The following is a 72,089-nucleotide window of genomic DNA, read 5'->3' as shown; positions in this document are numbered from 1 at the left end:
TAAAAAAGGAGCAGAGAATCAAGTTGCAGGACATTTTTCCAGACTAGAAAATCATGTCCATATTGCAGATGATATCAAATGCATTTAGGAAGAGTTTACCAAAAAAATATTATTGGCTTTGTGTGAGCTTTCGTGGTATGCAGATATTGTGAACTTGTTAGTGTGTGGGGTTTATCCTCTCAAAGCTACTATCCAACAAAAAAAGAAATTGCTACATGATTCATGTGCTTACATATGGGACAAGCCATATTTGTTCAAGCAGGGTCCTAATTAGATTGTACGCAGAATGTGTTCCTGAAGTTAAATTTATAGAAGTGCTACAGAAGTGCCATTCATCTCCTTATGGTGGCCATCATAAGGGTAAAAGAATAGCCAAAAAAGTGTTACAATCCAGTTTCTTTTGGCCAACATTATCCAGAGATGTAGTGTCTTTCATGAAGAGTTATGATCAGTGCCAGAGGTTAGGTATAATTTCAAGGCATCATGAGATGCCCCTAAACAACATTTTTGAAGTTAAGGTATTCGTTATTTGGGGGATAGATTTTATGGGACTATTTCCACCATCCAATGGCAATATATATATATATATATATATATATATATATATATATATATATATATAAATCCTTGTGGCAGTTGATTACATATATAAATAGGTGGAAGATGCAGCTTTCCCCACTAATGATGCTAGAGTGGTATTTAAATTCATGAAGAGGCACATATTCTCTCGATTTGGAACTCCTAGAGCTATAATTAGTGATAGAGGTATGCACTTCATTAAAACTTGGTTCAAAAATCTTCTAGCTAAATATATTAGTAGGAACAAGGTTGGTACTACGTACCATCCACAAATAAGTGGTAGAGTAGAGGAATCCAACCGGGAGATAAAGCAGATACTACAAAAGACTGTCAATGGTTAGTGGAAGGATTGGGATAAAAAGCTAAATTATGCACTATGGGATTTTAGGAAAGCCTATAAAACGCCTATAGGTACCTTTTCGTATTGTTTAGTTTGTGGGAAAGCCTGCCATTTTCCTATAGAGCTGGAACATCAAGCTTATTGGGAAGTGAAAAAGCTGAATCTAGAATTGAAGGCTGCAAGAGAGAAAAGATTGTTGTAGCTTATTGAACTTGATTAGTTTCATCTCCACGCTTATGAGAATACCAAAATATATAAATATAAGACTAAGAAATGGCATGACAAGCATATCCTTGATAGATTTTTTGAAACGAGATAGCTTGTCTTGTTGTTCAATGCAAGGTTGAAATTATTTCTGGAAAATTTCTCTTCAAAGTGGTCTTGGCGTTTTGAGGTAGTTCTAATGATGTCTTATAAACAGTGGGGCTGTGGAATAAATAAAAGATTGAGAAGTTTTTGGTGAATGGACAATGTGTTAGGCATTATTGGGATGATCATGGAGATAAGCAAAATGTGTCCATCACCTTTGTGGATGAGTCAAACTGATATGAGTCGTGCCATGATGTTAACTAATGTACTACGTAGGAGTAAACCCATGAATGTAATCTAATAGCATAGTTCCTTTCTATTTTTAGATTTTTTTGAAAAGAAAAACAAAGTGAAAATTCAAAAAGATGAGTCACGCCATGACCAAAACTAAGGCGCTGAGTGAGAGACAACCCACTTTTTCTTTCGATGTTTTATTGTTTTTGTTTAGTATGATAGGGTTGAGAGACTTTTATGCAAATATATGGAGATTTAAATGAGGAATTATGGATAGAAAACAACTAACAGGCAAGGAAAGAATTGGTACTTCTGAGCCAGCCAGGAAATGAAGTAGGCAGCTCAACAGGCAAATTGATAGGGTGCCACGTGCTCCACCAGTCCCGCGTGATTAGACATGGAGATTTAGGTTTAAGGAAGTCAGACAAGCAGGAAAAATGTTGTACACCAAATAACTTGACACAAAATACATACTTGAGGTATTTTTTGATAGGGTGAGCTTACAATAGGAATACCCAAGTATGGTATGTCGACTGGAGCAGCTAAACATGACCTTTGGATTTTACCAATTTATGGAGTGCAATTTGTACCTTGTACATGAATTTTATGACAATTGGGATCCACGAGACCTATATCATAAGGTGAAAGTTTATGGCAAAGTGGTGCGATTTATAGCTGAAGACATCACTGACATGCTGGGGATACCTGAGGCAGATGCAAACCAGTTGAGGCAAATGATCATCACTCTGAACTATGCTTATATTAGACATTTTCTATATGGTACTCATTCGGCTGCCAAGTAGACTAGACAGAGAGGCACGAGTCTTCATTCCACCTTTCCATATCACAAATGAACAAAAAGGCATGTATATGGGGACGAATTATATACCATTTCCTTATTCAAGGCAAACATACGACAGAGGTTACAAGTGATTGAGTATGCTTGATTTATGCAATAATGTGTGATGATATTGAGATTAATGTAGGCCAGGTGATATTTTTTGTGATGAAGAAGGTGCGTTACATTGAGGGGCGTAGATATAGGTTTGAAGTTTTGTTGACTTGATTTTTGAGGAGGCACCGAGTAGAAAAGAAGAAGTTAGACTATAATCCAGCAGTAGATGTTTGCCCTATTGATGTCACCCCAGCTAGGAGCACAGCTGGGGCTCAGGGCCCAATTCTTACTATAGTCAAGCGACAATCTTGTACTGGTGAAATTACTACTAGAATGTATGGGTTACAGATATTGCAACTGCGGGTTGGGGGAAGAGCAACCACGAACTCATGCTGTGGAGCTGGATTACCCCTTGGGCCATCATGTCAGAACATCGCTAAGGATAGGACCAAATTTTATGGAGTCAGTTGATGTTGATGTCTTGATCGATGAGGAGCAGTAATGGTGTGACTCAGATATTGAGTCAGATGATGATGAATAGCCTGATGATAGCGATGATGATGATGAGGAGGAGGCAACTGATGATGGTGATGATGTTGATACCGCACATGATGATATGGCTGATGCCTAGGCAGGAAAAATTCAGCCTTCTTGCCATTTGAGCTTATTTATAAGCACTGGGACAGTGCTTTATTTAAGTGTGGGGTGGTTGTGTTCTTCACCTTCTTCTCTTCTTCTCTTTATCTTGGTATTCTGGTTTGTGTTTGCCAGACAATTTTTATTTTTATTTTGATAGCATTTCTAACTATTCGGAACACTATGTCTGTAATATTTAGTAAGTTCAAAGTATAGATTGCGGCAATTTGCCCTCAAGGCATTTTTTCGCATATTGTTTTTAGTTCAAAGTATTTGCTTTTGCCCTTAAAGAAAATTTTTGTTTTTGTGTAGCCCTCAAGGTATCCCAAAATAAATAGTCATAGTTAGTTGTCCTCCCCTATGATGGATGGATGACAACCGTCTTAAGGGGAGTTAGTCTTTAGAAGCTGAGAATTGTTGAGAACCCAATCACAACTTTTGGCGAAGTATGTTGTGTTGTGCCATTTTTCCAATGACTTGGAATGCATTAACTTTAAAACAAATGTCTCAAACTAAAAAAGTGATGATTTTGGATGCTTAATCTCAATAGGTATCATATGAGTTATTGGCTTAATTTTGAATTTAACAAATAACAAGATCGGGAACCATAAGGATTCAATTTGATTCCTTTCATGCACAGTGAGTTTGATTATTTGCTTATATTCTACATGTATAGGAATTTCTAGAACTTTCCCGGTGTGTTTACAAAGCAAAATAAAGAGTGTTGGGTGTAGGAAGTGATTTAGGCATTTCTTTGCTAGCTGAATTGTTAAGAATTTATTTACCTACCCTTATGCATGTCCCTAGTTAGCCTCTTTTGAGCCAATAGACTGATTTTTTGGTAGCCTTGTACTTAGCCTAATCCCTTCTTTGATGGACCTTAATTTGATCCAAAGCTCCTAAGCACTTTAGTATCGAAAAGTAATTGAGTAAGGAGTGTGAAATTAAAGTAGGAAAAGGTGGAAGTGAAGCCCCAAAATTGTAAGTTATTGGTGCAAAATTATTGTGGTTGAGAGTTAATGAAATTGTTTCAAAGGAAGTTCAGTTTTTTTTATTTGCCTAGTTGGGTTACAATGAACCTATTTTAGCCCTGGTCCATTTCGAACACTATGCAGCTCAACTAAGGCGACTTGCCTTAGTTGAGGGTGGTTATTATAGGGGTGTGTAACAATAAATGGGTGTAAAGAAAATCTGGAAATTGAATCGTGGTGTAATAGAAAACACTCCTACCATAATTTATGTTAATGTGCTTAAATGAGATTGGGGTGAAATAAATGATGTGTGAAGGTAATAAAGTGGAAATTGGGTTAATAAATTGTGATTTTGATTGTAGTTTGAAATTTATTAAAGAACTTTGGGAGATTAGTCACTATTTCTAAATAGTTTCTTCCCGTCCCTTAGCCTACATTGCAACCAATAAAGGCCTAGTTGATCCTAAATTTCAACATTTTACTATTAGTGGAGTAGTACATTAAGGAAAATCTTATGGTTCATTATCTATCATGTATGAATTCTTTGTCGAGAGTGAGTGATTAATTCTGACATTCCCCTCATGAGAAATATAAAAAAAATTGTGAGTGGTATGGGGAAACTTTCTTGTTGTGAGGGTGCATGCGGATGAAAGTCCGGATTACATATTGTGTTTTTATATTGAGTGATTTGATTAAGTTTGCCAATGAATTGGATGTCAATGTTGAGATAATGAGGTTTGAAACAAAGTGCCCATGTGCATAAAAGTAATTTGACATATTTTGAGATTAAAAAGTCATTGTCAAAATTATAAGTGCCCAATGCAAGCATGACTCTTAGGTTGTGATGTGGAACTTGAGTGATTGTGTTTGTGAATTATATTGTTCAAAGACGAACAAGGTTCTAAGTATGGGGTGGTGATCGTGGGCGTATTTATATGTCCAATCATCAATATTCATCCAAATTTGGACTTGTTCTAAGATCGAAAAGGTGCTATTCCGATTATAATTGAGCTATAAGTGTGTTCCTTATCTAATGGATATGATTAGTGTGTGCAGGGTTAAATTTTGATGGAATTGAACGTGATTGGATGAATTAAGGAGGTCTGACGATGAAAGGAGCAATGAAGGCATTAGAATATGGTTTGGGAAGAAAATAAGGAATGAAAAAGCTCTGGAAGTCTCTTACAGAAAGTCACCATGTCGCGGTGAAGGGATAATCACCAGTGCTCATATTTTGAAGCCCACCGCATCATGGTGAAGTAAAATAGGCAATTATCACTATCCAGTACCTTACCGTGATTCCACCTCATCGCGGTGAGGGTCCAATCTATAATTGTAACTAAGAAGAGTCTCACAGTTATTACACGGGTGATGGGGAGGCTGTCACATCGCGGTAGGAGGGAAAAACAGGTTGATTCAACCTAGCAATAAAAGTAAAAATTCACTATAATTGGGGACACTTTTGGAAAGCATAGCGGTGCGGAAAAACAACAAATCTCTCTTTTAGGGTTCTAAGAATTGCTTTTGAACTTTTTTACTTCAAGATTAATTCTTGGTATGATTAATTACTTATCTTTGATGTTGAATTCAAACATGAGTGGCTAAATACCCTTGTTCGGGGGTTGAGGCCAAGAACATGGTTACTCTTTGATATTCTTTATCATAGTTTCTTTTTGGATTATCATCTGGGTTTTTCTTATTTTCTTGAGTTTCCTATTTTGATGAGTGGACATAATTAGAATAAATCTATATTTCTATCTGAATCCGAGAGGAAAATCATAGGATAGAACAAAGAAATTAAGGAGCAAGGATCTTATCCTTTTATGAAATAAGGGGTTTGAATTAGCATCTAGGATAGGGATATACCTAGAAGCCTTGTTTGTTTTAATTTCAAGGAGATAACTTATGCATCTAGATTAATTATTGCTTCTCTTCTAGCCAATGTAATTCCAATAGTCATAGAGGTAGAATATTTGAGGTCGGGAGATCAAGATCGTACTATAAACCTTGCGAATCAACAACCCGATAACCAATTAGACTGCAATAAGAATAGAGATTGTAAGATTGTTAGAAGTGCCTCAACCTTGGAATTTGCATCATTACTGTTCACAACCATTGCTTACTTTGTTATCATCAAAAATTGATATTCCTTATTTATTCCAAATTTTAAAATCATCTTGATACTTGACAACACTTAATACCTCCTTGTCTAAAACTAAAGTTGGTTAAATTACTATTTGCTTAGTCCCCGTAGGAACGATATTCATCTGTCTGAGTCACTATATTAGTTGTATGATCATGTACACTTGCATGTGCATTTGAATGCAACATAGGTCATGTCATGTTACAACCTCCAAACAAGAAGCAATAATGTCCCTTAGTGATCCAATATTCCAAGTATTCAAGCTCTATGTTATATTTACCATGATCCATAAAATCCATGTCTCACATAATGCTTAGTTCTAAGAAACTATGCTTCTATATGTTACCATTTTATCTTACATCGGGACTAGATAGAGTGATAAGGTTCATGCAAACTCATGACGATCTCAACTCTAAAATGAGAAGCGATAGCTTTAAGTACCAATCCCTATCTCAATCATTGACTTCATGAATTATGACTTTATGTTATACGACTCATGATGTAAGATCTCATGTTTCTCACTGTGGGTTGTCCCAATAACTCATGTTATGTTGTGCTTATGCCACAACGACTCTCTACTTATGATTCAAACACTTGATATATGAAGTAATTTGTGATTGTATCATATCTTCACCTCCTATTCCACCTTAAGTAGAGCAATAAATATAAGTTATAATCAAACAGTGTTACTCCCATTCATGATGCTTATGCTTGGGTCCCTCAATGACCCTTCTTATGTTAGTATGCTGGTGGTTATGGAAGCGTAGTAATGTTTTAGGTAGGGGAGTAGATGTTCTTGAATGTGAAAATTTTGATGTGATTTCTCGAGCTAAGGTTATAGGTGAAGGGGAAAAAGGAAATGAAATTTTGTATAGGAAATAGTTAGGAAAGAGATATGTGGAAAAAAATCTTCGTAAGAGTGATTGAATTTGCTAGTCTTAGTGGGAAGATCCATGAAGTGGGTTATAACGCCCCGAATATGGTACCTTGAATGCTACACGGTGCTTATGACCCAGAAGGACCACAAGTTAACCCATGACTAATATCTGTACCTGAACACTGCATAATATACTGTATAAATATGAAAATAAAGGATGAAAGGCCATAAGGTTCAAAAATGAAACATAATATCTGATAAAATATAACATCTGGATGGTGTATGAAATACCCAAAACAACTGAAATAAACTGTCTGAATATAATAGTCTGAAAAGCCTCTAACTGTTTGAACTGCCTGAATAAGGAGTTGATGGGATAGGTCTCTAACTAACTTTAACTACTGAAATTAACTGAAAATTGAAATAATAAAGTAATCATTATGTCCTCGAAGGATGAGGACTTACTACTAACTCTGACTGCTGAACTTAGATACTATTTATATTCTGGAGCTCGTGTTTCTAAACCTATGGTATAAGACACCATAGCGCAAATGCATTAGTACTTTGAATATACTTGTATGCAAGTGAGGTAGGCTGAATGCAAGGGGTTCATATGCATGAACAATACTAATTAACTGACTAACATGAATGTGAGAATACATGCATGCATACATAACTGTATCTGACATCGTGATAGGACTGAATACTGAGTTCTGACTACTAAGTTTACTAATAACATGGATTTACTAATATCTGAGTATGTAAGTACTGGGATACTGAATAACTAAGGGACTGATGCTATGTTACTGATACATGAATAACTATTTTTGACCGTTCTAATTATGAAGAACTGGTCTGGTTGACTATATCTGACAGTCCTGAAGCTATATACTGATAACATAAGTTCTAATAACTGATAACATAAGTGACTATATCTGACATTCCTAAATCTGATGGACCTAGCTGAGTTTCGTACTATATCTGAGTTGACTGTATCTGACAGTTAAGTTCTGATAGAACTAGCTGATTTCCATACTGTATCTGAGTGACTGTATCTGACAGCCCTAAAATCTGTAGAACTATCTGAGTTCTATTACTGAGACTGAAACTAAGACTGTGGGAGGTAATCATCTAACGTACATGCCTTAAAACTGAACTGGTGGGGTCCAACCTGTAACCCCAGCTCAAAGGGTATTAATACCGTGCCATGGGTAAAGACAAGCTGTGAGGTAACCCTCTCTAATAGGAAGCTCTTTCGTCAACCCTCATATAGGAGTAACCCCAAATGAGATGTATTAGTAGCCCTACGTATAGGGGTACATCTCTACCTACGCTGGCTACATAGTTATGGAATGCAAGGATTGCTACTAAGGGTCAAACCCTTGCTGATAAGAATTCCCCTATCCTTGGGTTCACTCGGTGCTGAATCCTACTCTCAACTGAATAGACACTGAACTGATTAACTGAACTAAACTGATACTAATGGTATTGTTTAGTGGAGCTAAATTGAGTTCACTAAGTTCCGTTGGCTGATAGAATGCTATTAATATCTGAGGACTGACTGAGAGTACTAAAGTCATTGAGATTTACTAGAAATACTGAGGTTACCGAGATTACTGAGTACTGAGATTACTGAGATTACTGAACTACTGAGATTACTAGGTTTTCCTGAGTCATATGACTGACTGAGTTCTATGGATCATGGCTTACCTGAGAGTATCGTGAAAACATGACATGACTCTAGGCACACAACTAACTTGTTGGGTACAAGTACCCCCAGGACTCGATGGAAAGAAACTGACAAAGCATGACTTTCTTGAATACATGACCAACATCACAATCCATAATTCATTAATTGAGGTATTTCAACAAACATGTGATATGCATAAACTTGTACATAAATGGGGTTTTCCTAATATCATACTAGTTGGACATTTTTCCTTCACATAGGCATTTAATCAAACACATGGTAAGCATATATATGTAGACAACATTATACAAAAAGTAAATAATATGATTCAACTCTAATTTCATCATCCAAGGGTTTAATCATAGGTTCATATGAAACTACACCTATACTAATCAATTCCATATAAAATTTATCACCCCACATGGATTAGAATTCAATTAGTCATTATCAACATGAACAAGATCAAACCCAGCATGAAATTCATAAAAATCCATACACTTTAACATTGAGAAGAGATTCTTGGGCTTCATGGACGAAAGGAGACCATGAATGAACTTTAACTTTGAGAAGAGATTATTGGGCTTCATAGATGAAAGGAGTCAATGAATGAACACTATGCATACTTGGGTTGTGATTTCTTGAAGATCTGTGGAGGAAAACTTGAATTCTTAACTTTGAATTAAGCACCTAGGGTTTCATACTCTTAGGGATTGATCCTTGAGAAAAACCCTAATTTGTTGTTGTGGAATGAATGAGGAGTTATGTGCTTTGATTTGATGTAATTAGGGGTTGAAAAAGGTGGAAAAAGACCCAAAAAGCCCTTTAAAATGTTGTTTCAGCGCTGATTCAGAAAAAATTGATGGTCTGGATGACGGAACCCTCAATTTTGATCCAAAAAACATCCTTACTTCCTCAGTTGTGATGGCCAAAGCGATGATCTATCCCTGACTTGACGGTCCATCAGCTTGCCCGTCGCTCCTGGGTAGCTCGAATAACTCTCAGTAAAACGGCCATAATATTTTACTCCGATACCGGATTTTAGCGAAATTGGTATCGTTGGAAATATAATTCAATTATCTATCTATTTATGGGTCATTATATCAAAAATTCATAGTATAACAAAAGATATGCTAGTTTGAATTTGACTATGACAATATCATTCTCACGAATTCAATCGGTAAAGGATGTTTTGATTTGACTAATAGCTAGGACGTATTTGAGGAATTAATATACATCTAAATTGATCATAAAATTTTCAAATAACTATAATTTATTTCTCATGAGCTTGAAGCATGGTTCTACTATCAGTTGGGATTCTCGGGGTATTACATAGGTGTAGTAGAGATAGGCCTGAATATTGTGAATTACAGATACACAAGTTATTGTGTTAAGTGTATAGTACTCTTTATAGGACATGATGTTGTTTGAATACAGTGATAGGATGGAGTAGTATTCTTGGATGGATTTGAAGTAAAAAGCCCCGTAGCTTAAGTTAGCATCTTCTAACTGCGGGTTAGGTTTATGAATGAAAGCAATGTATAGTTAGATTCTGGATCTTGTAGCAATGTGGATTATGGGGAAATTGTAACTTAGAAATGATGAAGCTGGTGGTTTGTGGTAGAATGCATAGTTGAGGAGTATTGTTAAGCTAAAAGTCTATTCGCCATATCATGTGAGAGGAGAGTACCTCTATTTCTATGTCCTGCGAAACCTTATTTCATTATTGGTACAGATGTAAATAAGGGCTATGATCACCAAATAAACTCATTCCCTATGTTGTAATGATTATGAACCCTAGAACTTATGTGCAGGATCATCTCTATGTCAATTCTTATTATCTCATGCTTCGTGCTTACACATTTTACTAGGGGTTATTATGAAGCTCTTTTAATTCCTTTGCATACTTCGGTGAGAAAAAATGTTCAATGCAAGGTTACATTCTTTATCCTATACTTTTAGAGCATCAAGAAGTTTCTACCCTTCATTTAGGGACAAATTATCCCAAGGGGGAGATAATGTAACACCCCGCATTTTGGGCTAAAGTTGAACCATCTTTCCAATGTACATAGATACAAATCAAATGCTTTCTAGTTAGAAATAAGTGATATTAATATTTTCTTAGTGTGGGAACATCCTTTGAGATGAGTATTGTAATACCCCGTATTTTTTCTAGCTCAGTTGAGCTCTCAACACACGAGAATTCCTATATATTTTTAGAATACTCAGAATTTTTCAAATTAAGACCCATTATTGTGTAAAAATTTCAACCAGCTTTCCAATGATATAAATTTCACCCAAATTTGATATTCGAGTGAGAAGTTATGGAGCTTTTAGTGAAATAGTATGTAAAATTGAGAAGCACCGCATCACGATGAGGGTCAAAATTTCATTCGTCAGTTTCCACTGAGAAACCACAATTCCAACATATCACGGTGAAGTCCTAGTTCCCAATTGGTTTTTTCCAGTATGTATGTCAACACGATAATGGCGCATTGCGCCAAAGTGCCATTTCGCAATTGTCAATTTCTAGTGAGGCTCCACGATACCTTCGTGTTGCGCTAAAGTCCATTTTCGCACTCATCCTTGGACTACACAAGCCGACAAAATCCAGTGACTCACCGCGATACCACCGCATCGCGGTGAAAGCCAAAATCAGGGTTTTCAGTGATGGAAATTTAATTCTTTCTAGGGGCATTTGGGTCTTTTCCAATAACCCAGATCAGTTCAAAACAAATTAATTAATCCCTAATAACCTAATTAGATCATCATTTACTCAATTTTTCTCAAATCATGATCTATCTCTCTTCTAATTAGCAAAACTCTAGCCTTTAAGAATCAAGAACAATCTCAAGAATCTTTAAGAATTAAACCTCCGAGGTATGTTAGGTGTTCATCCATGGGCCCTTACCACCCATGGAGTCCAAGAACCCTATTTAAAAATATAAATTTTCAGATTTATGATTTCTATGCTTGAATTATATTTATGTATATTGATGATGTTGTTTGGGCTTCAATCCATGATTAATTACAAGTTTCATGAAATTAAGATAGCATGTATGATGAATTATGTGATTCTTATGTCAAATCCTTGAATTTACAAGTTGAATGTTGTAGCCATAATATTTAGATATGTTTATTATTATGTGAAATAATTATGCTCCCCAAGTGTTTGTCAGAATCCTAAGTAAATTGAATAGTACAATCATGACATGTTATCATGTGTTCCCATTCATGTACAAGTTCATGCCTCTCAAGTGTTTGACAAAATGTCTAAATAATACCTTGTTAACAAGCAATTATTGTTATGCTTTTAAAATCATGCCATGCTTTACTATCAATGCTTATCGAGTACGGGGGTATTTTATACCCAAAATTTAGTTGTTTACCTAAAATTACAGTAGCTACAGAATAGTCTAAGTAATGTCATGAACAATAGTACTCAGTCAGTTACAAAAATCAGTGAAAATCAATCCAGTTTAGTTCATTCTAAAAATTAGTGTCATTCAGTTGGGAGTAGGATTCGTCACCGAGCGAACCCAAGGATGAGGGCTCACCTGTCAGTAGAGGGTGTGATCCTTAGTAGCAGTCCTTGTATTCCAAAACTACGTAGCCAGTGTAGGTTGAGATATCAACTTGCTAGTTGAGTGTTGATAAGGTGTTTACCTTCCAGTTGATGGTAATATCGCTCTTATCAGGGAACCTGCCAGTAGAGGGTGACCCTTAGTCCTTCGAGACTACATTTCAGTGGATCCACATAGCCAATATTTATACCCATCGCATGGTACTGACACCCTTCCAACTGGGGTTACAGGTTGGACCCCAATTAGTTTAGAGAGGGGTATGTCAATTAGATAATTACCTCTCATAGTTTCAGTTTCAGTCTCAGCATATAACACAATTCTATTTTACAGAATTAGGACTATCAGAAATAGTCGCCCAGTTATCAATAATTCAATTATCAATAATCTTAGATATCAGTTGCTCAGTTATCAGAACTCAGTACTCGATTTTAGTATAAATCTCAGACACAGAAAATATATGTATATGCACAGTATTGTATAATCAGTGCTTATAGTAGCTTTAGTTATTCATGTACTCTTATTCAGTTATATTTATATCACTCAGTCAGTTACTGTTCATGCATATAAACCCATGCATTTTAGCCTTACCTCATCTAGGATATCAGTACATTCCACGTACTGATCACATACTCTTTTTTTGTGCTATGATGTCTGATATCATAGGTTTAAATGCTCAGGTTCCTGACCATGCTTAGCCAAATTTCATCAAAAGCAGCAAATTTAGTAGTGAGTCCTTATCTATTGAGGATATTCTTTTATTTTAGTATTACAGTAGATTCAATATTTTATCAGTCAGAGTTAGTTGGGGGCTTATCCCATCAACTCCAGATTCAGACAGTTTAGTTAGAGGCTTTTAAGACTACACTAGTTCAGATAGTATTCAGTTTTCAGATGTTATTATCAGTTTCTATATTTATCAGTATTCAAATTATGAACCTTATGGCACTTCAGCCTAATTTTCATATTATTTTAATATTGTTATTCAGTGCTCACATCTGGTACAAGTCATGGGTTAGCTTGTAGTCCTTTGGGGTTGTAAGCACCATGTGGCATCTGGAGTGTGACTCGGGGAATTACAAGTATACACCATAAGAATCTCTGATCTGAAAGGTTAAGTTGAGCAATTCCCTATCGATTGACTTTTAGTTGATGATTTTACTTGGGAAAACTTTAAGTGACTGTTTCTCCTAGGATATAAAGATTCATGTAGCTTACTATATATCAAATTGAAGCCCTTCAAGTCTTCTTTCCAATGCCACCGGCCGTTAATCAATCTAAGTCTAAAGTAATAAGTTATGAGTGTTTGAATGAGGCACTGTCCATGCTGTGTGATAGGGCATGCGAGACCTACTTAAGGGCTATTCCATAGGTTGTGCGTCACACACCTTGGCTTGTGCCATGGGTTGTGTGCTGCATGTATAAGGTAAGGTGGTGTAAATTCTCTATTTTTGTGTTATTTCAAGGGCAAATATGCCCTTTCCTATCCCATAACCGTCCCTAAACATCTATAGATTAAATTTAGATAATTATTCATATTTTATCTTTGAAAAATTTCCTAATTCATCTTCCTTAAGCACAAGAAGAGAAAACAACCTAGGAACGAGAGATTAAGTCTCAAAAGTCAAAGTTTCTCAACATTTTCGTCAATCTAAGGTACATGGGGCTATCCTAAATCTCATGGGTATATGTTTTACGATTTTAACAAGCTTTAAAGTTATATATGTATGTATATATATTGAGTTTTGGAAAATTATTTTAAGAACATGCATCATGAATCAAATTTAATTAAAGTACGTAATTGTAATGGGGTTTGTTTCATAAAATTAATTTATAATCTTGTACATATGCGATTTGAATTTAAAAGGTGATTTAGAATGTGAACTATGACATTCCCTTTCCCCGTGATGAAATTTATGGACTTTGCATGGTATGAATTGTGAATTACCTTCGAGAGCATGACTTAAGAGACCCCTTTTTATCATGAGATTTATGTATAACTAATGTTGGTAATAGTTTATAAATGATGATGATTCTTGAGTTTAATTTCCTCTTTAACCATTATGTATTCTCGTTCGTATACTTTCAAAAGGGGTATTTCTTATGCTAAAGGCTTTTGTGTCTTAACTGAAGGAAATGCATGTGCTGAATAAATAAATTGACCACCATGTGTTAAATTCTTTTCAAGAGAGAGTTTTGCATAAGTTTTCTTATGCTTTTGATAATAAAAACTCTCTTTTGATTTGACAAATCTTTTGGTGGTCATTTACATATTTTGAATGAGAAGGGTTGTGGAATTAATATGATATGAATGACTTACAAGTCTGGGTATTACGATACCCGATGATGATAGGCCCTTAATAGATTAACCATTGAATGTTTTATAAGCATGAAGCATGACTTTAAAGAACTAAAAATGGACTTAAAGAGAGCTAATTGGTTACCCGAAGAAGGCTTGAGTTCAGATAACTCATAGCTCAAAATCATATTTTTCCAATACGGGTTTATGATGTCCAATAATATGGATTGTATGATGGCGATGACTTTATGGAGTAGTAGAAAGCAGATGCTCCAATCCATGCGGCAAACTTGGATTGGGGGCTTGGCCGCTAAGTCAAGGGTGGATTCCATATAGCTTGTGGGATCGTAGAAATGTAGGGAATACCATCTAGCTCAGAAGTAATACAAAGAGTTGAGTCATGAGTACAAGAAAATATGTTGAAGCTCATCAAATTATGCCCATGTATTTTCAAATGTTTTATGATGACATATTTTTATGAAATGCTCTCGTTTATGTTGTATAAAGATATTCTATTTTTGGATTGCTCTACATACCAGTACCTTTGTGTATTAACCCCTTATATTTCAGTTTATGCGGTATAGTCCCATGGTCCATCCTATCAGTATAACACTTGGGATGTGATAGAAATGGGTGAGCCATCCATCTTTCGAGAGGCATTTACTTATATGTTAAGTCTTTCAATATATGGTCCAGCTGGAGACTTTATCCTGGTTTAGATATTTAGTTCTCATTAGAGGTTTCGTAGATGAGAGTTGAGTAATGTATTGTCAAAATTTTCTTCACATGATTTGTATTACAATGAATCTCCATTGAATATTATTATATTTTTCACACTTTGATTAATGTATGGATTATGCTTATGATTACATGCTAAGGGGCCTCTCGAGCTTTCAAGGTTTCGGATATCCTTCATGGCCAGGGCCTTGGCTTGGGTCATGACATATACACACCAATTAAATCTAGGCAATATCTAAACTTATTGGTTGGGACTATCTTGATCATCATATCTATCGGATTATCATGTGTAGACACTTTCTCACATCAACACCCCTTTACTACCTTTTTTCCTGTTGGAAATGAACCAAACTTTCATGTTTGATTCTTATGAAGTAACTCAATCTCTTTACCTATAACACCAATTCATCAATATCTTCTTGAGCTAGAAATATATTTTTAGAGATATTAGGCACAAGCACATCAATGTTCTCTGCAACTAATAAAGAAAATTTCACAAAACTTGTATATCCATAAAGATTTTCATCAACTACATTAGCAAACCTTTTTGGTTGGTTGATCACTCTCTTCTATATTCATGTTACAATGTTATATGATTGATGTTTTATATATTCATCAATGTTATCATCTTGATTAATGCTTTACACATCCTCCTCTTCTGAACTGCTAGTTTGAGCTAGTAGAGATAAAATTTTTAACTCTATACGGTCACTGACACCACGATTTATTTATGCTATTTTCTTTTTTATCTGACTTTCTAATGAGGTTGATTTATTGAATGTCACGTTCCTACAAATTATTAATCCTGGAGTCTTTTGATCTGCACACCATAACCTGTAACCTTTCACTCAGTTGCATACCCTATAAATATGCACTCCTGACTTAAGTTTTCTATCCCTTACATGAACATAAGCAGGACAACCAAAAGTCTTTAAATATAAATAATTAGTAGGCAAACCATATCAAATCTCAAAAGGAGTTTTGAACTCAATAGATGTGGATGAAGATATATTGACCAAATAAAAGGCTATATTGATTGCTTCAGCCAAAAATCCTTGCTAACATATGAATATGAAAGCATACTTCATGCCTTGTCACAAAGTCTTCCTTTCATATGTTCTGCAACTCTATTTTTTTGGTGTTCCAACACAAGTGTGGTGTCTCACTATGCCCTCTCTACTACAGATATCATTGAACTCTAAGTTGCAAAATTTCAAATCATTGTCCATTTGAAGATGCATAACTTTTCTTTCTGCCAGCCTCTCAACCAACATCTTCCATTTAATAAATATAAAAACTGCCTCATTTTTTGTTTTCAGAAAATACACCCATATCATTCTTGAGTTATCATCAATAAAATTCATGAAGTACCTCGCACCACTCTTAGAGAAAATTCTATTTGGACCCCATAAGTTTGAATGTATATAATCAAACTTGTCTTTGGTCTAGTGTTCTATATTTTTACTAAACTCCACCATGTTTTCTTAGCAAACAAACAATGCTTACAAGTATTAAAGTCTTTATTTTTGTAACCATCCAACAAAGTTTACTTGTTCAACAAATAATTCCTTGTCACTCATATGACCAAGTCTCAAGTGCCACAATTGAGACTGAATCAGATCACTCTTCCCAAAACCTATAGTTTTTCCTCTTTCAACTATACCCGCTTGAAGATAATACAATCTAGAATGAATCTTTTTTCATGAGTACCATGGAGTCTTTACATACCTTAAGTGTTCCATTCTCTAAGTGAAACATAAACTCTTGACCATCCAAATTTGAAAGAGAAATCAAATTCCTCTTCATTCGTAGAACATGACAACACTCTATACTTCTGATAATGCCATCGAACATCCTCAATTTAATGTTACCTATCCCCTCTACCTCTAATGGATTATCAATACCTAGGTAGACAGTCCTATCTTCTACTATCTTCTATTCTCCTTTAGCTTAGGGCAATCTCTTCTATAGTGACACTGCTCCCCGCACTCATAGAAGACCAGCTTCTTTTCTCTAGACTTTGATCTAGCAATAAACATTTTTTTGTTAAAGTTTTCTTGTTGTGTTCATTCCCTACTTATTATACCTTGGCCCTCAGCTCTTCTACCCGAAAAGCTTTTTTTCAGCTCTTTATATTTTAGTGCATTACTAACTTCATCTAGTGAGATACTATTTTTTAATATAGCAACACATCAATAAAAGTATCACAAGATGGATGATGGTAAATAAAACACGATCAAGGCTTGATCCTCACTATAAATTTTGAGATCCATGTTCTTCAAGTCCATTATAATTGAATTAAACTTATCAAGGTGAGTTTTAACTTGTGTACCTTAATTCAGAGGATTATTCTACAACATCTTTTTCAAGTAGAGATAGTTTGTCATCATTTTCCTAAAATATAGATCTTCCAACTTCTTTCATCTTGTTGTTGCAAATTTCTCTTCGACAATTTTTTGAAGAACGTAACTTTTAGCGTTTATGAAGATTGCACTCAAACCCTTCTCCTTCGGTTCTTCGGTCTTCTATCTTTGATTATTTCAAACATTTTGGAAAAGTCTCCTCAATTGCCTTCCATAACCCTTGTAACATTATAGACAACCTCATTCTAATCTTCCATAGACTAAAACAAGACCCCCCCCCCCCCATCGAATTTCTTTATTTCATAATTTGTTGAAGATGATGGAGACATATTAACCCTTGAATTTTTGTAGAGAACCCCCTTTCTCTGATATCAATTATTGTAAAAATATCATGGGTTAACTAGCACGAAACCACAAAAAAAAGAAATTAAAGAAAAAATAACACAAGGATTTAACTAGGTTCGGCTAGGATGATTCTCCAAGCAAAAGCATATAGAATTTTGAACTATGAAAAAGAAGAAGTTTACAATGTTGTAGAATCCCCTACTAGATCTCCTATATATATATCCCAAACTAGTGACAAATATATAAGGAAGAAGTTCTCCCAATCCTATAAGGACAATAAATTCCTTTCCCAAATCTATTAAGACAAAAGGAATTCCTAAATCAATAAGGATTATGAGTTTCTTAAAATAAATAAGAAAAAAATTCAAGATATAATTAATAGATATATTTATTTGTTTTTATTTTTTCCAACTGCCACTAACAATTCTCCTCTACAAGCATCCTTTAAAAAATATTCATCCAACCTTAAGATCTTTCTACAACTTTTTAGCCATCTATTCTTCAATGTAACTAAATAAATTGTTAGAATCTTGAAGTTTTAATGAATGACAAAAAAAATTAAACATATTGATCAGGTTGTTCCATTGATGCAGCTGAATCAAGAGCGTAAGTCCACTGCTATATGAAGACAAGAGTGTTAAATTATATAAGTTGATAAGATGGTAAAGTAGATAACTTCTACTTAACCATCATGTGTGTAAATGAAGATATTTAGTTTGATTACAACACTTTAATATAAGAGAGGTTGAGTTAAAAAACACGTTCTACTTCAACAAGGAGATCAACTTCAAGAAGGACTTCAACTTCACAACAAACACTGAAGAGTAGAGAGTTACACTTAATATAGAAGTCACATATGAGGAAGGACTCTTTAGAGAGTCGTGTTTAAATAGAGGGAATGACTTTTGTAGTCACTCATACACTTACAAAGAAAAAGGCAATTGGCAAATTGACTTGTTAGTTCACAGTTTAAAGAAACACTTATTTGAACCTGGTGTTATTACTTAGAAAGTAAGGTATCTTTGTTTATATGTATTAGGTTGGGTTCTTGAGTTGTAATATTTATGTAATTCTAGTCTCAGTGAAGTATAAACGGAGTTACGATTATTGTCATCAAGTTTGGGGACTCGAAGAATTGGGAATCATATACTTTGGGAGGTTTGTGAGTTTTGCTGAGTAGGAGTTAGAATTTATAATTCCTTTATCACATAAGGCTTATAATTTGTTGCTTGTCGAGGCTCAAAGTGTTTTAGTAAGGTTTGAGGTGAAATTCTGTAGAGGTACAGGTCATGGTTTTCACACCTTTTTAAGGCGGGTATTTTCCATGTGAAAATCACTGTCTCATTTACTTACTGTTTTAGCATTGTTGAAACATGTTAGGGAACTAATTTCATTGATAGTTATTTGGTAAGATAAAATAAGTAAATAAATAGGTCTCGTACTCTATCAATTGATATTAGAGCAAGGTTATCTTAAAAAGGGTTAGCACTTAAGATCAGATTATCATGATGAATTTTGCACCACCTACTCATCATAGTAAGGACAATCTACCACTCGACCACCTTTTTTTGATGGTTCACATTTCATTTGGTGGGAGGCAAGAATAAAAATGATTCTTCAAGGACATGACTATAAGTTGTGGGATAGGATCGTTGATGGACCTACAATTCCTATGAAAATGGTTGATGGAGAACAAGTCAAGAATGTTAAAAGTGAATTTAATTCTAAGGATTTTATTGCATTAATAAAAATGAAAAGACCAAAATATTTTGGTGTGTAGACTAGGTCCTGCTGAGTATAACAGGGTGTCAAACTATACCAGTACTAAACACATTTGTGATGCTTTGGTAAATAAATATGAGTTTCCTTACTCTTCACTGAATATGAGGCTTTCAAAGTGAATGAAAATGAATCACTATATAAAATGATGACAAGATTGACCTCCTTGACTAATAAGTTGACATTATTGGGAAAGGTTATTTCTACTGAGAAGAATCTAGAAAAGGTTCTAAGGGTCCTGGCTATGTCAAAATTAGATGTCAAATTAGCAACTATTAGAGAAGCAAAGGATCTTAGGATAACTTTGGATGATCTATTTGACAACTTTAAGATGTAAGAAATGCAGATAGATGAAGTAAAGAAGGATGAAGCCACTCCTGAAAAAACACTGGCCCTGAAGGCATCTGAAAGTGGTGAAGATATTGAACTAAGTAAGGAATAAGTTGCATTCATTATGAAAAAACTCAATAAGTTTTTTTAAAAAGAGGAAAGGAACAGGTAGCATGAAACGGTCAAATGATAACTAGGTTGGATGCTATAAATGTGGAAAGACTGATCACCAAAATAGGGATTGTCCTATTTGGGAAATTAAGTAGAGAAATGAAAGAGCTAAAAAGGAATTAAAAGAAAAAGCTTAGAAAAAAAATAAAGATTATGGTATGGTAGCTACATGGGGATTCGACTAAGATGAATAAGATAATGAGGATGTTGATGAAACTGCTCTCAAGGCCTTTAGAGATTCTGATATGGAAGAAGAGAAAGCAACTTCTGAGGTATGTATCTTTGAACTAAAAGAATAGGTGCATTTATTTTCAAAAAAAGGCTTGTTTCTTTAATGAGTGCTCTAATTGATGATTATCAAGATCTAACCTATGATTGGGATGAAATATTTAGCAGTTTTGCAAACCTAAGATTTAATTATATTGATCTAGAGGCTTGTAAAATCACTATTGAGATAGAAAATCGCACCCTAAAGGAATAGATTAACACTTGATTCATCAAACCTGCGCCTCAAGTCTAAAGTTTTAAAATTATCACACTCAGAAAAAGGCAAAAAGGTTAAGAGTTAATAACAAGAAAAAACTGAGTCAGAACTGATTAAGTACAAATATGAGCGTTTCTGTGAAAAAGAAAAAGTGAGAAAATTAACTCAAGAAGTAACTACACTAAAAATTAATCTTGAAAGAGCCAATATATGGACAAATTCCTTAAGAATTATTCATAATATGAGTAAAATAACCCATAAGGAAAAGGCTGAATTGGGTTTCTATAAAAGTTCTAGTGCGACAAAAGATTTGTGCTATATATGTGGAAATCTAGGACATCTAATGTAACAACGTAAAAATTTGATGAAATACATAAAATATGTGTTTCTATATGATTTGACTATTTTACCCCTCCCTTTAGTTGCATTATGATATTTTTTAGGGTGTGGGGTGTTGGTACTATTCTCGATGTATTTGGTACCTTCTGTGTGATATTGTGGTTTCTAGAGACTTCGAGAGCCTTATTATGACTTGTGTGGTTATATTTTGATCCATGTGACGGATTGCTTAACGGACTTTGCCAAAATGTCTAAAACATCAAATTTAGTGAGGTCACATAGTTCATTTGTGTAAATCGTATTTTGAACGAATTTTTAGCACCCCATCAAAGTCTGTTTTGGGCATAGAAAATTTGGTGCACTAGGTTGTTGGTGCAACCTTGACCATAAAAGGTAAACCACATTTGGTGCATGTGTTTTATACCTTAAAGTGTAAATCACATATGGGGCATGCGATTTACGCCTTATACACCTGGTAACCTGATATGAGTATAAATAATCCTTTTTGACCGATTTTGGCTCATTTTTCGCTTTGCCTCTTGGGATATAAATCCTAAAATAGTGTGAGATATTAAAAAATGGAGCCTGTGGGTGCTTGAGAAGCTAGATTAACATCTATTTCTCAATTTTATTATGGATTTAAGGTGAGATTTCATCCCTTTCTTACTTTAATTCTTGATTCATTATTCAAAAACCTTATTACTTTATTTATCCCAAAATTTCACTTCTTTTTACTTGAATAATGTTTCTAATCCTATAATTACTTATTTTTTCGTGATTTCATCTTCAAAACATCTTCGATTCTTGAATTTTTAATAGAGTTCAAAGGATATACTCGGTAAATCTTTAAAATGATTTTTTTCAATTTGAATCTTGTTTTTGACTCAATTTGACATGAGTTTTCAGCTATAGATTCCTAAAAATATGGGAAATAAGTTTTGAAGTAAAGTTACTGTTTTTTTCATTTTTTCTAAAAATCATTTGAGAGGTCCATTTTGACCCTGAACTAAAAGTAGGCAATATGGATATTGTTGGCTTTGTTTTGATGAGTAGATTTTGTATTTCTTAATTTTAGTTAATTTTGGGATCGTTCAGTGAGGAGTAGGACTTTGGGATCAAAGTGTAGCCGACCGATTTCAACATTTGAGGTAGATTATGGCTTAACTCTTCAGACTGGGCTGGGTAGTTAATTTGTATATAAAAATGCATGTTAAGGGGTGAGAACTTATCATGATATATGGCTATCTATGTGTTGTGCCCTTGCGGGGGCCTAAATGTGATCTAATTATTGAATGTGAGATATCATGTGATCTGTGTGACTGTGTGGGATCTTATATGATGTTGATAGCTTGGAATACATGAGAATAATTATATTGTGTCATTAGAAATGCCTATTGTGATTCCTGTGGAGTATTTTGATATATTTAAACTTTGTGGACACATAAATCATATGGAAAATTTATGGATAGTGGAAATAGTGAGTGGATATTAGCTTACGTTGTTGTGGAATTGTAGCATTATGGTTGGTTGTGGAAATACATCATATGGATTGGTTGTGGAAATACATCATGTCAATTGGTTGTGTAAATACATCATGTGGATTGGTTATGGAAATGCACATTTTGAATGGTTGTGAACCTTGCACATTATTCTTATGTCATCATATGCATCATTGCACTTGTTTGTTTTATTGCTTTATATTTACTTATTGTCGTGTAAGTGTTCTTGATTCGTGTCTTATGTTATGTATGTGCTTTGGAAATACTAGAATTATTGGAAATATTAGAAACACTAGAAATACTGAATATTGCTTAATGTTGTGTGCCAATCTCAAGGTTATGTGCTAATCTCAAGGTTGTATGCCAACCTCAAGGTTGTGTGCCCACCCCGTGCATCATCATCATCATATTATACATAGCATTTGCTTTATTGTAATTGATGTTGTGATTGGATTTCCATATTGACTTATTATATGTCTACTTGCTCTATATCTTGTCACTTATACTTGACCATCCTGTATATAAATGTTATTCACTATTTATACCTGCGTGTGAGATAATGTATACTTGTGTTATACTTGCTATATTGTTATTATATTTTATATGTATATATATTAGCACCATTAGTGAAAGTGGTATGGGCAACCGTTGTGGGATATTTCTTGATTGCAGGTGACGTGCCCCTAGTGTGTATTTTGTTTACTTTATTATTTACTTTGTCCAATCAGCCTATCATACCTATTAAAGATAAGTGGACCGTACTCACTGCTACTGTCCCCCTTTGGTGCAGATTCAGGTTCGGGTGCACCCCATGCTGCTTGACTTTGGCGATTTTTGGAGCTTTTAAGGTAATAGATAATTTTCAGGCATCTGAATGTCTTCTACTACCTTTTATTATAGACTATGTCCTTACTTTCATTTCAGAGATAGAGTTTCTCTTATTTTTGAATATCTTATACATTTCTTTAGGATTTGAGTTGTATTAGATATGTTCTTATATGGTTGACACCTGATTTTGGAAGTTATGGCTACATTGTTGTGTTTCTTTCTGCCTTTATTATACTTGGATGATTTGGATCTATTATAGAAGCCTTGCCTAGGGGCTATTATTATTTTTTCTCTCTTACTATTTTGGTTAGGGTAATAGGCTTACTTGTCAAGGTTCGTTGGGACAAGTGCTATGATGACTCTTTGGATTTTAGGTCATGACAAATTGGCACCGGGGCAGCCAGGTTTCATTGGTCTTAATAATGTAAGAATAAGATGTCTAATAGAGTCTTGCAAATTGGTAAACGGACATTTGTACCTATCTTTGAGAGGCTATAGGATGTCTTTAGGAAAAATTTCCTCATTTTATTTCTTATCATGTGAATTTTTGATATACCCTGAGTTCTGAGTTGTCTTTTACCCTTTCTGCAAATATGGTATTGACTAGGTCCTGCGAAGTCAGAAATGTGGAGCCTTCTTCTAGAGAGCAAGCCTCGAGTTGTAGATGGACTCAAGGAAGTGGATGGTCTTGTGGATCATCCCCATCTAGGAGAAGTTCTAGGGGAATCTCCCCTGAGCCTCGTGTTGGCTACTTCTCATATTATTATGTTTTGTGCATCTTTTCATAGAATTATGGATCACACCAAGATGACAGAGGGTATTCTTAGATCATCTCAGGAAGGCGCCAAGAGGGTGTGCCATTTTAGGGAGTTTAGAGGTCAGGATTCCCAAGGTAGAGATTTTAGAGGTTCTCATAGATATCAGGGTAGGCCAGTGCAGGCGGCCTTACAGCGTTCAGATGGTGGATCTTCAGGTTCAGCGGTTCAAGAGGGTCGTCAGGGAAAGTTTAAAGTTTTCTATATATGTGATGAGACTGGCTATGTGTCTAAGGATTATCCTCATCGTATGATTAGAGCTATTGCTATTTTAGTGATGAGAGATAAGGGCACTAACAGAGGTGTGAGAGGTAGAGGTAGTGAAGCCCATGGTGGTGGTCGTGGGGCTACTCAGCCATTTGGTGGTCGTGGCCAGTGTTATGCTATACTTACTAGGCCATAGGCAAAGGCTTCTAATGTTGTGATTACTGGCATTGTACCCATTTATTTTAGATCTACATCTGTGTTCTTTCACCCCAGATTGACATTTTCCTATATGTCTACATATTTTGCTTTAGGTTTTGATTCTGTTAGTGAGCCACTTGCCATGCCTATTCAAGTATCTACCCCTTTAAGAGATTCTTTAGTAGTGTATCAGGTGTATCAATCTTGTGTTCTGAGTATTTATGGTTGTCGGACTTGGGTAGATTTGATTGTGTAAGATACGGTTGATTTCAATGTTATTTTGGATATGGATTGGTTGGTTCCTTATCATGATATCTTAGATTGTTTTGCTAAGACCATGACTTTATCTCCGTCGGGTGTGCCAATGATAGTTTGGAAGGGTGCGTGTCATTTGGATCCTAAGAGGGACATATCCTATGTTCAGGATCGTAGATTGGTTGAGAGGGGATTTTCATCTTATTTGGATCATATTTGTAATACTAGTGTTGTTCACCTTCTTCTTCGGATTCTATTCATGTTGTTCGTGAGTTTGTGGATGTGTTCACTAGTTAGTGGATGTGTTCATTAAGGATTTGCCTGGTATGCCTCCGGATTGAGATATTGATTTTGGCTATTGATATTGGACCACACACAAAACCCATTTCTATTCATACTTATAGGATGGCCTCAACTGAGTTGAAGAAACTAAAGGATAGTTGTAGAAATTATTGGATAAAGGATTTATCTGACCTAGTGTATTGCCTTGGGGTACATCTATCCTGTTTGTCAAAAAGAAGGATGGGTCTATGCATATGTGTATTGATTATCGATAGTTTAACAAGGTGATAGTTAAGAATAAGTATCATCTTCCTCATATTGATGATTTATTTGATCATCTTTAGGGTGTTGTGGTGTTTTTAAAGAGTGATTTGAGATTCGATTATCACCAATTGAGAATTAGAGCTTTAGATATTTTGAAGACACCTTTTTGGATTCGATATGGTCATTATGAGTTCATGGTCATGTCCTTTGGGTTGACCATGCCCCTGCTGCATTTATGGAGTTCATGAACTGGGTCTTTCAACCGTATTTTGACTCTTTTATTATTGTATTTATTGATGATATCTTGGATTATTGCAAGAGTGAGGCTAAGCATAAGGAGCATTTGAGGATTGTGCTTCAGAGATTGAGGGATGAGAAGTTGTATGTTAATTTCTCCAAGTGCGAGTTTTGGTTGGAGTTTGTTTCTTTCTTGGGTTAAGTGGTAACTAAAGGTGGTATTATGGTTGATTCAACCAAGGTTGCAGTGGTTCGTGATTAGGATAGACCTACTTCACCCACCAAGATTTAAAGTTTTGTTGGTTTGGCTAGTTATTATCGGCATTTTGCTGAGGGTTTTTCATCCATTAGAGTTTCATTGACTAAGTTGACTCAGAAGAAGATTTCTTTATAGTGGTCTGATGCTTGTGAGGCGAGCTTTCAAAAGCTCAAGGATTTGTTGACTTCATCTCCTATCTTGACTTTACCCAAGGAGAGCGTGGGTTTTATCATCTTTTGTGATTCTTCAGGTATTGGGTTTCATGTTGCGTTGATACAGGAGGATAAGGTGATTGTGTATGCTTTCCATTAGTTGCAGCCCCATGAGAAGAATTACTCTACCCATGATTTGGAGTTGTGCGTGGTTGTTTTTGCTTTGAAGTTGTTGAGGCACTACTTGTATCGAGTCCATTGTGAGATTTTCTAAGATCATAGTAGCCTTTAGTACTTCTTCACCCAGTGATATCTAAGTTTGAGGCAGCATCGGTTGCTTGAGTTGTCTAAGGAATATGACTTAACTATTCTCTACCATTGGGGCAAAGTTAATATGGTTACGGATGCCTTGAGCCGGAAGTCGACGAGCATGGGTAGCATAGCGCATCTTTTGACCCAGGAGAGGCCTTTGCTCTTAGAGGTTTGGTCTTTAGCTATCCAGATGGTTAGCCTTGATATTTTGACACCTGGGTGTATTTTTAGCATTCATTGAGGCTAGGTATTTTTTTATGGAGCAGATTCAAGCTCACCAGTTTGATGATGTGAGATTGAGATTGATTCAAGATAAGGTATTGAATGGGGAGGATAAGGAAGCCTCACTTAATTTGGATGGAGTTTTGAGGATTGGTGGTCGAGTTTGTGTGCTGAAAGTAAGTGATTAGATTAGAATAATTTTGTAGGAGGCCTATTGTTCAGATATTTTATCCATTCAGGATGACTAATATGTATCGTGATTTGGCCTTCACCGCGACGTGCCAAGGCTGTCATCGTGATTTCCACCATGATGCGGTGCTATCGTAGTGACTCACTGGAATCAGACAATTGCTGATTTACCCTTCACCGTGACGCGATGACTCCTCCACCGCTATACTTACCACAACGCAGTCTAATCACGGTAAGCTATTGTTTAGGAAATTCAAACGTGGTCGAAACCTCGTTCAAAAAATCCAAAACATACCCGAGACATGCTACTTGCACCCCAGAACATGAATTAACTAAAAAACTTATATTTCGGGGTCGGGAAGGTCACTTTAAATATCAACAAAGTTAAGAGGTCAAAAAATGAAACTAAGTCTCCAACACTTAGCACAATTTTCTGGTTCTAAGCCTCTTGAACATGTACTTGGGCTGAATTGAGCTAAGATAATTACGGGGTATTACAATAACTCCCCCTTGGGAATATTCATCCTCGAATGAGACTGATTAAGATAAGAATACAAAGGTATTAATATTACATACTGATTATGCATAACTGAAAACATGATACGTGACTGAGTCTGAAACATGATGACTGACTGAACTGATTTGTGAATGCATGAAATGACATGAACATGATTATATGGCTGGAACTGAGAATGAGAAAGTGGAACTCTAGGGAAAACTATTACCTTGAGCTGAGTTTGAGTTTGTGGAGAAAAGGTGAGGGTACTTGGTACGCATGTATGCTTCTTCTTCCCAAGTAGCTCTCTCAATGGAATGATTCCTCCAAAGAACATTGACCAAGGGAACTTCTTTTCTTCCTTAGTCTGCGAATCTGGTGATCTAGGATTTCAACTGGGAGTTCTTTGCGAGAAAGGCCGTTCTGAATATCTAAGCTCTCTAAAGAAACAACGACAGCTGGATCACCAATACACTTCTTTAATAAAGAAACATGGAACACTGGGTGCACTGATGCCAAATCTGCAAGCAACACAAGCTCATATGCTTTTTTTCCAAAATGACTTAAGATCCTAAAAGGGCCTACATATCAGAGACTAAGCTTACCCTTTTGACAAATCTCTTTACTCCCTTTATGGGAGAGATTTCCAAATATACAAAATCACTAATCTCAAATTCAAGATCCTTTCTTCTCACATCTGCATAAGATTTTTGTAAACTCAAGGTTGTCTTAAGCCTCTCCCTGATCAACTGAAATTTCTTCAATGCATTGAAAATAGAATCTAGCCCTATCAATATAGTCTCCCCTACCTCAAACCAACCAATAGGAGATCTACATCTCCTCACATAAAAGCCTCAAATGGAGCCATCTGAATACTGGAATGATAGTTGTTATTGTAGGAGAACTCAATCAATAGCAAGTGATCATCCCAACTACCCTTAAAGTCGATAACAAAAGCTCTCAAAATATTCTCTAAGGTATGAATGGTCCTCTCTGTCTGGCCATCTGTCTGAGGATGAAAGGTTGTACTAAGACGAACTTGGGTACTAAGACCTTTCTGAAAATCCTTCCAAAAATTAGAGGTAAACTGAGTACCTCTATCTGAAATAATGGACAATGGGACTCCATGCAATCTAACCAACTCTCTAATATAGAGCTTGGCATAATCCTCGGTTGAATAAGAAGTATAAACTAGCAAGAAATGGGCTGATTTGTCCATCCTATCCATAATAACCCAAATCGAATCATGCTGACGACGAGTACGAGGAAAGCCCATCTCAAATTCCATGTTCACCTCTTCCCACTTCCAAGTAGTAATACTAAACTCCTGTATAGTGCCACTAGTCCTTTGATGCTCAACCTTAACTGGCTAATAATAAACACACTTGGCTATAAATTCTTCAATGTCACTCTTTATACAGCTTCACTAATAGATCTCCTGCAAATCACGGTACATCGTAGTGGCCCCTGGATGAATAGAGTATTGCGCACCATGCGTTGTTGCCTGAATTCGCTGTCTTACACCATTTACACATAGCACACACAACATACCCTGGCAACGCAACACACTATCTCCCCTTAGGAGAAAACCTCTACTTTCTGATCTTTCACTGACTCTTTCAACTTGACCAAGATAGGATCTTTATCTTGCTTTTCTTTTACTTCGGCAACCAAAAAAGATTCTAAACCATTCTGAACCCACACACCACCCACAACTTAGCTAACCAAATGAATGTCTAATCTAGATAACTGATGAACCTCCTGAACTAACTTCTTCTTATCACTTTCAACATGAGCAACACTACCCATCGACAACCTACTAAGGCATCTGCCACTACATTGGCCTTGCTCGAATGAGACAAAACACTCATATTATAACCTTTCAACAATTCTAACCACCTTATTTGATAGAGATTTAAATCTCTCTACGAAAATATATACTGCAAACTTTGGTGATCTATGAATACATCAACATACACCCAATATAGATAATGCCTCCAAATTTTCAAGGCAAACACAATAGATGCTAACTCAAGATCATGGGTAGGATAATTTTTTCATGGGGCTTAATCTGTTTAGAGGAGTAGGCTGTGACCTTTCCTCTCTGCATCAGGACAAAACCCAAACCAACTCAGTAAGCATCACAGTAAACAACAAACCCATTTGAACCATTGGGCAATGCCAAAACAAGGGCTGAGGTGAGTTGAATCTTCAACTCCTGAAAACTCTTCCTACAAGAATCTGACCATTGAAATTTGACTTTCTTCTGAGTCAATTTGGAGATAGGGGATGCAATAAATAAAAACCCTTTAATAAATAATCTGTAATAGCCATCCAAACCCAAGAAACTCCTGATGTTTGATGGATAAATAGGTCTGGGCCAGTTTCTCATTGCTTTGATCTTTTGAGGGTCAACTCTAATTCCATCACCAAAAATAATATGGCCAAGGAAAGCTACAGGTCTTCGCCAAAATTCATACTTACTAAATTTGCCGAATAACTGATGGGCTCTAAGAGTCTACAATACTATTCTGAGGTAGTTTGCATGATTGTTTTTGTTGCAAGAATATCATCAATGAAGACTATGACAAACATCTCCAAGTACTGCTTAAAAACCCTATTCATCAAGTCCATGAAATCTATAGGGGCATTTGTAAAACCAAAATACATGACTAAGAATTTAAAGTGACCATATCGAGTTCTAAAAGCTATTTTCAGAATGTCACATTCTCTGAATCTAAGCTAGTAATAGCCGAATCAGAGGTCCATCTTAAAGAAATAACTGGCACCCTGAAGTTGGTCGAACAAGTCATCAATTCTGGGAAGTGGGTACTTATTCTTGATAGTGACTTTTTTCAACTGATGGTAATCGATTCATATTCTAAGAGAACCGTCTTTCGTACACACGAAAAGAACTAGAGTGACCCGTGGGGAAACACTGACCTGTTGAATCTCTTATCTAAGAGATCTTTCAACTATTCCTTTAACTCTCTAAGATCTACTGGAGCCATTCTGTAGGGTGGAATAGAGATAGGTTGGGTATCTGGAAGAAGGTCTATTCCAAAGTCAATTTTCCTTTTGGGAGGAACTCCGGGAAGATCTTTGGGAAGAACATCTTGGAATTCCCTCACTACTAAAACTGAATTAGGCCTAGGAGTCTCAGAATTAAAGTCTTTAACTCAAAAAGATGGTAGACACATCCCTTTGGTACCATTTTTCTCGCTCTAAGGTACAAAACAAGTTAACCCCTAAGTGCTAAAGTACTACCCCTCCATTTTAGAAACTGGTTCATTCAAAAACTAAAAATGAACAACTCTATTTCTATAATCAACTAAAGCATAGCATGAGTGGAGCCAATCCATGCCGAGAATGACATCGAAAACAGTCATTTCTAACTCCACAAGATCAACAAAGGTGACTTTTTGGGATATTATGATTGAAAAGTTCTTGTATACCTGCCTGGATATAATAGAAACACCTACTGGGGTAGATACTAAGAAGGGTTCTGCTAAAGTCTCAAGACTAACACCGAAATTAACATCTATGTAAGGAGTTACAAAAGAAAGAGAAGCTCTGGGTCTAACAAAGCATAAATATGTAAATTAAAGACCCATAACGTACCATTAACCACATTAGGAGAATTTTCCTAATACTGTCAAGATTGAAGTGTGTACAATATGCTTAGGCGCTGACCACTGGTGGCACTAAAAGCAACACCCTATTGAGTCGGGCGATCAATAGAACTGGAGGGATGACTAGACTTACCCTGTTGACCACTCTGTGGGAAATTCCTGACTCTGTGGCATGGATTTCCATACCTAAAGCATACATCACTGCCAGCTCTACACACACCCTGATGGTTTCTACTATATTTCTGGCAAAGAGGATTTGTGCGACTACTGGTAATAATTCCTTGGGGTTTAGGGTGCCCTATCCCAATTATTGTTTTTAAACTTTGGTGTTGGCGTACTAGATGAATATGGACTAGGGATAAAGATTTCTGATGGAATTAAGGACGGTTACCACCCTCCAACCTCGGTTGAGAAAAACTAAAGCTACCCATTCTGGCTCACTTATTATCCTTCTCTTTTACCTTACATTTTTTCTCCTTAATTTGTTGATCATAGACCATAAATCTAGATAAGTCCATCTCCTTAATCAACATCGTGGTCCTACACTCCTTTCCCATGCTATCAGCTACACCAGAGACAAACTTACTCATCCTAGACCTGTTATCAGATACCAGAATAGGAGCATACCTGGTTAGCCAGGTAAACTTACGAGAATACTCTTTCACACTCATGTTTCCCTGTTTCAAGTAAATAAATGCCTGAACCTTAGCTTCCGTTAACTCCAAGGGAAAGAACCTATCTAAAAAGGTCATCAAAAACTTCTCCTATTTAACAAGCCCTGCATTTTCTCCTCTATCTCCCTTTCATAATTTATACCAGGTATGAGCAACATCCTACAACTGGTAAGCACCAAGCTCTACACTTTCACTAAAAGTCATGCCCATAATATCAGTTACTTTACAAACCATGTCAAGGAACTCTTGCGGATCCTCATTAGACTTAGATCCCGAAAATAGAGGAGGGTTCATTCAGGTAAAGTCCTGAATCCTAGCTGCGACAGTATTAGCCACTGGAATGGTTGGGATGGAAAATAGCTGAAATGGCTGATTATTCTAGGTTACTACTTAGTAAGCTAAGGTAGTGAATGCAACTCTAAATTTGGCATAGGAAACATGCTCGTTCAGGGGATCTTTCTGAATAGGAGAAAGTGCTGGCTAATTCCTGTTTCTCCTTCTGTTATTCTTTCTAGGAGGCATGCTCTATAAATGAAAACAAAATTGAATTAGAAAGGGAGTTTAAGTTGAGATCATGCTCACTTATACGATATGAATACTGAAAGTAGGAAACTTTTCCTAAAATGTCTTGTAGCTTCTTGCCCATAAGTATGGCACACTTCACACCCATGCACAAGACTATACTCAAATCAAATTTTAGACTCCCTAGGATACTTTAAAACCTTATGCTCTAATACCAAGTTTGTAACACCCCCAGAGTATACCCTGGATACCACACAGTGCTTACAGACCTGAAGGACCATAAGCTAACCCAAGCTGGTACCTGCTGTAAGCACTGAATAAAATAATAAAGAACATGTAAGGAATTTAATTAGAAAATGCCATAAGGTTTTAGCAACTGAAAATCAATACTGAATCATAATTTAAAATGTGTTAAATATACTATCAATACTGATAAAAATGACTGATAATAGAGACTAAAAAACTGATTATCTGTCTGTACTAGTCTGAAAAGCCTCAAAACTGACAAACTTTGGAGTTGATGGGACAATTGCTCAACTAACTCCGATTGACTAAATAACTAGATTTAAAAACTGAAATAAGCATAAATGGTCCTCAAAACATGAGGACTCACCACTACTGCAGCTAATGTACTAGAATGACTAGGTGCGGTTAGGAACCTAAGCATTTGAACATATGATAAAGACATCATAGCGCAAGAAAACTTATATGCTATCAGTACATTGAATGTACTAGTATGCTAAATGAGGTTAGGCTATTGTACATGGTTCATATGCATGAATAATAGCTGATTGAGTAAGTAACTCAAGATAATTGAATAACTGATATTAATGTGTGAATACTGTAAATTCAAAGAATGCATGACCAAGCATATGACATGATAATTGGATAATCTGTAAACTAAAATACTAAAATACTGATATTGAATAACTAACAATTGTATGCCATGTTCAAGCAAGTCTAAAAACTAAATTCTAAACTGAATATTAGACTAAGATTGTGGGAGGTATCATCTAACCGACATGCCCCAATAAGAGTTAATCGAGATCCAACTTGTAAACCCAGTTAGAAGGGTGTCAGTATCGTACCACGGGTACTAACACTGGCTATGTGGATCCACTGAAGTAAAGTCCCGAAGGACTAAAGAGTCACCCTCTACTGGCAGGTGCTCTGGTGAGATATGTGTCAACCCTCAACTGGCAGGTCAACATCCCTAACCTATGCGAACTACGTAGTTCTAGAATACAAAGACTACTACTAAAGGTTACACCCTCAACTGGTAGGTGAGCCCCCATCCCTGGGTTCACTCGGTGCTAAATACTACTCTCAACTGAACTGACGCAAAATACTGAACTGTTCTGAACTTAACTAATAGGATAACTGACTGAACTAATAATAATATATACCTAAAAACCATTATGAAGGTACTAATACTGAGTAAACAGGTAAATTTCGAGTATTTATAACCCTTAGGACTCGATAATATTCATAGTAAAAGCATACCAAAACTTCAAAAGCATAATAGATACTTCTTAGTCAAAGTTCATCTCCTAGGCATTTCATTAAACACTTGAAATTCATGGTTTAAGCATGGGAATAGTTTTATCATGTAAAGATAGCATGATTACGACACTAAAATAACCAATTAAGGCTTAAATCAGCAAACAAGCACCACTCAAAATATGTAGGGTTTAATAACAACAACAATATCAAGGAAACATGATATAAACTCTAGATTCATGAAGAATTCTTGAATATTAGGACCCATGGATGAATATTTAAGATACCTTAATTGGATAATTCTTGAAGATTCTTGGTGGTTTTCTTAAAAATTGAGCTTGAATCTTAAAGGGCTAGGGTTTGTCCTTCACCGTGATGGGGTGACTCTTCCACCTCTATACTCACCGCAACGCGGTCTAATCTTGGTGAACTTTTGTGGGAAATTCAAATGTGGTTCAAACCTCGTTCGAAAAATCTGAAACTTACCCGAGGCATGTTACTTACACCCCTAAACATAAATTAACTCAAAAAGTTACATCTCAAAATCGGGAAGATCACTTTAAAAATCAACAAAGTTAAGAAGTCAAAAAATAAAGCTAAGTCTCCAACACTTAGCCAAATTTTCAGGTTCTAAGCCTCTTGAACATGTACTATAGGCTGGATTGAGATAAGATAATTATAGGGTATTATAGGTTTAGTGGCTACATCGACTTGTAGATGAGGCTACTTGGGAGGTAGATTCCAATAATCATAGTTATTACCTCCAGCTCTTTGTTGATTTAGGTATTTCTTTGCGTTAGTTCGAGGACGAAGTATATTTTTTAGTGGTGGATGATGTAACGAGGATTATTGGCATGGTTCCTGGTGCGTTTTGGTGCCTTTTGTGTGATATTGTGGTTTTTGGAGGCTTCGAGAGTCTTATTATAGATATATGTGGTTTTATTTTAATTTGTAGGATGGATGGGTGAACAGACTTCACTAATACGTCTAAAATGTCAAATTTAGTGGTGTTACATAGTTCATTTATGTAAATCAAATTTCAAACGAATCTCGGACACCCCGTCGAAGTCCGTTTTGATCTTAAAAAATCTGGTGCACCAGGTTGTTGGTGCAACATGAACCACAAAGGGTAAAACACATTTAGTGCATGCATTTTATGCCTTAAATTGTAAATCATATATGGGGTATGCGATTTATGCTTTATACACCTGGTAACCTGATATGAGTATAAATAGCCCTCTTTTGCCCGATTTTTGCTCATTTTTCACCTTGCCTCTAGAGATATAAACCTTAAAATAGTGTGAGAGCTTAGAATTGAAGCTGGTGGCTGTTTGGGAAGATAGGTTAATAACTATTTCTCAATTCTTTTACAGATTTAAGATAGGATTTTATCTTTTTCATACTTTAATTCTTGATTCATTATTCAAAAACCCCCAAAACCTTACTACTTGTTTTATCCCCAAATTTCACTCTTTTTTACTTGAATAAGTTTCTAATCCTATAATTACTTATTTTTCTTCGATTTCATTTTCAAACCAACGTCACTTCTTGAATTTTTAACGAATTTCAAAGAATTTATTTGGTAAAGCTTAAAAATGGCTATTCTTCAGTTTGAACCTCATTTTCTTACTCAATTTGACTTGGATTTTCAGCTGTAGATTTTTAAAAATATGAAAAATAAGTTTTTGAAGTAAAGTTATTATTTTTTTTCTTTTTTCGAAAACCCATTTAGGGGTCTGTTTTGACCCTGAACCAAGAGTATGCAATATAGGTATCGTTGGCTTTATTTTAATGAACAAATTCTATATTTCTTAGTTTTGGTTGATTTTGAAATTATTTGTGAGGAGTAGGACTTTTGGATCAAAGTGTAGTAGATCGGTTTTGACAATCGAGGTAGGTTATGGCTTAACTCTTTAGACTGGACTAAGTAGTTAATTTGTATATCAAAATGCATGTTAAGGGTGAGAACTAATAATGAAGTATAATTATCTGTGTGTTGTGACTATAGGGGGCCTGAATGTGAAGTAATTATTAAATGTGAGAGATCATGTGATCTGTGTGACTATGCGAGGTCTTATGTGATGTTGATAGCCTAGAATACATGCAAATAATTGTAATGTGTCATTAGAAATGCCTATTATGATGTCTTTGGCGTATTGTGATATATTCATACTTTGTGGGGATATAAATCATGCGAAAAATTATGGATATTGGAAATAGTGAGTAGATATTATCTTACGTGGTTGTGGAATTATAACATTGTGGTTGGTTATGGAAATACATCATATGGATTGGTTGTGGAAATACATCATATGATTGGTTGTGGAAATACATCATGTGGATTGGTTGTGGAAATACTCATTTTTTAATGGTTGTGAACCTTGCATCATCATTCTCATGTCATCATATGCATCATTTCACTTGTTTATTTTATTGCTTTATATTTACTTATTGTCATATAAGTGTACTTGATTTGTGTCTTATGTTATGTATGTGCTTTGAAAATACTGGAATTATTGAAACTATTGGAAATACTGAATATTGCTCAAGGTTGTGTGCTAACCTAAAGGCTGTATGCCAATCTCAAGGCTGTGAGCCAATCTCAAAGTTATGTGTCAATCTTAAGGTTCTGTGGCCACCTCGTGATTCACCATCATCATCATATTATACATTGCATTTGTTTTATTGTGATTCATGTTGTGATTGAATTTCCATATTGGCTTGTTTTATATCTACTTGCTCTATATCCTGTCACTTAGACTTGAACATCATGTATAAACATGTTCTTCTCTGTTTATACTTGCATGTGATGTAATATATAATTGTGTTATAAATATATATATATATATATATATATATATATTAGCGCAAGCAGTGTGGACTACCGTTGTGGGATATTTTCTAATTGCAGGTGACATTTCCTTAGTGTGTGTTTTGTGTACTTTATTTTCTACTTTGCTCGGTCGGCCTATGATACCTACTGAGTACAAGTGGATCGTACTCACTCCTACTATACTCTTTCAGTGCAGATTTAGGTTTGAGTGTGCTCCACACTGCTTGACTCGGGTGATTGTTGGATCTTACAAGGTAATAGATGATTTTTAGGTATTCGGACATCTTCTACTACCTTTGTCTAGAGACTATGTTCTTATTTTCATTTCAGAGACAGAGTTTCTTTTGTTTTGGGATATCTTATGTATTTCGGTTCGATTTAAGTTGTACTAGATATATTCTTATATTGTTGATACCTAGTTTTGAGATTTTTGGCTGCATTGTTATGTTTCTTTCCGAATTTAATATACTTGGGTGGTTTAGATTCGTTCTAGAAACCTTACCGTGGTGTTATTATTGTCTCTTCCCCTTGGTGTTTTGGTTAAGGTGATAGACTTACTTATCAAGGTTTACCGCAACAAGTGCCATCATGACCCCTTTGAATTTTGGGTTTAGAAGCACAAATATAACTAAAGAATCTGACTCCAAGTCAATACAGGATAATATGCTGAGCGTCAAGACTGGTCAGAGAAATAGGTCACACAATTTGTTGCCTCGGTGGGCTAGAAGGAACCTTATTCATCCCTTTAATTATAAGAAAGGACCCAAGCTTTTTTGGGTTCCTAAAACTAACACCTAAATTATTTTGCAGGAAAGAGTGAAAGAAAGAAAACAACAATGGTACTTGGATAGTGATTTCTCAAGCCACATGACAGGAGATAAACTTAAATTCATTACACTTTAAAAAATTAATGTGGGAGGAGTATTATTTTGGAGATCGTAAAAAGGGTGTTATGACTGGAGATGGAAAGATTGGAAAATATGTATCTAGAACACTGGAAGATGTCTATCTTGTGGAAGGACTAAAGAACAACTTGCTCAGCATATCATAATTATGTAACAAAGGTAATGAAGTAACTTTTACTTTTGTAGGTTGTAAATTCAAAAGAATGGATACCATGGAGATTGTTCTTACTACTAGAAGACATGAAAATGTGTATAAAGCTAATATTTGGGGATATCTAGAACAAGAATGACTATTTTAAGTGCAATTGAAAATGACCTCCTCCTTTTGGCATAAAAGACTTGGACATAGAAGTCTGAAGCAATTAAACAAACTAAATTCCCAGGTAATGGTGATGGGATTGCCCAAAACCAAGTTCAAAAAAGACAAGGGTTGTAATACTTGTGTAAGGAGGAGGCAGGTAAGATCTTCTTTCAAACCTAAGAACCATGTCAGTACAACCAAGTTCCTTGACCTGGTCCATATGGACCTTTGTGGACCAATACGAGTACAAAGTAGAGGAGGGAAAAGGTATTTTTTGTAATTATTTATGACTATTCCAGGTTTACGTGGACACTATTTTTGGCTTTCAAAGAAGATGCTTTTGATGTATTTTCTATCTTCATGAAGAAAATAAAAAAAGAGGCTAGGCACTTCCCTAATTTCCATAAGATTTGACCATGGTATTGAATTTTAAAGTGTAAAGTTTTTGGAATTTTGTTCCAGCAATGGCATAGACCATAATTTCCCAACTCCTAGATCACTACAACATAATGGAGTAACAGAAAGGAAAAATAGGACCTTGGAAGATATGGCTAGAACAATGATGCGTGCAGGAAATCTTACAAAAAATCTTTAGGTCGAGGGAATAAGTACTGTTGGGTACATTGTTAATAGATGCATAATTAGGCCCATTCTAGAGAAGACTCCCTATGAATTACTCAAAGGAAGAAAATCAAATATTTCTCATATTAGAACCTTTACTTACAAGTGTTTCATTCATAATAATAGAAAAGATAATTTAGGAAAATTTAATGCAAAAAGTGATGAGGGAATCTTCCTAGGGTATTCTCACCATATTAAATCTTATAGGGTTTCAAATAAAAGAACAAACTAGGTTGAAGAAAGTATGCAAGTTATATTTTATGAATCTTATACTGAGACTAACATGCAGGATGAAACTGAAACTGAAGAATAGGAAAAGGAATAGATTATATAACGTGGTCCATCTATAGAAAAAAATTGGAGGTACATTGAAAGGGTGAGCTGAACCACCAGTAACTCCAGCTCAAGTCATTCATAGTGATCCCAGTAGCTCATAAGGATTGGTTCCAAAAAGCTACAAGTATCAAGGATCTCATTCAGTTGAAATTTTTCTAACTAATCTTACCTCAAGGATTACCACCAGATTTAGACTGAAAAACCTATATGCCATCAAAGCCTGTCTGTCAGTAATTAAACCAAAAAGGGTAAATAAATCTCTTTTTGATGAAAATTGGATCACTGGTATGTAAGAAGAGCTTAATCAGTTTGAAAGAAGCAAAGTTTTGCACTTAGTTCTACCTCCACAGGACAAGACTATGATTGGAACTAAGTGGGTGTACAAAAATAAAGAAGATGAACATGGAACAGTTATAAGAAAAGAGGCAAGGATGGTTGTCCAAGGATACAATCAGGAGGAAGGCATAGACTATGATAAGACTTTTGCCCTTGTGGAAAGACTTGAAACAATCAGTATTCTTGTGGCTTTTACTACCAACAAGGAATTTACTCTTTACCAAAAAGATATAAAGAGTGCATTCCTATATGATTATCTCAAGGAGGAAGTAAATGTGAAACAATCCCTTAGGTTTGAGAGAATTGAATTTCCTGATCATGTGTACAAACTTGATAAGGCTTTATATGGAATAAAACAAGTCCTAAGGGCTTAGTAAGAAAGATTTTCAAAGTTTTTTCTGGAGAACAGACATACAAGAGGTAAAATGGACAACACTCTCTTCTTAAAGACCAATGAAAAGGATTTGTTGACTGTGCAGGTCTAGGTAGATGACATTATTTTTGGTTCTACGAATATCAATATGACTTATGACTTTGCAAGACTCATGAGTAGTAAATTTGAGATGATTATGATGGGAGAACTCAACTTCTTCCCGAGCTTGCAATCAAACAAATTGTTGCTAGGATATTAATTCACCAACAAAAGTATGTAAAGAAACTTCTCAAAAGGTTTATCATTGAGGAGGAAAAAGAGATATCTCTCCCATTGCCACTTCCATAAAAATGGACATGGATGAAATATCTCCATCAATGAAACACAAGTTATCTAGAGGAATATTTAGGTCACTATTGTATCTCACAACTAGTATACCTGACGCCATCTTTAGTGTTGGTCTATGTGCAAGGTGCCAAGCTGATCATAAGGAATACCTTATTAAATATGTTAAAAGGATCTTAAGATATCTTAAAGGAACCACTGATCTTGGTCTTTGATATCCAAAAGAATGTAATTTTATATTGGTGGGTTATGCTGATGCTGATTATTTAGGTTATCTAGTGGACAGAAAAATCACAACAGGTATGGCATGGTTTCTTGGATCATATGTAATATCCTGGTCTGCTAAAAAGCAAAACTATATAGCCTTGTTTACTACTGAGGTTGAGTATTTTGTTGTTGGCTCATGTAGTGCTTAATGGTTGTGGATTAAATAATAACTCATGGATTTTAGTATATATGTTAGTTGTATTCCTATTTTCTATGATAATACAAGTTCTACCAATGTTGCAAAAAATCTTGTGCAGCACAAAAAAAACTAAGCATATTAATATAAGATATCTTTTCCTTAGGAACAATATAGAAAAGATGTTGTTTCTTTAATGTTTTGATCTACTAAAGATCAATTGAGACATTTTTACTAAGATATTAAGTAAAGAACACTTTGAAAAGAATAGCATAGACTTAGGGATGATTAAAATTGTATAAATCACCCTCAATGACATGCTGGATAAAATGCTTTACGTTGATGTTAGTAGCAAATCTATTAACCTACTCAGTCTTGCACATTTAGTTGTGTGTCTTAATTCCAGTTCCTAACAATTTTTATTATTGTGTAGATCATCTTTGTAGATTTTAGAAGAAAATAGAGCTAAACTGGATGTCTATGTTAAAATTCCCAAAGGTCTGGTCTCACTTGTCTATAGTGCTTCGAATTGAATTGCAACACATGAGCGTATTTGTTCCCTCTATTAAATGCATCTCTCTTTCTTCTTTAATCGCCAATTTTTGAAGAGTCCTTTTCTACTGCAAAAAATTGCCACCCCCAGTCTTGCCAAATTCAAATCACCTAATCCTATTGGGTATCCACTGATGAAAACTATTTATTTTCTCATATATCCATTCTAATTTCACTCTTATTTAAACCCCACTCCTCCTATTCAAACTCATAAACTCGCAACATTCTTGTTCCTACTTCTTTATCTCTCTTATTCATACTTACCAAATGGATTCATCTTCCTCCCTCTCCACTTTATCTTCTCATGAAAAAACTAACCCACCCTCCTCTTTTTTAATGAAACTTATTCTAGTCACGCCTCCTATTCCTAAAATCCCTCTTGTTCCTACCTTCAAAATATTTGATTTTGCTACTTGGAATGAGTTTCGAGCCATGATCAAATCATTTAATCACCCCTCCTTCGAACAAGTTCAACATATTATTCCTATCCAAACTATTTCTACTTAAGAACCCCTTATCTCAGATCAAATTCCAAAAAGGTCCAGATATAGACTCAAGAAAATATCTGAAGCTCCTATTATTATACCTGAACATGAAGTTCTTGAGGAACACACTAGTTTTTTTCAAAGAGAACCTCCCACACTCGTAGTCGCAAAAGGAAAGAAGATTTATCCTTGAGAAATATCTAAGGGCTAGCAAAATGAAACACCCTATTCCTACTGGTTCTCCATCTTTAGATATGACTTTTTATGACCCTGATGATAACTTACTTATAAGTGGGAAAAGGTTCAAAAATATTATCGCTAAACCCTATTGTTTTTACACAACTCGCTCTTTATAATCATAAAAACCTCCTCCAAAGAAAGCTCTTAAATCTGCACCAAAAGCATCAACCAAATACACACCCTCATCTTGCTCTCCAAAGAAATAAATCCCTCGACCTTCTCCATCCATCTCTCTGTCAACCACTCCTCCTAATGTTATCTCTGCATCTACTCTCTCTATCTCTTGATCCCATTATCAAGTTTTAAAAGCAGAAAGTAGTCTGAGGACGCATTATCACTAGGTTTGGGGGTCCTAAAATGGCCACTCTCTTTACCAAAATTATTGACAAATGTGGTCCTCTCTATTTCTTTAAGGTACAACTCAATGAAAGTTGGCCAAGAGAGAGGTCATTGAGTTTTATATCAATGATAATTTTGATGGTACTGTGTTTACCATTACTATCCTTGGGTCCCCTATTAAGCTGACTGGTGTTGTACGTATTTTAGATGTTCCTTCTGAGGGGTTGTAACACCCCCAAAATAGGTCCCGAGACGTCACATGGTGCTTAGAGACACAAGTGACCCCCTAGCTAACCCTTCCACTAGCATAACTCCAAAAGCAACTGAAATAAATGCATAAAACTGTACAAAATCAATGGAAGACAACTCTCTCTAAATCTGATCAATACAAATTGAGTTCACATGATTAAAACTTTGCGTTTACAAATAAACTAAAATAAAATACCCTGACTGTAATGACTGTCTATGAATCCTCTACTAGTATTGACTATAGATAGTCGGTTCATGACTCCCAACTATCCTAACTCAATATGATTGAATTAAAAAAATACAATACTACACAAACTCTGATTGACTTGAGCCCTTGAATAAAAAAGGCTCATCCTCTGCTGGCGGGAACCTGCAACCTGTCTGATTATGATATGTGAGCTATGAATTGTACCTACATTATAAGACAATATAGCACATAGACATATATATGGATCAGCAATTTGAGGATGTACTGAGTATATGGGGGTGTATGCATTTAAATGAACAATATGGTTACTCTTTACATAAATCATACATGCAAATATGAATGACTCACATGGCTAGAATAAATCTGAAATGTAAATCTCATAAATCATGAATGGTGAAACATGTAATATAAATCTCGTGAGTCATCATACTTAACTCAAAAATCTATATTCTCCTCTTATTCTCAAAACTTATAAGCTAAAGTAATCTTTAAAAAATACTTTAAAAACTCATGATTTTATCTTCAGGAAAGTAGAACTTCTTTAAAACTTAGGGAATTTTAAGACCGTAACACTTTTAGAGACTTTGGGACGTCAACTTTGGAGATCTCAAAATATTAAATTTCAAAATATATATACTTTATCTTAAAGAGAGTAGTGAACTTCTTTTGGGAGTTTCTTCTAACCAACATAAACCATGTGAGCTGACATGGAGTTCAACGTCTTACCCACGTTGGGGAGGGTTGTTCTACCCTTGCCATCAGAATAGAACCTTAACTTTAGTGATCACTATCTTGGCCCACTTAGGGGCAACTCAGAAACCTACGGTGGAACGTAGTTCTGGAGTATGAGACCTTGGAATCATACTTAACTCAATGCTAAATACTACTCTCATACTTATGCTCAGAACTTTTAGGAAATCAACCTTAAAAAAATACAAGGGTCTATAATAAAGATCAATTATACTCATCATTGCTTTAAATCATAAATAATGTGCATTCCTACCTTAGCTTGGAATTAAAAGATCAATCTTTGCTTTGAAAGAACTTATCAAACTTGTCAACAAGACATTGAGATACAGTCTCCTTATAAACTCATTACTAGTACTTAACATTCAAAATATATAACTTTAATGCATCAATAATCATATTCAACTTCATGCTCAGTAATAATCTTTACAAACTTTTAACATTCTCAAAATAACAATCTTTAGATAGGGGTTAATGACCCATATATCAAACTCACGTTAAAACACTAAAAGATTCAAGCTTGATAATGTAAATATTTATGAATCAACTCAAAATATAGAAATTTCAGCAATAAGCATGAAATTATAAACATACTCATGTAATATCATAGTAAAACATCATACTCAATATGCTTCTTGAAAATACTTCAACAATGTCAAAATATAGAAATCACGAATCACAATATAATGCTTAAACTCACTTGAAAAATCTGGAAAATCACATTACTTTCATAAATATATGAAATTAGTCATGCAATTCCACTTCTAAATCATTGAAAACCTTATAAGCTTGTAATTAACAACAATGGGTATAAAACCCAACTTGAATTTCATGGAAAATAATCAAAAATTCAGTAATTTATAATCTAAAATAAGTTTTGGGTACAAGGACGAAAGGATTGTCCTTGTTGAAACCCCACATACCTTGGATGATAAACCTGGATGAAAAACTTGCTTATGAGATGATATTTGTACTCTTGAATGAGAGTTCTTGGAGTTCTTGAACTAAGAACTTGGAATCTTGACCCAACTTGGAGAATTAAGGGTGAACTTTAGGAGATTCTTGAATTTGGGTGATGAAACTTAGGATTTCTAGATGAGAGAATTTGATGAAAAAAGGGGTGTAATTTGCTCAATATCACCCTTAATCCTCTGTGTTTATGACCTAGGTTGAGGGGGAAAAATATCACATTGCCCCTCGTTAATCTGGACCAAAAATTCGTAACCCGCATTCCGATTTTTCCCTTCAGCGCGACACGCTACCATTGCGGCAGCTTACTGCCTCACACTAAAATGGCTTTAACTTTTTGCTCGGTATCGGACTTTTGAGAAATTTGTATCATCGGATAGTTAATTCAATTATCTACAATTTGGTGGGTCTTGGGATGGAAAATTAAACGTATATAAAAGGTTATATATGTTTAAAGTGGACCCTTATAGGATTGAATGCCAAAAAGATTATTCAATTTTTCACATAATAGATGGTCTAAATCTAGAAAATTTTGTATGAAATAAAGGTAATTCATTTTTGAAGTACACTCTTAACATTCTAGGAATGAATGTTAAGCTAGGAAAAACATGGGGTGTTACAGGGGTAGTCTCACTATATGAAGTATAAGTGACCTCCCTTTCAAAATCTACCCACATCCCTTGATATCACTAAGAAATTCTCCAGCATGCCATCACTTACTCACCATCATCGATTTGAAATGAGAGAGATGTCTCCCCTACATCAACTTTACTTCGACGTAGTGCATAAGATTTTTCTCCAAAAAATAAAAAGAAGAACTAAATCCAACTACTTAGATATGACCTTGATGGAGCTACTGGATTGAGTTTAAAATTGACCTCCCAGTATGATATTGAAACACATGAATCGTGTACTCCATCAAGATAAAAATGGCCTTCATTGGCATATAGCTTTAGGCTTGTACAGATCTTTGATGAGTTTGAAGTTCCAGTTCCTGTATGGGAATATTAGACCACAAAATATGTTATTTATAGATTTCATCATTCTTCTCTTCCCAGGTCCAGGTCTATGAGACGTGCAAACATTCCTCTACAAAGGGAACAAAATTCCTTGGAAGAGAAAATCAAAGAATTGGAAGATATTATAGTTGCTCAAGCCCAGGAAACTGCTATACTCAGGGATAGAATTGTTGAACTTTATAATGAACTTGATTAGGAGAGGCATACTAATGATTCTTCTATTTATTGTTTAACATAGTTGATTCCATTTGCTCCCTCTGCATAATTAGTGTCCTTCATTAGCTCCCTAGGATCATTTATTTTTGTCTTCTTCCCTCCTATACTTAGGTGTTTCTTTTCTTTTGGTATGTTTCTTGGCAATGTGATGGTCATATTTTGGAATTGAATGCAATGAATTCTTAGTTTGTTCAGATGTTTTCTATTACTGCTTTACTTGATTGCTTTTTAATTTAATTTCCTAAGTTCTGATTGTGTTGGTGATAGCCCCAGTGACCATGAGTATTTTAACTCTTATTTTTCTCTTCTATTTATGTTTTGCTTTTCAATGATGCCAAACAGGAGAAAAATTCACATGGATTATGCAATGCTTATAACCCAAAGTCTAACCTGTTTTATTATAGTATCTCTTGCTTAAGTGCTTTTAGAAAATATGGCGGATACACAAAGGAAATGGTTTGTCATCATTAAAAAAAGAAGAATCTATTGTAATCTTACAGTTTTGATGAATGACAAAATGAATGAAATATGTTGATCAGGCTGTTCCACTGATGCGGTAGAATCAAGAGTGTAAATCCACTATTATATGAAGACAAGTGTGTTGAATTAAAGAAGTAGATAAAATAGTAAAGTAGATAACTTCTAATTAACAATTACGTATGTAGATAAAGAGATTGAATTTGATTACAACACTTAAAGATTAGAGAGATTGAGTTAAAGAAAGAGTTCTACTTAAAAAAGGAGATCAACTTCAAAAAGGACTTCTACTTCACAACAAACACTAAAGAGTAGAGATTTCCACTTGAGATATAAGTCACATCTTATGAAGGACTCTCTGGAGAGTCGTGTTTAAATATAGGGAGTGGATTGCACAGTCACTCATGCACTTACAAAGAAAAAGGCAATTGGCAAATTGACTTGTTAGTTCACAGAGTGAAGAAACATTTAGTTGAACCAGGTGCTATTACTTAGAAAGTAAGGTCTCTTAGTTTCTATTTATTAGGTTTGGTTCTTGATTTATAATGTTTATGTAATTCTAGTCTTAGTGAAGTATAAACTGAGTTAGGATTATTATCTTTAAGTTTGGGAACTAAAAGACTTGAGAATCACATACCTTGGGAGGTTTGTGAGTTTTATTGAGTAGGAGTTAGAGTTTATAATCCCTTGATTACATAAATCTTGTAATTTGTTGTTTGTCAAGGCTTAAAGTGTTTCACTAAAGTTTGGGGTGAAATCCTGTAAAGGTACAAGTCATGGTTTTTCACACCTTTTTGAGTCGGGTATTTTTCACGTGAAAATCATTGCCTCATTTATTTACTAATTTAGTATTGTTGAAATACGTTAGGCAACCGTTTCATTGATAATAATCTATTGAGCTGAAATAAGTAAATAAGTAGGTCTCATACTCTATCATAAACATAGAAGTATTTGAACCAGTGTTGTCAGGGACTGTTTCATTATCAGTTCTCACTTAACAAGAAGTCCCTAGATCTGTACTCTTAATCATATTTGCATAGTCTAATAGATTTGAAAACTCAAGTTTCCGATCACCCATGAACATGATAATAACTTATGTTTTGCCCTGTAATATATTAATCTCCCCACATGTAATCCCCATTCTATTTTTAGTGTCTCTTGAAGCTTATAAGCTCCAATGTTACTATTAGATATTATTCTATCCCTCATCTTCCTTTCCACATATTTGGTTGAGCATAAATTATTCTTGTTCTTTGTAATATATTTATGAACTCGATAGTATTTTTTTAATGAAAAATTTCCTGTATTTTATCCAAGCTAGCAAAAATTTATCAATTGCACTTTTCTTCACATCTTACGCTTATTCTCTCAGGTTTATTGAGTTTTATCTTTAATTGAAACTTCTCTTGAAAATCATAATCAGCTATAGATTTTTAAACTCCTTTGCATTGCAAAATATCATACCCAATTCCAAAAGAAAAAAATGACATAAGAATCATCATACCTCAATTTTTTGTTTTTCTTCTTGAAAGTAAATCAACACGTGGTTACGCTTAAGCATCTAGCTCTTAATCACTATCTTCACTTGGTTCATCTGATGGATTAAGGAACTCTTTATCACCACCCAATCTACCATTATATTTGGTTGTCTTAATCCTAAAAATAGTGTCATACCCTTTATCTATGGCATCTTCGTCGAGCTCAACCTCATGAAACTTGAAAGATTTTTTAACTCTATTTTTTTGGATTTGCGGCTTCACTTCTCTTTTGTTATCTTAGATTTTTCCTAAAACTCCTCAATTCTTCATCAATTTCATCATCATCTTTATTCGGAATGCAATCCAAGTTTTTCTCTCCAAACTCATTAAAGTTATTTTTTTTCTTGAGGTGTTTGTTCAGATCCAACTGACTCATTTGAGGTCTTATTTATAACCTTTTCAAGATGTGAAGCCATAGAGCAATTCCTCGATACTTCATTGTTTTTTCCACTAGCAAATGGTCCCAAAATAGTGCTAGCAGTGGACCCTCCCTCTTCCAACAGTTACATATTTCAAAAATAACTTAAAAGATTAAACTACTCCTTAACTTTTTAACACAATTATATATTTGATTGTCGCTTTTCAACCTGAAAAATTTATAGGTCGCAAGGTCTTCAATATAAAAAGCTTCAACTTAATCACACTCAATGTCTTCTGCATAAGATTTCAGTTCATTCAAAGATAAGTGGTCCTTATCAATTTCAAACATAACGTTGGGTAATTTTAACACATATCGACCTTTATAAAAGCAATATCCATGATGAAAATAAGCAATAATATTATTGTTGGACAATTAAATTCTCGAGGCCGAAAAATAAATAATAATTCAAGACAAGAAAATATTGCAACAATCAATTTTATTGATTTCAATGCGAGTGTTACAATCTCTATGAATCCTCTGATTCACCTTTCAAATATAAATTCAAGGGCTTAAAGCTTGATCTTGAATTTGAACTTAGTTTGTGGACTTGAGGGACTTGATCTTGACTTGTGCTTGAATTCAAGGGTTTTTGAGCTTGTTCTTGAATATTGCGGTCTTGTTCTTGAATCTTGATGAACTTGATTTGAATGCTTAAGATTTTTAGAGAAATTGCGGCATTTGATCCACGGCCTTTCTCTTTCTACTTGTTAGAGATCTGGGGTTGTCTTTTTTTTTGAATTATGATACCCCTATTTATAGTAGTAGGAAAGGAAGAGTCATGAGGAATATAAGACTTCCTTTGACTAATCAGATTTAAGTGATGTGGCGCTTTTTTATGGGCTTTTATTTCATGGGTCTGCTGCATCATTTTGACATGTGGCATGGTCCTATTGTCTCCTTCACTTGACTTGGCATGCCACATCATTTGACATGTGGTGCTTATTTGGTCCTCTAGAATATGACAATATCTTGGGCTCATCATTTGTAGCCCAAATCAATGGGCTAGCCCAATAAAAATTAGACTTTAATTAAATTCATATATGTTTGGAATTAAATAATTAATCCAATTATATTAATTGACAATATTTATTTGAAACTAATATATTTTGAATTTAATATAATTCAAATTTTGTATGGATTCAAATTTAATAAAATTGCGTCCCCCACAAATGCCCCCTACTTCAAGGCTAGTCAAAATATTTAAATGTTTGTAGACTAGGTTTGAAGCATCAACAGACCATAATATTAAATTTGGTGTGAAAAAAAATGCATTTAGCCATAGCCATGTAATTCTTTTTCATTTCACTTCATTCTCTCTCTCTCTATATATATATAAAATGAATGATTTAAAGCAATTCAATCGTTGCCGAACCATTTATTACCCAGGGATTCCATTTGCTATAAATGGTTACCTTTTTATTTTATTTTATTTTATTAACTAATAGTGGCAAATTTTGCCAAGACCATATCTATATTTGGCATTAATCTATGGGTCCCATGTCTTCTTTTCTTTTTTCTTAGCAAATACCATCTTAATGATTTAAGCATCATCTTTGAGGAGCCTTCTTTTCTTTTTATTTCACCAGTTAAACATATTTAAATAGAAAATCCATCATGCCTTGAAGCTATGCACTACCGTTGCCACAACAAACCAAATTGGGGTAGGATTCAATTTTGTATGTAGCCGTCTTTGACACTGATTAGATTAGTGGCCAATTATTCAATTTTTCTTGGACTGGAACTATTACATTGAATCCTATCAAATTAGGATTTGGGCACCGCCCTTCTATGCCTATAAATAGGAGGATGCCTCTCATTCTCTTAAGTCTTAACATTAATCTCGCAACATCTTTCATGGATTGCTTTGTAGTTAATTTGTCGATATTAGTAACGAGGTGCTTTCTTTCTCTTTCTTTGTGAATTTTACCAACTGCTTTTCTTTTTTTTTTTTTTAGTATTGAAACAGATAGCAATACACAACAATCATCTTAGGGTGAGAGAGTTTAACTTCGCCTCCATACACTCTAAGACCAGCTAATTTGACTTCAAGATGCTGACTTTGCAACAATCGTCTTAGGGTGTGAGATTTTAACTTCGCCTCCGTACACTCTAAGACCGATCAATTTGACTTCAAGATGCTGACTTTGCAGCAATCGAATTAGGGTACGAGATTTTAACTTTACCTCCGTACACTCTAAGACCGATCAATTTGACTTTAAGATGCTGACTTTGCAACAATCAACTTAGGGTGCGAGAGTTTAACTTCCCCTCCGTACACTCTAAGACCGACTAATTTGACTTAAAGATGCTGACTTTGCAACAATTATCTTAGGGTGGGAGAGTTTAACTTCACCTCCGTACACTCTAAGACCGACCAATTTGACTTTAAGACGGTCCCTTTACATCAAAAATCCATCAGAATGCCAGCTTAAGGTGCAAAGGGACAAATCTTGTCCACCTTAAGACATGGAAATTTTTTTTTCCTTTTAAGGATAAATACGTAAGAGGCCAGCTTAAGGTGCAAAGGGAAAAAATTTTGTCCACCTTAAGGCATGAAAATTTTGAGATCCTTGTAAGGATAAACCCTCGAGAGGCCAACTTAAGGTTTAAAGGGACAAATTTTATCCACCTTAAGGCATGAAAATTTTGAGATCCTTTTAAGGATAAACCCGTGAGAGGCCCGCTTATGGTGAAAATGAACAAATCTTGTCCACCTTAAGGCATGGAAATTTTGAGATCCTTCTAGTTGTAGGCTTGGAGAACTTTGGCATTCTAAATCCCATTGAAGGAACTCTCTTTCTTTTCGACAGGTTGCCCCCATTGAGTCACAAATATTTAGAGTAAGTTATAAATTTAATTAGAATAGTTTCATACTTGGTATCCATTTGGTAGATACTGGAAGAACTTTTTTTTTTAACACTCATGCAACTGAACTCAGAATAAAATTCCAAGCGCCTACGTACCTCAGTAAAGAGGATAAAGTCACAACGTAGTTTTGGGTGAATGTTTTATTTTTCTTTTTTTTGTCCTCACTTTTTCCTAGGCCACCTCCTTCGAGGTTTTCAACCTAGCGGACTTTCATTTTTTTTTTAGTCGTACACAATTTATACTCTTGCAGGCCAGGAGTGGACACGCAATTTATACTCGTGTCTTAAGGAGTGTACATGCAGTTTATACTCGTGCCTTAAGAAGTGTACATGTAGTTTACACTCGTACCTTAAGGAGTGTACATGTAGTTTATACTCGTGCCTTAATGAGTGTACATGCACTTTATACTTATGCCTAAGGAGTGTACATGCAGTTTATACTCGTGCCTTAAGGAGTATCATCTTCCTTCAAAGATAGTACTTCTTCAAGAACTTGACATTGATGGGGCCAACCCTCACACTATTTTCATCGACAAATTTGTAAGCACCACTTCAATATGCCTCTTATATGATTTATGGTCCATCCCACTTTGAGGTGAATTTTCTCCCGACTTATGAGAAGTGATAATGGGTCTTCTTACTGCAAGGACTTGATCTCCAACTTGAAAGTACCTTAAGCGAACCATTTTGTTGAAACAATGAGATAGTCGAGCTTGATAGCATTTAAGATTTTATTGAGCCTCCAGCCTCTTCTCATCAAGAGCTTCTAACTCCGCAAGAAGCAACTTATCATTTTCTTCATCAGTAAGCCCTTCTTGAATAGCTAGTCTCAAAGAAGGTATTTGATGCTCAAGTGGAAGGACTACTTCAACTCCAAAAGAAAGTGAGTATGGGGTTAATTTTATCGGTGTACGGTAAGTTGTCCTTTACGCCCACAAAGCTTCTTCCATTCTCTTATGCCAGTCTTATTTGAATTTGGAGACAACATTCTTCAATAAGTTGCACAAAGTTTTATTAAAGGCTTCAGCTAGACCATTGGCAGCAGCATGGTACATAGAATACTTGCGCTTCTTGAAGCCAAAGAGATCACAGATTTTGTTCATCAGCTTGTTATCAAATGGCTTTCCATTGTCAGTTATTATGTACTGTGGAATTCTAAAGTGGTAGACGATATTCACTCGGATGAAGTTTGCAACATTTTCTTTCTTTACTTCCTTGAGAGCAACAGCTTTGGCCCATTTTGAGAATTAATCTATCGCGGCCAAGATATATAAGTATCCACCAGAAGATTTTGGTAGTGGAGCAACAATATCCATTCCCCAAGCATGGAATGGCCAAGACGCTACAGTTGGGTGTAGTACTTCTGGAGGTTGATGTATGAAGTTTGCATAGAATTGCCAAGCTTTGCATCTTCTAGCATAGTCTAAGCAATCTTTCACCATCGTTGGCCAATAATATCCCTTCCTTTTAATGTGAAAATAAAGCTTCGGTCCAGATTGATGTAATCCACACACTCCTGAGTTTGCTTCTTGCAAAGCTTGAATTGTTTCTTTCTCTCCCAGACACCGTAATAGTACTCCTTCAAATAATCTACTGTACAGTGTGTCCTTATACTAAAGAAGTGAGGTGTATGATGATGAATGTCTCTCCTTCTCCTTGGGTCCTCTGAAAGTATCTCATAATATAAGTAATCAATGATAAGTTGTCGCCAATCTTCTTTTCAGCTTCAGATATGGCAATAAGGTACTCAACTTTATTTTCTTCATCTTCAGTTGTTGCGGTACTACCCATTCTTGGAGGATATTGACTTGCATCTGATTTGGAAGAGTCAGGGTTGAGGCCAAAGCAGCTAGGGCATCAGCTTTCTTATTTTCTCTCCTTGGCACATGTTAGAGGGTTACTTCTCCAAGCCACCCCATCAACTTTTGTGCATAATCATGATATGGTCGTAGCTTAGGCTTTCTAACTTCATAGTTTCTCAAAAGCTGCTTGATCACCAATTGGGAGTCACCAAAGACTTGTAATTGTAGTTTTTTCATGTCAACTACCATCTCAATTCAAAGTATTAACACTTGATATTCAGCAACATTATTAGAGAAATAATTTGATAGGGTAAAAAAGTATGGGATGACCTCTTCTAGTGGAGTGACGAACACCACACCGGCATCAGCTTCATTTGGATATGCGGTACCATCAGAGTACATCTTTCATGGGGTCTTGCTTCAATAACCATTGCATATTCATCAGGAAGTTTATCGCTCAGTTCCTAATCATCAGGTATCGGGTGTTCTGCTAAGAAGTCAGCCAATTCTTGTCCCTTTACAGCCTTTTGGGGAACGTACACAATCTCAAACTACTGAAATTGAAGGTACCATCTTGCAAGTCAATCACTAAGGACTGGTTTCGACATTACAAACTTGATGGGATTTTCCCTAGACATAAGACAGACAACATGAGCTTGAAAGTAGTGTTTCATCTTTTGAATTGAAAAGGCCAATGCCAAATATAACTTTTTAATTGGAGAATTCTTTAGCTTACTCGGCATCATCGTTTTGCTCAAATAGTAAAGAGACTTTTCTTTACCTTTACTATTTTCTTGAGCCAGTAGCGCTCCAACTAACCTCTCTTGTGCCGCAATGTAGAGTATCAATGGTTTCCTAGGTATTGGTGCCGCAAGAACTGGTGGCTTCATTAAGTATGATTTGATACTCTCAAAGGCATTACTACAAGCTTGGTCCCATTTGAAGGGAGTGTCCTTCTTCATGAGACGACTAAATGATTTACATTTTCTGACCAGCTTTTAGATAAACCTCCTTAAATATGCTAGCCTTCCTTAAAGGCTTTTTAAATTATGAATATTTCGAGGCTCAGGCATCTTTAAAATTACATCAACCTTGGCTTAATAAATTTCAATTCCTCGGTGTCGCACAATGAAGCCAAGAAACTTTTCAGAAGAAACTCCAAAGGCACACTTCAATGGATTCATCCTAAGTTGATATCTTCAAAGTAACTTGAATACCATTCTTAGATTTTTTAAGTGGTCGTCTCTCTTTCTTGACTTCACCACTAGATCATCCATGTAGCATTCAACATTTTTATGGAGTAGGTCATCAAAGATGTTTTGCATAGCCCTTTGATAAGTGGCAGCGCGTTCTTCAAACCAAAAGGCATCACCTTGTAGCAATAAATACCTTTGGTCGTATGAAATACAGTGAGTTCTTCATCCTTTGGTGCCACACGGATTTGGTTGTAGCCAGATGAACCATCCATGAAAGACATTGCCTCATAACCAATAGTGGCATCAATCATCCACTCTGGTATGGGGATTGGAAATTCATCCTTAGGGCAGGCGTTGTTAAGATCCCAAAAGTCGACACAAACTCGAATTTAGTCATTCTTTTTTCCATACTAGAACAATACTTGAAATCCATGTGGAATATTTGACTTCACGAATAAATACCACTTTAATGAGTATGTTAAATTCATTTTCAATCAAAGGAACCAACTCTGGCCTAAAGCGTCTTTGGGCTTGCTTAACAGGATGGGCACCATTCTCGACCGCCAACTGATGGACCGCTACTTTTGGATCTAAACTAAGAATTTCCTTATAGCTCCAAGCGAAGACATCCATGTATTCTTTAAGTATGTCCATATAAGCTATTTCCTCCTCCATTTCTAGAAATGCGCTCAGGTATGTTGGTCTTGGGTCTTCATCGGTTCCAAGATTAACTTCCTTCAAGAGATCTATTTTGTCCTTTACTCCTTCTTCAAGTTGTGATGGAGCATCTCCAGCATCTTCTTCCTCTTAAGGATCATCGTCATTGATGAATATATGATAACACCAAAAGGCATCTTCTATCTCTTCATCAACCTTTATTTGAGACGATACATCTTTCTTGTTCTGGGTTGTAATATGATATACGAAGCCAACACTTTCTTTATCTTCTTTGCGTTGCTTGGTATAAACCACAGTATGCACCTTTACTTTTAGGACCTCATTGCATGAAACTACCAGTTCTATCTGTCGCTTTATTCTACAAGGAATCAAACTTTGGAAATCTTTTTGTATTTTAAGTGAAGAGTGAATCATCGTGCTTTGACAACTCCTCTTACACTTGTTGCTTTTTCTCTTATTTAAAGGTCTTAACCTATGTAGTTGATTCTCCAAGTTGGTCAAAGACAGAATCCCTTTTGTTGGATGCAGTAGACTCTTCTTCTACAGTGATGTAGTTGCTAACCGCCCTTTTTATGGAGATACGAATTGGAGATGGCTGCGTATATCCTAGGCCTTCACGTTCTTTCCTAGTCGTACCTTCTGACGAAATTTTACCCAACCTTGATGGCTCATTTGTATTATATCCAGCCTTTACAAATATCTTGTATACATTTAGATCGAGGCCATCCTTCGTACGTTTCATATGGAGTGTCATATCTTATGGCAGATTTTGAGCCACAGACTTTTCAAGAAGTCTTGAGGATGGATTTATTGCATCAATATTCCTGATAGGTAAAGTTAGACCCTTTAGCACGTTATCTTGGGAAACCGATGGGTGATATTTCTCTTTCTTTACCTTCGGTACGTAATGAAGAACGGGAGTTACCTTCTTTTTTGTAAAAGCGACACTTTCTTTATTTAAAGTGGAGAGAAGCTTCTTGGTGGTGAATTTTTCAATAGTCATCGCGACCTTCTTAGATTCAAGATCGTCACACTTGGTTTTAGTGACATCTTTAACCCTTTTCTCATCCACAACATGTTCTTTTAAGTAGAATTCTGCATCGACAAAATGTGACTCAGCTTCAGTGAATGGCTTGTCATCGGCAACTATCTTTCTTTCTATTCTATCTTTGAGGTACTTCAAGCATTGATAGTAAGAGGACGAGATAATTTTGTTCCCGTGCACCCAAGGCCTACCAAGCAATATATTGTATGAAGTTTTGTCATCAATCACATGCATCAATGGGTTTGATTGAAAATCATCTATACGAATGTCCAACTTGATAAATCTCATTGCTCAATATCCCCCTTGATTGAAGCCTTGGATCATTATACGACTTTCATACAGTTCGCTAGTAGCGATGCCAAGTTCCCTCATTGTGCGGATAGGCAGGATGTTGACTCCAAATCCCTCATCTATAAAGATTCTATTGATCTTATTTCCAAGAATTTGACCCACCATGTATAAGGGATGGTTATGTGGGGCCTCACCAAGTAGAAGATCGTTATTTGTGAATGTGATTTTTGTATCACACATGTGCCTCTTCGCTAAGAGTTTCAGCAAGCTTTTAGGAAGGTAAAGGAACTTTCATGGGTTGATTCTCACCTTTTTTTCCCCTTTTTAGCGGAATTAAAATAAGACACCTCAAAGTTGACTTGGGCAGTCTTTACACGAAACTAACTCCGTAAGAATTCCTCTAAAGTCACCGGACGTCGAGGTTTTGGGGGTTGAAGCTCCATCACCCTCATCTCCTTTAGGAATTCAACCAACTTTTGTTTCCTTGGTTTCTTTACCATTCTACTTCTAGTTGGTTTCTCGACTGAATACTTTCGTGGACTCGTCTTCTTGCATCTACGTTTGGTTACTAGAGTCCAACCTTCATCATCGCCTTCGTCAACTGAAGACCTGTCAGGCTCTAATATTTTCTCATTATTCTCTTTGACACATAGTTGGACAGAATCGAGCGAGCCAAATGTGATGGAGATTTGATGAGAACTGGTTGTCTCATCGTCAAAGAAGATTTTCTTCTCTTTTGCCAGTTGCATGACTTTATCTTTAAAGACAAAGCATTTCTCCAGAGGGTGACTTATGAGCCTATGATATTTGTAATAATTAGGGTCATTGGTCCTTCCAACTTTGTTGAGATGCTTCATCTCTGGGAATTCAATGAGCTTATACTCAAGGGGTTCATCAAAAGTCTCAGCAACATCAAAATCAAGGAAGGAATATTTCTTTTCTTGCATCTCCTTCAAAGTTTTCTGATTTGGACGTGCTCCAGAAGTCGTCTTCACACTTTGCTTCTTGCTCACCTTTGTGGTGACCTTTATAGGAGACAAATTAACATTCATGAACTCCTTGTTTTCATTTTTGGGGACAAACTTGCCCCATCTTTTGGGTTCCTGCTTATCCTTTCCCCTTTGAGGGTCATAGATAGACGTTGATCCTTTTCCAGCAGAAGACATGCTCAAATCCACATCGTAAGCATGGGTAGCTAGCTCTTCAAAAGATTTAGGCTTAATGCCTTGCAAGATGTAGAGAAGCTCCTAGTGCATTCCTTGGACGCACATCTCTATTACAGAAGCTTCGCTGAGCCTATACTTTGTAGTTTAGCCTAGTATTTCTCCATCAATTAATGAATTCAATGACTGGTTCATCCTTTCTTTGCTGAGTATTTGTGAGCTCTACCATGCTCACTATACGCCTTGTACTATAAAAGCGATTTAGGAACTCGTGCTACAATTGCTCCCAGCTATCGATGGAATTAGGCTCAAGGTCCGTATACCAATCAAAGAAGTTTCCCTTTAGGGAACAAACAAACTGTTTGACAAGATAGTCATCGTAAGTTTCAGTATTGTTACATGTCTCAACAAAGTGTATGACATGCTACTTTGGGTTCTCTTTACCCTCAAATTTTTAAAATTTTGGGGGTTGATAACCAGCAAGCATTTTGAGGCTATCAATCCTTGTCGCGTAAGGCTTGGTATAAGCAAGGGAAGAATTAGCAACAACATCATACTTTTCTTTGAGGGTCCCTTCAATGAATTAACTCAATTATCCAATCGGGATCATTCCCTCAGAAGAAACTTGCACCTCTTTAGTCGGTGGTGTTTCTTTCACTGGATTTTCTGTCTCATGAACCTCTGAAGATTTTCTAGGTGTATGGCTAGACTCTCTGTCTATCGGAACTTTCACCCTATTCACTATCTTATCAATTTGAGCATCTTGTTTTGAACATATTTGGTTAGGCCATCAATTGCCTTTGCCAGATTCGCAAGCTGCTCCTCCATAGATGAGACATCAGTTACCATCGCTTTCATAATCACTGGAGATGTTGGAGAGTAGCATGAATTATCACATAAATTGATCTTTGATGTGCTCAACTTATGCGGTGCAGTCGGAGATGATGGGTTGCTTGAACAACCACGCTCTTCGCACCAGAATATTTGGAATCGGAATGTTCAAGTAGAGCTAGAGTCTTCTTAAGTGATTTCGTGACACTGATTCCTCCTTTCGAAGCATTTGTATTGGACTTCGTTCCCTTTGGGGTTGAAGATCCAACAACTAAAGTTAATACGGACGACACTGGATGTGTTTGTTGTCCTAGCAAGCCTGTCTTGCTCCTTGTAACAGCTCCCAAGTTTCCGAAAGTAACACCAAGGATGTTCTCTACTTCAGCAGAGAACTTTGAGTCAGCAGTCTTGGAAGCAGTTGATTTAGAGTTGACCTTCTTAGAAGTCATTTCGTTGTTCTTAAACTTTGAAGTATGAAAAGTTGAGATGAGAGGTAGAGATTGTCCCACTGGGCATGCCATAATTTGTTGGACAATAAAATTCTTGAGGCCGAAAAATAAATAATAATTTGAGACAAGAAAATATTGCAATAATTAATTTTATTGATTTCAATGCAAGTGTTACAATCTCTATGAATTCTCTGATTCGCCTTTTCAAATATAAATACAAGGGCTTAAAGCTTGATCTTGAATTTGAACTTGGTTTGTGGACTTGAGGGACTTGATCTTGACTTGTGTTTGAATTCAAAGGCTTTTGAACTTGTTCTTGAATATTGTTGTCTTGATCTTGAATCTTGATGAACTTGATTTGAATGCTTGAGTTTTTAGAGAAATTGCAGCATTTGATCCACGAGCTTTCTCTTGCTACTTGTTAGAGATCTGGGGGTGTCTTTTTTTTTTTTGAATTATGAGACCCTATTTATAGTTGTAGGAAAGGAAGAGTCATGATGAATCTAAGACTTCCTTTGACCAATCAGATTTAAGTGATGTGGTGCCTTTTTATGGGCTTTAATTTCATGGGCCTACTGCATCATTTTGACATGTGGCATGGTCCTATTGGCTCCTTCACTTGACTTGTCATGCCACGTCATTTGACATGTGACGCTTATTTGGGCCTCTAGAATTTTACAATATTTTGGGCTTATTAAAGTGGGCTCATCATTTGTAGCCCAAATCAATGGGCTAGCCCAGTAAAAATTAGACTTTAATTAAATCCATATATGTTTGGACTTAAATAATTAATCCAATTATATTAATCCATAATATTTATTTGGGACTAATATATTTTGAATTTAATATAATCCAAATTTTATATGGATTCGAATTTAATAAAATTGTGTCGCCCACAAATATCCATATAATCAAATATCTGAAAAGAAGTAATATCTACTGATGAATAGAATAAAAATACTAATTTTTAAATAAAGTTACTGAAAAGCAACACTTTAAAATGGAAAAACAATAAATACCTTTCTAAATTGGGGATGAAGAATTGATAAACTCCCAAGTTCATGAAGCTTCAATGAAAATTTTCAATAATTTTTACTAGGTTGAAAGGGGATATAAGAAATGGAAATTTTGTTAGGGTTTTCATTGGACTTCTTATGCCTATTTTTGTAAATGAACATTTTCATTGTGATGTGAAGCATACATTAATTGATGAATTTTTTTTTCTTTCGTCTTTTTCTTAAAAGATCTCAAAAGTACATGTTTTTTTGTTTGGGTGGTATATTAATTGTTTTCTTCTTTTAAAAAGAAATCTAAAACTATGTGTGTGTTTTTAATTAGGTGGAAGTATCCGGATGGATTATTAATCCACGTAGGAGCGATTGAGTTTCACGCATATGAATTGCAGGATTGGAGTTTTTCTTGTTCCGATTTTGTATAGTTAAAGGGCCTACTTATGCACGGGCAAAGTTAAAGGTCATATTTATAATTTGATATTAAGTTAAAAGGTCTTATTTATATATTATGCCTTTAATATAATAGTATCAAAGTAGACAAGAGACCTTAAGATCATAAAAAGGATTCATGACCATAGTTACGGGGGCTTGTTGGGAAATGATACTGTTATAACATATGTGGTGTAATTCCACAAGTGATTAAGATACAAAAAAAATGGAATATATTAAACTATTTCTACCTTTCTTGAGTAGAGAGGTTGTTTATATGTAGACCTTCTACTCAATGGGAAGATATGTGGTTACGTAATTTTAAATCAATTGGTCAGCACAATTAAAACTTTTAAAAGTGTAATTTGTGCATATAGTTTTTTTCCTTTCGAAAACTCAACTCTCCAAATACACTAGGAGAAGCAAGTCAATGCAAATAATACATAATTTTTTTTAAAAGGCAACTCTTGTCTCCTATGGATGTCCCCGCAATGATCTCTATTTTCTCAAATACACCTAATAAACGCACTAATACTAGATAAACTTATAGGAAGGACTTTGGAAATGATAAGCCTGGAATTTTTTATCTCGACTGCTCTATGGGTAGAATTTCAACTCTAACAAGTTTGGCCTGTGTGCAATAATAGTTTTAAATTTTTTCCCTGAAGGTTTGCTCAGGAGACAAGCGAGACTCAAAAAACAATTTTCAATTGAATGTAATTTCCTGCTCATACATTATGGCTCTAGATGTAAGATAATGATGGTCCATGATCTGCCTAGTTACACTCAAATATAACTCAGGCATAGTGTGTTTCTGCCTTGTTCCTTTGTGCGTACTTACTGCCAGTTTTGGTGCCTGCTTGCCCTCAGTTCCACTACACCGGCCCAATGTATGCTTACAGCTTTAGTCCTTGCTTCATGACATCATTTTGAAATTCATTTTTGCGTATGTATCTTGTTGTTTGGAGCATTGTAAAATGTAGCAAAATATAACTAAATGGGTGTTTGGTCATGTTTTATTGTGAATTTTGGAAAAAGTAATTTATGCTTTTAGAGTGAAAAATGATTTTTGACAATTGGAGGTGTGTTTGACTAGGGAGACAAATTGGAGTTGTTTTTGGATTTTTGTGAGTAATTTAAAGAGAAAAAAAGGTGGAAACTATTTTTTTTATTGTATTTCAAATTCTTGAATATTTTGGAATTTAAATTTACGGTGAATTCCAAAGTTTTATGATCAAATATGTTTTTCGAAGTTCTACTTCTAAAAAAAGTTAAAAATTTTCATGGCCAAGTGACCTTAGCATTATGTCTTCAAGGATTTTCCACACCTTTTAAGATTTTTTTTTTTAAAATAATATTATTATGAAAGTATTTATCTAAACTAACTACTAAGTATCGTTTATCAAACGCTTTACTCAATCCTTCACTAATTTAGAACAGAAAGAGTAAACTTGGATTATTTAGTAATTGTTTTGGTATAATTAATCTCTCAACTGTATAAACCAAAATCAAATTTTCATCCATTTACAAGATTAATAAATCCACATTTTATCCTGAATTACTTTATTTAATCCCATAAACCAAACCTCCAATAGTCTAATAATGAAGGCTAATATCACTTATCACCCAGCAGCTAAAACTCATTTGACTAGGTGTATGAAAAAATCAAACCAATCGATAAATTGAATAAATAAAAGTGTTATTGGGTTATTGGTATTGGGTTTTGGATTAATAATTTTTTATTGATTTTATAAAAAAAAATTATTGGGTAACCGGTTCGGTTTCGATTTTAGCTTATTGAATTATCGATTAAATCGATAACCCAATAAGGATACACTAAATTAATGATTTACCCATCTTTATATTTTATATATATATATTTATATATTATATATATATATATATATATATATATATATATATATATATATATATATATATTATATTAATATGTATTACTTATTCACAATTCACAATGTATTAAGTTAATACTTTGAAACAGAATTGCAAGAGTTAGACAACCACCGTTGATTATTCAGTATTCACAAATCACAACACAAAATCCTTGTTGTAAACTGATGAGTCAAGACGATGAGGATCGAGCAATCGGCAACCCTCGTTGTGAATAATGTTTTTATCTTTTTGCTTCCTCGTTAATATACTTTACTTTAAATTACGGGTTTAACTAGAAGCAGGGCAACAAAAACATAAAGCACGGATATTAGAAAGTTTGAAGCATTGATTAGCATCCAACAACTAGGATTCAGTGTTTTTCCTAACTAACATTCAGTTCAAGTTTGAAGGTTCTTGTAAACTAAAACACATTGTGTAGGATTTTGGCGACAACTAAGATTTCATTTTTTTTAATGTTAGTTGTTACTATTTCTATTTTATGATTATTTTCTTATTAGTTAAACCGAAATCGAACTGATAAGAACCAAAAATCAATAAACCGAAAATCGATAAAAAATATCTAATTGATTAGTTATTGGTTTTGCATATTTAAAAATTAAAAATCAATAAGCCGAACCAATAACACATAAAATCGAATCGAACCGACCGATGCACACCCCTACATTTGACACACAAATTTATTAAATATAAATTGGCAAGTCATGTTAAATTAATATGTTGAACATGAAATTTTCATTCTAAGTTCTTGATTTTGTACTATATTGTAGTTTGATGTAAATAATTTATACGGATAACTGTTTAATTAGAACTTAATAAAATGTGTCTTTTTGCAATGTAAAGTAATATATACATTTACGTCCAGTATTTGCGTTGAGAACTTAAAAAATAGAGAATTGATTAATTGAAAGTATGAGCTTCGACTAGTATTAAGTTGGAAAAATTACAGTTTATAGGTAAAAATCTTTTATAATTATATGACATGGGTAATGTTTTAAATAATTATAATTCATAGGTAATTGTTTGTTAAAATTCAGTTTTATGTGAGCCCATTTATATAAATATAATTTGTAATGTATATAATTAAGGCAAATAAGATTTTCTCTCTCATAATGAATATTTTATTCTCTCCCTTAACCTATTGAAGAGATATGCGGCAAAGGTTACTCCTTCAATCTTATTGGATGTTATAGGCGGCAAAAGGTATTCAATCCAAATTCTAACTTTTTACTCAAATTTTTTTTTGCTGAAGATTGTGAAAATTTCAAACTCTTTTTCATTGAAATATCAAAAAATATATCTCTTTCTATTTCTTCTCCCAATTTTTCTACAATTTTATATTTTCAACTATACATTAGCTGTATTTTGTCCATTGAAGATTATCTTAAGGTTTTTTCGTCCCTAAAAACTCGCAAAAATTTGATTTGAAGATTTTGATGGTAAATTTTATATATCTACGAATATACAGATTTGTTCTTCTTTACTTTTTTAAGTTAATTGGTCAAGTGTATAAGGACAAAGCCACTTTAAAGTCGGTGATGACCCAATATGCAATCCGAAACAGATTTCAATTCAATACAAAAAAATAAAATGAAAACGGGAAAGTTGCTATATTTTATGATTATATATGTTTTTGTATTTGTATATTTTTTTTTTAGTATTTGTATATCTGTAAGTAGTTGTAGATGATTATTTATTTTTTAGTTGTATTTGTATATCTGTATATAATTTTATTTGTATATATATTTTTAAATTGTATCTGTATAGCTGTATGTAGTTGTATTTGATTATTTATTTTTTAGTTGTATATGTACACCTGATGTAATTGTAGTTGTGTATATGTTTTATAATTGTATCGATATAACTGTATGTAGTTGTATTTGATTATTTATTTTTTAGTTGTATAAGTATATCTGTATGTAATTGTATTTACATATATGTTTATTAATTGTATTTGTATATCTATATGTAGTTGCATTTGATTATTTGTATTTTAGTTTTATATGTATATATGTATGTAGTTGTATCTGTATATATGATTTTTAATTGTATTTGTATATCAGTATGCAGTTGTATTTGTATATATATTTTGTAATTGATTTTGTCTATCTGTATGTAGTTCTATTTGTATATCTGTTTCATGTATATCTTTTTTTTCGCTTATGTATAGCGTTGGGTTTCAAAAAAAATCGTATTTCAAAAATTTATAATAAAAATTTAAATTTGGAACATATTTGATAAAAATGGTTGTTGAATTATTCTTCTTTCTTCTCTCTAATCTTTCCAAAATGTATTTTTTAGATTTAATACATGTCTTAAATCATAGATAATGAGCTTTAATGCTCAGTAATGGAAGAGTAATTAGTGGAAAGTTGAAGTAATTTAGGGGATTTAATGCTTTCAAATTAAATTTTTTATCTCTTATTTAGTTAAGATATTTTTCTACTAATTTGTATAATTCTGTTGTATATACAAACTAGTATACGTATACAAACTAATTTTTATCTCTTGTTCAGTTAAGTTAAATTAAAAAAATATTAACTTGTTCATATAAATTTAATTAATTTTCACTGTATAAAATTAACATAATTCAAAGTCAATGAAATATTAAAAATAAATATTAATAGTGAAATTACAACTCATACCTAATAACAAACCACAATTTTAATTGTTTACATATTTTGATATAAAAAGAACAATATCAGTATTGATTAATTTTTAAAAAATAGTAAATTATAGTATATTAAGTAATTATTAATTCTGTTGTTGGACTTTTAACTTTATATTTTTAATCAATTAAAAGTTCTAATTATATCCCTTAGCTTCCATTTTATTTTTTTAATTTATTAATTCAATTTCATCTACACTTTTAAAAATAAAATGTTATCTTTCAATTTCATTTTAAACACTAAAAATACTTAACTTTGTCAATTACAAAACTTCTAATTCTAATACACTCTAATGTGTGAATAATATTACAATATTATTTCTAATTACTTCAAATTAAAGTATCTCATTTCTCAATGAAATTTTGGTCTACAATATTAAACTATTTTTATTTAATTTATATAACATACTCTTTGATTTAGCAAGTCATCAAAAGAATAAAACATTTATATATTAAGTAAAATAACTATAAAATGTTAATTTCACCTACAAAGAAATTATATATTGCGAGTATAAACGTGTATAACTATTTATATTATAAATTTTGAAAGTCTTACTAAATATTTAAAATTCATACCTATTTCAAATATTTCATATAAATTGAAAAGAAGTGAGTAAAAATTATAGAAAATAATTTATTAAAAATCAAATTTTATACGTATAAAATAATTAAATGCAGTCATTTGGGCCATTCATTAAAAATTAAAATAATTATCAAAGCACTTAGACAGCAAGACTCAAGCCCAATTATCAATGTTAAATACCCAAGTCCAATTATTAATGTAAGAAATATCTAAAAATAAAATGGCAAGAGTCTCTTCTTTCTAATCCTAAAGGCAAAAATGAAAAATAAAAAATAAAAAGTGTACACCGTTCCTCTTCTTCTTCACATCTCCGATCGGTTTTCATCACTCTATATATTTTCGATTTCGTCAACTATCATATCTAATCAGGTAATATTTCATCATTTTCTGAGTTATCTTGTTGTTTCTCTCTTTTGTTCGATCTTGAGCTTCAAAAAATCAAAACTTTAAAACAAACTACTTTAAACCAAATACAATTCAAGTCGCCTTAAACTCACACCAGGTGTTATGTATTTAGGTTCGAGCTATAACCAAGCTGTGCTTATTGTTTTTCAGGTATTTGAGCTCAGATCTGTTAATGAAAAATATATTTCGATGTACTACCCTCATTACTTCACCTATTAACTTCAAGGGAATGAACTTCATTTGTGGTTGATACTACCCAATCAGATTTTAGATGCGTTACTTATATGTACCTATTTGCCTCCATATTTTATTTTGCTTTTACTGTATTTTATGTATCTATTGCATGTACCTGTCACCAATTATGATATCTCCCTTTAAATTCTTAGGAATCTCCTTTGATGCTTTATTCGGAATGTGTTGTTAATCCCATCGATTTGAGTTAATCAATCGTTGATGAGTATTAGCGATACTTCATGGGGTTATGTAGTACATTTTGTAAATGCTTGAGCAAGCAAGTGTGGTAGTTCTTTTGTCAAAAGAACTAAATCGGAGATTGCAAAGTTGCCCAAGAAGGTGGTAAAATTTTGTCCTTCTTTTTTCTGTTTTGATGGTTGGGTTGAGTGGATGGTGCATAAAGGTTATATGAAATTTTACACAAAGTCAAATTTTGTGCAAGCAATCAAGAATTCTGAAGTTCTGAACTTGTTTCTTTTTCTTTCTTCTATTGAGTATAATTTCTTGATAAAAAAATCAACTTTTGAGTCTTTAATAAAGGCAAAGAGAAGAGTAAAAAGATTCTGCTGAGTTAAATTTATTGTATAGTAAAAAAATGAAGATGCTCTCCACTTTTTGCATGATTTTTGGCTAGGTTTGTTAGAGATATATTTTTCCTTTCTTTTGTATTTAGTTTGGCCAGTAGCACTGTTAATCTTGTTATGTAAGTGATTAGTTCAAGCAGTGTCACTGTTATTTTTGTTGTGAAGTGATTCTAATCGTCAAAGAAGTGATCATCTATGCTAAGGGAACTCCAATTAAAATTCTTGTTTAGGCAAGTGTAGTGCAATACTTGAAATTTAAAAGACCTTCCTTGTAATAGAACATTACTTTATGGTTAGAAATTTTAGACTTACAAAAGCAACAGACTGAAAATTTTAGTATTATGTCTAGGAACTAATGCAATCTGGTGAAATAGTGTATTCGAGTGATGCAGGGTTCTATACAGTTATTATAAATTCTAGTATACGTACTCGCATATTAATTTGTTTAGCAAAGTATTCTTAGGCTGCAACTCATTTTCAGTTAGCAAAGTAATTTGTTTCTCAATTCTTTTACCTTTTCTATTATTGTATTCATCAAATTCTTATTTTCTAATTTTTAATTCTCTGTCTAGGTTCCACCTAGACCAAGCCGATAGCAGTAAAGTCATTAATCTTAATAAGAAGGTGTGCTCTCCTATCTCAGCAGCTCCCATGTGTTTAGCTAGTATATGTTTTAGTGTAATCCATTCTAACCTGATCACGTAATATAAAAAAAATCAATTTATTTTCTGATGTCGTAACTTCTATCTCTTCGGCAGAACGTGTGATTGAGTTTTCTAGTTCTCTTCAAAAATTATATTGCTTTCGTTATCCTGGAAAAAGTTTCTGTTAGGTACAAAGAGTTAATTCTTGGCCGACTTAATCTTTTGGTTATCAACATGAGAATCATTTAATTAGGCCATCTTTTAACTTAGCATGGTGCTCTGTAAGTTGAACTTTGCACCATGTTTGTCACTGCAACACTAATCTACCTTTTTATCAAGGTGGATTGCTGCACCATGTACTTGCTGCTCTTAGAGTCATATTTCACCTTTGGAATACTAAGAGTTTATTGAGTTTATCAAGTTTGAATGTAAAGTTACTATGAATTAGTTTTTTTCGTGTATCCCTCATGGCTCTTACTGTGCATACATGTCTTCGAAAATGATAAAAAGTTACAATAACTACAAATTCTTTCCTGCCTGAAACAGTAATAAAGTTATATAGATATGTGCATGTCAAGCATAAATAAAAGAATCAAATTAACAATAAATTGACTGTGGATGAAGATCAAAATATCCCCACAATTCTCAACAGTTAGGAAGTGAGAGTCAATAATCTCTGCCTATGCTATTAGGAAGTGAGAGTCAATAATATCTGCCTATGCTATTCTAATTCATGAATTTCTTACAGTTGGGAGCTTCACAAAGACAGGGGACTTTAAGCTCATCATTTTGATCAACCTCAAACCTGTAGTCAAATATTAACTCATCCTCTGCTGAAACATCCTTTTTAGCTATAAGAATAATCCGATCCTCGTCTTCTCCAAAACTCATAATCCTTGCAAAGCAATTTGGCATGCATGAGTGGTTGATTAGTCTTGCAATGTTTTCTTTCATGGTTGCATAAATCACTACTTCATTATTTATCCTAAAAAAGTAACAGTGCTTCCCTTGAGACCTATATCGACATTCTCTAAGGTTAGCGACACTGCCCATAATCCTCTCACCAACATATTCAGGTTCCAATTGATGCCTGAATGCGATCACCCTGCAAACAAATAATAATCCATATTTGAGCGTATTATAAAATAAATAAAATTATTAAAATAAAATATGCATAAATTACATATATCTTTTCACCTTGCAAAAGCATTTTTAATGATAACAGTTTATCGGGATTTTCATGTTTTGAAATATTCCACAATCGTACTACGCGAACTTTTAAGTTTCATTGCATTTTTGTATTTGATATCTCATGAATGAAGTTAATTTTAGTAGATATTTTCTTACTGGACATTGGCAACTCTGTATTTTTTGGAATGTTACTGAAACTATCGATTTATCTATTATACTGTATTTTTTGGGTTGTTATTGAAACTATCAATTTATCTATTTATAATGATGCTTTAGTTTTTGAATTGTATAGTTGAGATAAAGATGAATAACATAATTTCTAATTTAAATTAAATTATGATAAGCATGAGTTGTTATAACAATTACAAGCTAAAATTAGGGAGGAAGTTATAGTTAAACTAAATTTTAATATTGTAACTTTTTAGTTATCATTATTCATGAGAACAACTCATCAACAAATGGAAGACTCCACTATCATGTTTTGTTGTAATTCTTATTAATTATTTTTTACTAGATATTAACAACACTATAATTTTTGTAGATTACTACTGAAACTATTGGTTTATCTATTTTATGATGATGCTTTATTTTTTGAATTGTATAGTTGAGATAAAGATGAATAATATAATTTTAAATTTAAATTAAATTATGATAAACATGAATTGAGATAACAATTACAGGCTAAAATTAGGGAGGAAGTTGTAGTTAACTAAATTCAACATTATTGTGGCTTTTTAGTTATCATTATTCGTGTGAACAATACATCAGCAAATGGAAGACTCCACTATCACGTTTTGTTGTAATTATTATTAATTATTTTTTTACTGGATATTAACAACACTGTAATTTTTGTGGATTACTACTGAACCTATTAGTTTATCTATTTTATGATGATGCTTTATATTTTGAATTGTATAGTTGAGATAAAGATGAATAACACAACTTTAATTTTAAATTAAAATTTAAATTAAATTGTGATAAGCATTTGAGAAAACAATTACAGGATAAAATTAGGGAGGAAGTTATAGTTAAATTAAATTTAATATTATTGTGGCTTTTATACATATCCATAAACCTGAGCTACACTGTAAATTAGTATGAATATGAAATGATAATTTTTTTTAGATTAAAGCTTTATATTTTTAAATCCAAGTAATTATAAAGGTTTTATAACAATGCTTTAGAACTTGTCCTTTAAAATGCCACGTGGCTTCTTAATAGCTTGCCACGTGGCTTCTTCTGGTGTTTCGTCCTCTACTTTATAATATATATAGATAACTATTACCTACTTTTGCATATAATTTGTAATTATTGAAACTTTCACTAGAAAGTTAGTTATAGGTCTTATACTTTACCTATTTATGAATTTTTACAAGTTAAGTTCACAATCCAAAATTCATCTGCTTGGATCTGTGTCGAATTTCAATTTGGACTTTTCCCGTTCATTTGCCTGTTTTTTTAGTTTTGAGCTCAACTTCTCCCATTATTGCTGGATTTTAAAGGATGAGGTCACAAGTACAAATCAATCATATTTAATAAAATATAGGAAAAATAACATAAATATACACTTTAAGAGTAAATATTACAAGATTTATCAATAGGTTTAATTTTTTAAAATATTCCAATAGAAAACTAACAAAACTTATCAAATAAGGTAAAAAGAAAAAAAAATAGTTAAAAGTATCAAAATTGGATAAAGAATAATTGACATTCTTTCCTATAATTTCTCCTAATATATTTTCAATTCCATAACCAATTCCATTCCTTTTAAAAAAATAAAATTATTTTGGGGAAAAATTTAAAATTATTACTATAAAATTAACATAAACACACCGAAAGAACGTGAAATTTGGAACCAACAAGATGGAATTGTTCTACTATATTGTACCTTTTCATTCATCACTTTCTTCTTCTTATTCTTTCTCCTCTTATTGGTATTGAATTTATTTTTGTTTTTCTCTTTTCTATTATTTCTTCTTCTTATTAATTATTGGATAAAACACATATGTTAACATACTTAAGTACTTAATTACAAAAAATAGCAACACTTTTTCCTAATTACATTGTATAACATATGTAGCCTTAGTTTAAGTGGTCCCTATTTTTTTGCCGAATAAATTTTTTACTGTGAAAAAATTCTCCTTTTCACTCCTCTTTCTTTATCTTTCCTTAATTTAAATTTCTTTTTCCTATTTTTCCATCATTAACCATCACTCTCTCCTCAATCTTATTGCATTTTGCACGATTCTTGCACGATTTGTGATAAGGATTTGCTTCCCATATTTCAGGCAATTATTAATCGCATTTTGCATGCAAGCGTTTTAATCTTTTTTCTACTTTAATTCATCGAAAATTTAATTTTTAAGGATTTTGTGTTTTAATGGATGAGCACTCTGCAAAAACACCTATAAACTGTGGTACAAAGAATATGAAAGTAGTGTAGTCTTGGGTTAACTCAAGAAAATTTAGTTACTGTTGTTTCAAATCCTTTATAGTTGAGAAAATCTGGTAGATCAAAAGAGTTTAAGTCAAAGTTTCGCAACGACGAAGTGAAGATGACGGAAATTTAAAAAAAAAAAGGTTTGAAGAAAACTCCTTCTCCAAAGGAGCAAAAAAATAAAAAACGGTATGAGAAAAAAAGAAAATCTAAAGAAATTGAAGACGTTGTTGACAAATCTTATGATGAATCTGAAGAAGAAAGTGAGGAAAAGGTATTTTTTTGTCTATAAATGTATTATTTTTTTTGTTTTCAAGTAATTATGTATTTTCTGTTATGATGACATTTAGGGATTATGTGAAAATATATTGTTGAATTAACTACTCATGAATAGTATTTGGATATATATTTTTCTAGTATAGGTGATATGTATTTTTAGTATAGTTGATATGTATTTTTAGTACAGCTGAATAATTTTGACCTATATGTACTTTTAGTGTAGTTGATATACATTTTTGAGTATTTGTATTTTTCAGTGTTTGTTGTATTTTTTATATGGTCAAAATACATATGCATGTTATTTTAGTTTAACTACTATAATAGTCTATTGTCTATATGTATTTTTAGTACATTTGATATGTATTTTTCAGTATTGGTTGTAGTTATGATTTGATCAAAATACATGCATTTTAATCATCTGAAATATATATGCATATTATATATTTTTTTTGTTTGATTGAATTTTGTTTATAGATTAAGAAGTGGTAGTTTTACTTTGTATAGGTGTTGCGAGACGAAATATTTCTTGTCAGAAAACTTTCAAGATTTGCACGGCACGTGTGCTCGTACAGTGATAATGATATTTATGAAAACATACGTGCAATTTTAAACAAGGAACAGTTTAAAATTTTTTGTGAGAATAACATTTTTGGTTATTTTATGAAAAAGAAGCAGTGTATAGTGCAAGCACAGTTGTGCAGATGTGTTATGACGCTTAAGGTGAAGGGTAGTTCTTCTTCTGGGATTATGATCTATGCTAATGGCACCTCTCTTAGTTTTACTCCCATGAAATTTGCGATCATAACTGGAATGAATTCTGTGTCTAATAGGTATGACTTTATTTTTAATGAGGGTGTATCAAATAGTATGATTGAAAAGTATTTCAATGGGGCAGAAATTATACAGAAAAGGCAACTATTTCTAGCATTCACGAAAAAAGTATGGGGGGAGAACAATGATGAGGATGCTGAGAAATTTGCAATTATGTATTTCCTACATTCATTTGTGTTGTCTAAAATTGACACTGTTGTTATACCCTATCATCATTTTGATTTGGTAGATAGTGGTAGATATAAGGATTTTTCATAGGGTTCTTTATCTTTTAAAGATCTGGCTAGAAGTTTGAACAACCGGATGAAAGATGGGGACAAATTTTATTTGATTTAGGAAATGCCACTGGCTATTCAAGTGTGACTATATGAGTGTTGTTCAAAGGTCCCACCAATGATTGCATTGAAGGTTGAGAATCGGATTCTCCGATTATTAAATTGAAAGACGATTGCACCTCGTCCACGGTATGAGTTTTTGATGAATGCTATGTTCAAGGACAATGGCAAGGTTTGTTGTGAACAAATATATATTCATTGCTATGTATTGTATTGTATACATATATTCTTTTCATTTTCAATTATTTAACATATTCTTTAACATATTATTTAACATATTCGTATGTTGTATTTAAGAACATAGAGCCAACTGAAATGGAATTGAAAAAGCTTGAAATACCACAGAAGGATGTAACTAAAGATGAACGTTCAGTTGATTCTGACGATGACTTCCAGGATCCACCACCAAAGAAAATCAACGAACGTTTAAGGAAGAAACAGAAAGTGAATTCATCAACCCCAATAGCGAAGAAACCTTCAGGAAAAAAGCAAGTCAATATTATTGACGCGTATACCCAAATGAGAACTCCACCTCATTGTGCTGCCAAGGCTGCTGTACTGAAGACACTAGTATTCAAGCCAATTCCAACACGACAAGCTTCTTCTTTAAAAATGAAGAAAGAGAAGCAAACAACTAGGGTTATTTTCCCTAAGGTACAGTCAAAGG

Source organism: Capsicum annuum, unplaced genomic scaffold (genome assembly GCF_002878395.1).
Source record: "Capsicum annuum cultivar UCD-10X-F1 unplaced genomic scaffold, UCD10Xv1.1 ctg1718, whole genome shotgun sequence".
Lineage (NCBI taxonomy): Eukaryota > Viridiplantae > Streptophyta > Magnoliopsida > Solanales > Solanaceae > Capsicum > Capsicum annuum.
The sequence above is the reverse complement of the archived record's forward strand: the minus strand, read 5'-3'. Positions refer to the sequence as shown.